This window comes from Mauremys reevesii, linkage group 10, assembly GCF_016161935.1.
Source record: "Mauremys reevesii isolate NIE-2019 linkage group 10, ASM1616193v1, whole genome shotgun sequence".
Lineage (NCBI taxonomy): Eukaryota > Metazoa > Chordata > Testudines > Geoemydidae > Mauremys > Mauremys reevesii.
Window position 1 is genome coordinate 1,161,434 of NC_052632.1, and position 69,853 is coordinate 1,231,286.

A 69,853-nucleotide genomic window follows, 5' to 3' on the forward strand; every position below is an offset into this window, starting at 1 on the left:
TTTGGGGCCCTGTTCCAGCAGAGGGGGGGAGGGGGCTGAGAGGTGGGACCCCCAATGCCCCTATCCAGGGCTCCTTGCCAGGAAGAGAACCAGAGACAGGAGATGGAAGGGGCTGAGCTGGTCCAGAGATACAGGCCCGGTGGCCCGGAGAAAAGAGCTGGGGGAGAGGGCTCGGAAGCAGCAGTGGAGGCGCTAATGGTGGGGGGGCAGATGCCCACCCCAGGTCCTGGGGGAGGGTTATGAACAGACTGTGAAATCACCTGTTAGAGACGGGGTCATGGTCCCTCTCTACCTGAGCACATCTGGGGGCCTGGGTCTAACTGGGGAGGGGGATCAGGGTGTGACTGGGGGCTTGGGGGCAGAGGAGGGATCGGGGTCCGGGTCTCCCGGCGGGGGAGGGTCCGGCCCGGGGGCAGAGGGGGCTCCGGGTCTCCGGCGGCGCGAGTGGGGCAGGGGGGTCTCCCAGCGGAGGCGAGTGTCCGGTGGGAGCTCCCGGCGGGGGTGTCCGGGGAGAGGGGGAGTCTCCCGGCGGGGGGGCAGAGGGGGCGCTCGGGGTCCGGGTCTCCCGGGGGGGGTGGGCGCAGCCAGGCCGAAGGGACGCGAGACCCCCAGGCCCAGGGCCGGGGCCGGGGCCGGGAACAAGGGACGCACGTGGCGCAGGGAGCGGCCGGGCCGGGGGCCGCGCTCCGCCCCGGGGAGGGGCCGGGCCGCGCCGCGCCGCCCAATGCGCGGAGGCGCCAGGCCGGGCGGGGCCCGCTCACGTGTCCCGGCCGCTCCGGAGTGCGCGGCCAGCGCTGCCCGGCTCCTGTCCCGCGATGGCGCGATACCTCGGCGCAGCCCCCGCGCTCTGCCGCGCCGCGCCCGGCCTGAGCCGCCTCCCCGCCGCCCTGGCCCCGGCGCCGGGCGCGCAGCAGCCGCGGCGCCACTGTGAGTCGGGGGCGGCCCCGGGCGGGGGAAGGGCGCGGGGTGACTTGAAGGGCAGAGGCGGCTGCCGGCCCGGCCCGGCCGAGGGGAGCTGGGAGGGGCCCCCGCGCGCGCTCCCCCCGGGTGGGTCCCGGGCCCCGGCTGCTCCCCCGACGCTGCCGGCGACCTTGGGCCGCCCGGGCTCTGCCCCGCCTAGCGGCGCCGGGTCCCCGGGGCTGCCCGGCGTCCGCCCGGCCTTGTTCTGCGCGGGGGGTGGGTCTCCCCAGACCTGCCCCGGGCGGCCAGGTGCTCGGAGCCCCCGCCCAGCCCTGCTTCCGCGCCCGACGGGGCCGGGTCCCCTTGGCATCCCGCGCTCCCCGCCCGACGTGCGGTGCTGGGAGCTCCGGCCCGGTGCCCCGCTGTCCGTCCCGCGCGGCTCCCTGGAGCGTGGCAGTGACACTGGCCCTGGCAGCAGCGGGGCTCCGGGGCGGGCTGGGACCTGCTCCCTCCGCCGGGGCGGGCGGGGTGCTCGCCCCGGGCCCGGGGGGCCAGCAGCTGCCCTCCCAGAATGGCTGCAGCTCGCGTGGGAGCTCCGTGGGCCGGGCCCGCCTGGGCCTGGGGCTTGCCGTGCAGCTGGGGCAGAGGACGTCTCGCTCCGGCCTGGGAGCTCCCCGGGAGCAGTGGTCTAGACAGGCCCAGGCTGCAGCGCCGGATGCCTGGGTCCTAGTAACCCCCGTAACCTGCGTTCAGAGCAGGAGACTGTTCTCCAGCCCCCTGCTCGGCCGGTCTGGGTTCTGGGGTCCTGCTGGCCGCGTTCTCTGGTGTGACCCAGGGCACCAGGCCTGGCTCTCCGGGCTGCAGATCTCGGGCACTGCTGGCGCCCAGCCGCGGGAAGCCGGTTCTGGGCTGTTCAGCTGGTGACCTGTGGGAAAGGAACCTGCTCCGCTAAGGTCGTCCAAGGACTTCAAGGGCATCGGACCCTTGGGCCTGGCCTAGAGCTCTGGATTTCAAGGGGCAGGAGGGGGAAGAAAGGGGCTTCCAAAAGCCTTGTGTGCGTGGCCCCTGCTGTGAATTCTGCCTTCGTCCCCTCCCCCTCTGGGCTGTGAAATGGAACAGGCCCCTTTGTGCCATGGCTGGCAGTGGGCCCGGAGCTGCCTGGGAAGGCGCTCGCCCTGCTAATGCCCTTTCCGAGCTGTAGAGATCAGCCCTGGGTCTCTCTCCCGGTGGCCATGTGGGTGCCTGGGTGCATTCCCCTGCTCTGCCCAGCTGCACTGTGTGCTGGAGGCTGGAGATCAGCTGCCTTCTGCTGCAGCTCATGCGCTGGGAGTGGAAGGGCTGGTTTCTCGCTGCTCGGAAAGTCTGTGGCTTAGAGCTGAGAGCAGGGAGCTGGCAGCAGGCCCTGGGCTGGAGTCAGGATTAGAGTCTCCCAGCGTGTGTTTAATTCACTTTCCCTTTAGACGGGATCAGCTGCCGCCCTGGATCCCAGGCGAGAATGAGCCGCACTGAGAGGCCGTTCGTGTGTCCCTAGGTCACCGCCTGGGCATGTGGAGCAGCGCTTTGCCCTTGGTGCCAGCTGGTGGGAGGAGAGGGGGGAGGCATGATGCCCCATTTGGCCAGGCAGAGTTTGGGCTGGCTGGGCTCCAGAGGCCCCCGTCCCTGGGTGACGCGTGCTGCTGGAGGAGCCTGGCAATGTCTTGATGGGTTCCCTTGGGGCAGTTGGAGCTGGATCTGGCCCCTGACCATGGGGCTTCTCAGTTCAAGGAGCTCTGGCTGCAACCCAGCGTGTTTGAATCAGGACGGGGAATTGCGGAGATAAACCCGGACAGGGCTCCCTCGGCTGGAGGCTGGGCTCCCTACCTCCCACGCAGCCGCCCGCCCAGCCTACGCTGCTGCAAGCTGGGGGCGGCTTGGGCCGGGCAGATGGCTGGGGTCAGGGGCAGCCTCTGCTCCCAGGTGGCAGGTGCTCTGACAGCCATGGTGCTTCTGCCTAGATGCTGACAAACGGATCAAGGTGGCCAAGCCAGTGGTGGAGATGGATGGGGACGAGATGACGCGGATCATCTGGGAGTTCATCAAGGAGAAGGTAGTGCTGGGGGCAGTGGATGGTCTGCGGGGTGGGAGAGCTCTGTGGTGGCCCCCCGTGTGGCATAGGACCCAGGCTCTGGGGAGGGGGATGAGACTCGTTTGCCTCCTGATGCTGGGTTCTCTGCGGGCGCGGTGACTGGCCAGGTTTCACATACACCAGCAGCTCAGGTCCATGCCCCCATCCCTGCCGCCTGTGGGCGAGCTGTCGGCTCCCCTTGCTACTTCGGCAGCACAAATGTGGCCAGAACACAGGCTTTGTCTAGGCGGCTGTGGCTGGTGGGAGTGCTGGGGTTTCTGAAGCTCCCAGGAGAGGATGCAGTCTTGCCCCATGGATCCCGGCTTCCCTCGAACCTGCTGCTGTCCCCAGCCAGGAAACAGGTGTCTGAGAACCTCCCCTCGTGGGCTTTGCAGCTTCCTGAGTGAGAGCCCGGAAGTGGCCCCAGCTGCGGGAGGGGAGCGGAGCGGCAGCACCAAGGCGGCGTCACTGCTTCCTGCCCTCAGCCCCAGCGCGTCTGTACCGGGGCGAGGGCGTGGCTCCAGGAGCAGCCTTCCCAGCCCCCGTGGCAGCTCGGACACAGCCCGCTGGGCTGCCCCACTCCCTGGGTGCCAGTGTGTTCTGGGCACCCCGGCTCCATGGCACAGTGCCCCCACTGAGCACACCCTCTCCCCACCCTGTCCTCCAGCTGATCCTGCCCAACGTCGACGTGCAGCTGAAGTACTTCGATTTGGGCCTGCCAAACCGGGACCAGACGGACGACCAGGTCACCATCGACTCGGCGCTGGCTACCCAGAAGTACAGCGTGGCCGTGAAATGCGCCACCATCACGCCTGATGAAGCCAGAGTGGAAGGTGCAGAGGGCAGGCTGCCGGGGAGGGGGCGGACAGGGGACCCTGGGCAGCGAGGCCACATCTCACTATGGAGTGGGGCTCGGACTCCATGTGAGCTGGGCTTGGGGGGCTGGGCTGCTCACTGTGGGGCGCTTGCTGTACTTGTTCCTGGGGCCTGTGGAGGGGCAGCTCCAGCCTCTGGGTTCTCGTGCTGCCCAGAGTCCCTGGCTGGGGCAGGCAGAGGCACCTCTGTCTGCTCTGCCTCCTGACTGGGTCCCAGCACTGACCCCGGTGCAGACAGATGCCGTGGTTCTAGCAGTCCCTGGGCAGCGTGACACCTACCCGTGCTGCTGCAGGGGCTGGCTTGGGGTTGGGCTGCCAGGGTGCCTGGCGGGGGAGGGGGCTGTGTGTGTGTGTGTGTGGGGGGGGCATGGCACATCTTACCCCCCCTTGATTTTAGAATTCAAGCTGAAGAAGATGTGGAAGAGCCCCAACGGCACGATCCGAAACATCCTGGGCGGGACTGTCTTCAGGGAGCCCATCATCTGCAAGAACATTCCCCGCCTGGTCCCGGGCTGGACCAAGCCCATCACCATCGGCAGACACGCCCATGGCGACCAGGTGAGCCTGCCGCTGGGGGGCTGGGGGCGGCTGGATGGCGGCAGGCACTGTGTGCCCACGGCGCAGCAGGGGGGTGCTGGCAGCGACTGCAGGCGGGGGCTCGGGGCGGGTGGGTGCAGCGGTTGCGGAGCGTAACTCTTTGGCCTGTCCCTGTTCAGTACAAGGCCACGGACTTCGTTGTGGACCGGTCCGGGACGTTCAGGATGGTGTTCACCCCGAAGGACGGCAGTGCCGCGAAGGAGTGGGAGGTTTTCAACTTCCCCGGCGGGGGTGTTGGCATGGGCATGTACAACACGGACGAGGTGAGAGGCAGGCGGGCGCTGCCGGGGTGTTCGCCAGGCCTGGCACTGCGGGGAGGGCCTGGGGTGGGAGCAGCTGTTGCTGGCAGCCCCTCTTGGCATGGGGCTGTGCCCTTCCTGGCTAGCAGGAGCCCCGTCCGATTCCCCTTCTGGCCTAGCACAGCCCTGAGGAGCCAGCCCGTGGCTGCAATGAGGGGTCTGGGCCGGGGCTGTAGGCTGAGTGTGGGAGCCAAGCCCTGCCTGGGGGACGGGCTCCTTCTCTCCCCTGGGCGCTGGCAGTTGGACTAAGTGACCTTAACACTCCCCAGCCCCCCCCCCCCCCCCCCACACACAACTGGTGAGTGACGCTGCCCTGCTCCTGCCTCGCCCAGACGAGGCCTGAGCCCATCGGGGGCTGCCTGGACCAGGCCAAAGGCAGCTGCCAGGAGCCTCAGCTGCCCCCTCCCCTGCCCCGTGGCGCCTGCAGCTGGCGCTGAGGGAGTCACTGGCCGGCCCTCCCTCCCTTGCAGTCTATCTCCGGCTTCGCGCACAGCTGCTTCCAGTACGCCATCCAGAAGAAGTTGCCCCTCTACATGAGCACCAAGAACACCATCCTCAAGGCCTACGATGGGCGCTTCAAAGACATCTTCCAGGAGATCTTCGACAAGTAGGGCACGACCTGTCCTGAGCCCTTCCCTGCGGAGTCCCTGAGCTGTGCCCCCGGCACTGCCCCCCTCCCTACAGCGCCCCCTGCTGGGGGGCCTGGCACAGCCCCGCTCCCTATAGCGCCCCCTGCTGGGGGGCCTGGCACTGCCCCCCAGCCCCGCTCCCTATAGCACCCTCTGCTGGGGCAGGGCCTGGTCCAGTCCCGCTCCCTACAGCGCCCCCTGCTGTGGGGGGGGACGGACCCTGGCCCTGCCTCACTCCTTACAGCGCCCCCTGCTGGGAGGGGGCCCTGGCACTGCCCTCCTGCCCCGCTCCCTACAGCGCCCCCTGCTGAGGAGGGCAGGACCAGCATACTGTATGGTAGCAGCCCTGCAGGAGTGGCTCTCTGGGGGCAGTCCAGGCTGGAGGCCAGGCCCTGGTGCTATTATTTCCAAGGCCCATGAAGCTGTTTATAGCCAGTGTCTAGAAGCAGCCACCCTTGGGGAGATGCAGAGGGGTTTATGGGATACCCAGCACTGCACATCCTGTCTGAGCTGTGGGGGTCTCTGGGTGGGGGCAGGGGCTCCCGGTGACCCCGCTCTCGGCTCCCCAGGCACTACAAGACGGAGTTTGACAAGCTGAAGATCTGGTATGAGCACCGGCTCATTGATGACATGGTGGCCCAGGTGCTGAAATCCTCCGGCGGCTTCGCCTGGGCCTGTAAGAACTACGACGGGGACGTCCAGTCGGACATCCTGGCCCAAGGTAATGCTGGGTGTGGGGGCCACCACACCCAGCCCCTGCTGTGGGGAGGGGCTGGGGGCTGAGGCCCTGCTGCTTGGCCTGGCTGGTGAGGGCAGCCTTGTGCCCAGGGCATCTCCCTGCAGGATCTGCCAGTGCGGCCTCCCGGGACTTCTCCTGAGCGGACTCTGCCTTGTGTTCTAGGGTTCGGTTCCCTGGGCCTGATGACCTCCGTCCTGGTGTGCCCCGATGGAAAGACCATAGAAGCTGAGGCAGCCCATGGCACTGTCACCCGCCACTACCGGGAGCACCAGAAGGTGGGTGCTGCCCCCGCCTGGGCCCAGTGCAGTGCGTGGAGAGTCCGTGTTCACCCCCCGGGTGAGGGAGGGGCTGGGGCCGGGGCCTGGCCTATGTCCCTGCCCTGAGCCTGCCAGGTGTGGGGTGGGATCCAGGGTCCCTCCTGACAGCTCTGCGGGGGGAGGCGGGTGCACTGCTTACTGCAGGCTGCCCAGAGCCTCGGGGTGCTGGGTCGGGCCAGTGTCTCCCTGGCACTAGGTGTTCTGATGTTCTGTCCCCCCACAGGGACGACCCACCAGCACTAACCCCATTGCCAGCATCTTTGCCTGGACGCGTGGCCTGGAGCACAGAGGCAAGCTGGACAGTAACCCGGATCTCATGACGTAAGCATTGCGCCGGAGCACCAGCCTGGGGGCAGGGCTGTAACTCTGTGATCCTGGAGCCTTGCCTCAGCTGCTGGGGGGCTGACACCCTCTTTGGGGCTAATGTGGCCTGTGACTGTACCAGGCCCCGGGTTGCTTGTGTGGAAGGAGCCTGGCTGGCCCCCGTGTCAGGGTAACACGGCTCCTTGGCCAGCCCTGAGACCAGAGGGCCTTCGGGAGGACAGGCTGCAGCAGGGAGGGAAGGAGGGGTGCAGGCTGTGACCGTGCTGTCTCCCCGCCAGGTTTGCTCAGACTCTGGAGAAGGTCTGCGTGGAGACGGTGGAGAGTGGAGCTATGACAAAGGACCTCGCAGGCTGCATCCATGGGCTCAGCAAGTGAGTGACTCATGGGGGGGCTGAGTGCTCTGATCACACACTGCACTGCTGCTCCTGCTGTCCAGCTCCCACCTGCAGCCCTTCAGCACCACCAAAAGGCCAGTGCTGCAGGGGGTGGGTGATACCTTTGTCCCAGCCAGCTCTGCAGCACCTGCAGCCTGAGCTGTCGGGCTTGTGGGGGTGCTCTTGTGCTGGGAATTGGGCCCCAGTGGCTCTGGGAGGAGCTGGAGGCTTGACTCTCACACAGCAGATACAGTGGGGCAGGAGGCTGCCGGGGCCTGTGTCCGCCCCCGGTCAGCCAGGCCAGCCGCCCCAGGGGCTGCGCTGGCAGTGGGAGAGGCTGCCGGGGCCTGTATCCGCCCCCGGTCAGCCAGGCCAGACGCCCCAGGGGCTGCGCTGGCAGTGGGAGAGGCTGCTGGGGCCTGTATCCGCCCCCGGTCAGCCAGGCCAGCCGCCCCAGGGGCTGCGCTGGCACTGGGAGAGGCTGCCGGGGCCTGTATCCGCCCCCGGTCAGCCAGGCCAGACGCCCCAGGGGCTGCGCTGGCACTGGGAGAGGCTGCCGGGGCCCGTGTCCGCCCCCGGTCAGCCAGGCCAGCCGCCCCAGGGGCTGCGCTGGCACTGGGAGAGGCTGCCGGGGCTGCGCTGGCACTGGGAGAGGCTGCAGGGGCTGCGCTGGCAGTGGGAGAGGCTGCCGGGGCCTGTGTCCGCCCCCGGTCAGCCAGGCCAGCCGCCCCAGGGGCTGCGCTGGCAGTGGGAGCGGCTGCCGGGGCCTGTGTCTGCCCCCGGTCAGCCAGGCCAGCTGCCCCAGGGGCTGCGCTGGCAGTGGGAGCGGCTGCAGGGGCTGCGCTGGCAGTGGGAGCGGCTGCAGGGGCAGTCCCCCCTGACCCTCTGCCCTTGTCTTTCAGCGTGAAGCTGAACGAGCACTACATGAACACCACGGACTTCCTGGACACAATCAAGAACAACTTGGACACAGCCCTGGGCAAGCAGTAGAGGCGAGGGGCTGCTTGGGGTGGGGGTGGGGGTGTCCGTCCAGCTGTAGCGGCACCAGAGCCAGGCGGTTTACCTCATTTTTAACAGGTAGGAGCTAATGCTGCTCTGAGCTCATGGACTGGGCCCAGGAACACTCAGATTAGTTTTTATAACGTTTTTTAAAGTATTTCTAGGAGCGCGAGTGCCAGGGCCTTATGGCCAGGCCTGGCCAGCGCTGCCAGTCGTGTGCTTAATTTATGTAACCTCCTCTGACCTCATGGTGCCAAGTGTAGCTAATAAACCTTTTCACCCAGCTGCCCTCCTGCTCTCTGCTGCCCAGAAAGGCTTAACAGGTCCCTGGCACGTTGCAGCTACTCCACCCCCCCATGGTTGCCTTGCTGGCCCCGGTGACACATTCCCCTCTCTGGCCGGCTGGGCTGGGCTGGGCTGGGAGGCCCTAGCAAGCTCCCACATTCGCCTGCAGGGCCAGGCCTGGGAGCTCACCCAGGTAAAGGCCGTTACCTAGAAGGATTGTTAAACAGCTCTCCCAGGGAGAGAGCGTTAGTGCCTGTGCTGTGCACACCGTGCAGTGACAACAGGAGCTGCACACACTGCTGCTGTCCTCCGCTCAACCTGCCTCTCGGCCCCCGGGCCAGGCCTGCCTGCGAGGGCTCGGAGCAGCTCCTCTAGCAGAGGCTCTGTAGAGAACTTGGCTCCACCTTCCCTCTTCTGGGCTCAGCTGTGCTGCAGCGCAGGGTGAAGGCTGCAGGCTGGTAAGTGGGGACACAGGCGGCTTGCAAGGGGAGAGGAGCACCCCGGACCCTGCAAGGAACGTGGGCCAGCACTGGCAGCTAGGGCTGAATTGATACCTAGTTCTTGAGCAGCTTTGAGAGTCCCTCAGCATTGTTGTGGCAGGGGGAAAGTGACCTCAAAGCTGGAGCTGCCAGTGGCTGAGCTCCCCCCGTAGGGCCTGGCCAGGGCATTGCTCAGCAGGCTAGGTTAGCTTGGCTGTGGCCTAGCCCCTGCCCCTCCCCTGGGGCAGGGGGGAGCTGATGCTCACCTCCCAGCTGGGGCCTGGTCCCTCTGTGCTTGCACTGGGCCAGGGCCACATAGTCCTGAGCTGGCAAAGTCTCTTCCCATGTGTTCAGCCCTGGAGCCCTCAAAGAGCAGCTGCCCTGCCAAGCGCCAGCCTTGCTTGGACCATAACTCTGGCCTCGACTGCTGCCCCAAGCCCATGCAGGGGGCAGTATGGAGGCAGGGTCTCTGCTTCTCCCCACAGGCTGCCTTCTCCAGCCCAGCAGCCAGTGCTGGGCTTTACCTCCTTAACTGCTGTTTCCACACAGTTCCAGCCTCTGTCCTCACTCCAGGCCTTACTGGATCTTGCACTTCAGGGGCAGCGCTGGCTCCCAGGCACACCCCCCCAGGCAGGTTCCTGCACCTCTTGGGCCATTGACTTTTAGCAGAGATGTCATTCCGGCTGGGCTAGGCTGGAGCCCACAGTTCCCCGTAACAGCCCCAGCTCCTGCCCCCAGGGTTAACCTCCTTGGCACCACTGCCTGGGAGGGCTGGGCCTCTGCAGTTACTCCAGCCACAGGGCAGAACTCCCCTCCCCAAGCAGCGGACTAGGGAAGGACAGTGCCTTCTTCCACCACCCTCCCCTTGGGTTCCCTAGGCCCATCTTCATGGGCAGCAGGCAAACACGGTCACTTTCCTTCAGGGAGTGACAGCACCTCAGGGCCCCACAGGGTGCCCGTGCAGGATGTGCTCTCCCCTGGGAGCCCTGCACCCCCAGCTCACACACGCGTTACACAGCTTTACAAAGGAAGGTGGTTGGATTTATCCTTTAACCGCTCAGCGCACCTGAAAAAAATAAATTACTTTCAAAATACCACCATTTCTCAGCTTTGTACAGGTCTGTCCTTTAAACACAGTGCCCAGCCCCCAGCCTCCCCCAGGGGTCGGTAAGAAAATATTCTATGTGTACAGGGCCGGCCCCAGCTCTGCTTTGCAGCAGCACCTCTGCCGGGTGATGCCAGAGCAAGCGTTCCTGGCCCCAGGGTGGGCCGAGGGAGGAGAGCGAGAGCCCCCTGTGCATGGCTGCTTCGTGGGGTGGGGGGCGGCTGCGGAGCCCAGAGGGGGGGATAAAGTGGGATTGGCTGTGGGGTGAGTCCAAGTGTCTCCTAGGTAGGATTGGGCTGCAGTCCCCACCACAGCAGACTAGGGAGGAGGTAGAATATAATTAATGCTCAGCAGGTTCTGGACCACGTCTTTCCTGGGGCTTCAAGCATGGGGGCCAGAGAGCCTCTCTTCTGGTGCACCCCGGGGCAGAGCCCAGGAGCCCCAGCCTGAGCACTATGCTCACCCTGCACGGCCGAGACCGCAGGCAGGAATGAACACAGGGCTCTCGGCTCTTCCCCCGGGCAAGGGGGGGCGCAAGAAAGGGCCCTGAGAGAGGGTGACCCAGGTGAGAGGCCTGCAGGCTCACTCCAGCCTGGACGGCCTCAGGAGCCAGGGGCTCAGTATGTCACCTCTGGGGGCTGGTGGCTGAAGGCTACCGCCTCCTGCAGCCCAGCTCCGGCCTGGCATGGCCAGGGCTCAGAGCCACCCCCGTGTCCTCCTTCACCATGGAGTGTCAGCTTCCCTGGGCTCAGCCAAGTGCCATGGGGCAGGCCCCGCTGAGCCTGGCTTTTGGTTGTGGATGCTGCAACGGGGGACAGGAGCTTGTTTTCCCCATGTCACTCCCTCTGGTGACCCTGCACCTGGCTGGGCCTGGCCCCCGTCTCTCAGCTACAACATGTTGTAATAGGCCATTTCCTTCATGGCCTGCTCCGTCAGGGCATTCTCGTCCGGGGGGTTGCCCACCCCTGCATAGTCATAGGCGTTCTCCTCGTCGTACTCCTCCATTTCCTGCTGGGCATCCAGCTCCGTCTGCTCTGCCCCGGTCAGTTCCATCATGGGATCTGGGAACAACACACACGTGTGCGAGGTGGGGCAGAGCGAGCACGGCCCAGCAGCGCACCCAGGAGCAAGGCGTTTCTGGCACCCACCTACCTTGGAGAGCTGGCCCCAAACCCTCAGGACTGCACGGCGGGCTGGGGAGCTAGACAACCGTCTCTGATGCTCCTGGCAGGTGCGGGGGGGATGCTGTCGTGCCTGCCCAGAGCTGGTCTGCCAGGAAAGGGGGGCAAAGGAGGCAGCCCCTCCCCTCACGCTCTGACCCACACTGGCAAGGTCTCTTCAAGGGCCTGGAGCAGTGGCAGGTGGCTTTGCTCTCGGGCCCAAGCTTCAGACTTGGTAACGCTGTGCCTGAGTGGCAGGCAGCACGGGTGTGCTGTGTCCCAGCTTGCGCTCACACCCAGTGGGACAGGGGCTGCCCCATGGCGTGCTGCTGTCTCTGGGGCAGAGTGACTACAGCAGGAGAGACAGGCCAGCACCCCAGGTACAATGCCCTTCTGGGGCCATGCAGATGGTTTTCCAATTGCAGCAGTATAGCAGAATCTCAGCTTTCGTTAGCGGGCGTACAGCACTAGACGAGAACCCATGACCCAGGCACAGCCCATGGAGGGAGGCTGCAGGCAGCTTGAAACAACAGCTCCGAGCTGCAGGGGTCCCACTGGAGGCTAGAGTCTGAACACTAATACTGACAAATGTCAACATCGTTAGCTATTTCACTGCAGCACCAGCCAGCTAAAGCATCTCGCCATCCCTGGGGGAGGGAGAGCCAGAGCCTGGGAATACAGAATTCCAGCCCCTAACACAGTCACCTCAGCCCCAGCCCAAGGGAGGGGACGGCGGAGATGCACCCTTGATGCTACCAGAAGCCTCAACTGCCCGAACTGCCAGCTTCCACCTGACAGCCTCTGTGCTGCAGGGACATGTGTGGGGCAGCCCACAGTTGTGTGCATCGCACACGCTGTGACCCAATGGAGGGCTAACGACAGCGGGGACCAGGAGCCTGGGACCCGCAGAGGGACCCGTGTGCAGCCCAGCTCCTCAAGCTAGTGGGTTGCCAGACAGCAGCAGGGTTTGGCCAGATCTCTTGGCAGGTGCCCTGTCAATGCTGGATTCCCCAGCAGGCCGCCACACCCACCTTGGCTATCCAGGCTGATGTCCATGACCCCGTGTTTGACCTTCATGTGCCGGCTCAGGTTGCCTTTCAGGTTGAACTTGCTGGAGCAGTAGGGGCATTTGAAGGGTTTGCTCCCTGCGTGCAGGTGCATGTGTCCCAGCAGGTTGTACATGCGGTTGAAGGACTTCCCACAAACCTGGGAACAACAGGCCACCAGTTAGCCACGCCCCAGCCCCGTCACTGCCCCCACCACCGGCCGCCTTTCCAGCAAGCCCTGCAGATTGACTACCCCTGCCTTTTCCACATCGACCTGACCTAGCCGCTCACCTTCCGTCTCATCCCTCCACCCGCACCCCCCTTCTGGTCCCGGGCTGGCGAGACGGGGTGTGAATTCTAGTGCTCGTGAAAGTGAGGGGCTCAGCACGGGCACATGCACGTCAAACTCCCCTCCCAGCGCTGCTGACAGGCCCCAGCGCGGAGCTGCGGCCCCTGCTATCCCGGCGCAGAGGCTGCAGGCCAGGCTGAACGGTTTGGGGCTGCGGAGGTGGGGGCACGGGGACCTTAGCCCAGGCTGGCTGGTGCCCTGCAGAGGTGAAACAGGGGCATGTCAGCCCCAATGAGGGGGCCACCCCCAGAAGGATTTTGGAGGCTCCCAGAGGTACCTTGCATTTGAATGGCTTCACCGGCGAGTGCACGATCATATGGGTCTTGAGGGTCTGCTTCTGCACGAAGGTCTTGAAGCAGATGTGACACTGGTACGGACGGACGCTGGTGTGTATGAGCATGTGCCGCTTCATGTTGGCCTGCAGGGTGAACTCACGCCCACACACCTCACACTTGAATTCTTTCACACCCTGAAAGGGTCACAGGAATCGTGAGCACGATGGGAGCACACTGAAGAATACCACACAAATGGAAGTGAACTGTCTGAATTGGAGCATGCATATTTAGTGGGGACCAGCTCAAAGGACTGTGGGGAGGCCCCCCCCAAGTCCATTGAATGGGAGGCTCCCTGCATGGAGCACAAGAACGCCTCTGGCCAGCTCAGGCATGTTCAGCGGCACATCAGTCTCCCCCAGTGACCGTGAGGGGCACGGAGCAGAGACCGGGGGATCTAAGGACTTGCCTCTGCTCCTAAGAAACTGCTGTACAGGACACAGAGCATAAGGAACAAAGGGTCAGTGCGACCAACTTGTCTGCACCTCCTTCAAAATCTTTCCTGTTTCCTCACCCACCCCAGCCTTCTCTGTCTTCTGCATAAAACAGACACAGGGATCCCCCAAAGCCCACCCACCTTCCCTGCGAGCTGAGCCCAGGAGCCGGAGAGCCTGTGTGGGGAATCCTGCCCCCCACCCCCTTTACTCCTGGCTCCCCCTCAGCGGAGCAGGAAGTGCCTCTGGGTGCATTCGGCACCTCCTTTGGCAGGAGAACATAAACATAAGAACATAAGAACGGCCGTACCGGGTCAGACCAAAGGTCCATCCAGCCCAGTATCTGTCTACCGACAGCGGCCAATGCCAGGTGCCCCTGAGGGAGTGAACCTAACAGGCAATGATCAAGTGATCTCTCTCCTGCCATCCATCTCCACCCTCTGACGGACAGAGGCTAGGGACACCATTCTTACCCATCCTGGCTAATAGCCATTTATGGACTTAGCCACCATGAATTTATCCAGTCCCCTTTTAAACATTGTTATAGTCCTAGCCTTCACAACCTCCTCAGGTAAGGAGTTCCACAAGTTGACTGTGCGCTGCGTGAAGAAGAACTTCCTTTTATTTGTTTTAAACCTGCTGCCTATTAATTTCATTTGGTGACCCCTAGTTCTTGTATTATGGGAATAAGTAAATAACTTTTCCTTATCCACTTTCTCAACATCACTCATGATTTTATATACCTCTATCATGTCCCCCCTTAGTCTTCTCTTTTCCAAACTGAAGAGTCCTAGCCTCTTTAATCTTTCCTCGTATGGGACCCTCTCTAAACCCCTAATCATTTTAGTTGCTCTTTTCTGAACCTTTTCTAGTGCTAGAATATCTTTTTTGAGGTGAGGAGACCACATCTGTACACAGTATTCGAGATGTGGGCGTACCATGGATTTATATAAGGGCAATAATATATTCTCAGTCTTATTCTCTATCCCCTTTTTAATGATTCCTAACATCCTGTTTGCTTTTTGACCGCCTCTGCACACTGCGTGGACATCTTCAGAGAACTATCCACGATAACTCCAAGATCTTTTTCCTGACTCGTTGTAGCTAAATTAGCCCCCATCATGTTGTATGTATAGTTGGGGTTATTTTTTCCAATGTGCATTACTTTACATTTATCCACATTAAATTTCATTTGCCATTTTGTTGCCCAATCACTTAGTTTTGTGAGATCTTTTTGAAGTTCTTCACAATCTGCTTTGGTCTTAACTATCTTGAGCAGTTTAGTATCATCTGCAAACTTTGCCACCTCACTGTTTACCCCTTTCTCCAGATCATTTATGAATAAATTGAATAGGATTGGTCCTAGGACTGACCCTTGGGGAACACCACTAGTTACCCCTCTCCATTCTGAGAATTTACCATTAATTCCTACCCTTTGTTCCCTGTCCTTTAACCAGTTCTCAATCCATGAAAGGACCTTCCCTTTTATCCCATGACAGCTTAATTTACGTAAGAGCCTTTGGTGAGGGACCTTGTCAAAGGCTTTCTGGAAATCTAAGTACACTATGTCCACCGGATCCCCCTTGTCCACATGTTTGTTGACCCCTTCAAATAACTCTAATAGATTAGTAAGACACGATTTCCCTTTACAGAAACCATTGCTCAAGAGTTTATGTTTTTCTATGTGTCTGACAATTTTATTCTTTAAGAACCATTCCCTTTGGGCCTGGGCTGCAGGTGCCCCAGCTGGCTGGAAGCTCCTGGCCATTCCAGTGGACAGAACGCAGACTGCTAAGCCCTGCCTGAGCCCCGTGGGCAGACCCGGCCGCTCTCTGGGGAAGGGGCGCTGGGAACGAGGGGCAGACTGGGCTCTAAGACCAATTCCAGGAGTGCTGCATTCTGCTTTGCACACAGGCTGAGCTGGGAGAATTGCTCCCGGTAAGAGGCAGAAAACACTCCAGTCTCAGGGCCAAGGTCAGAGTGGCCTGCCAGCCCCCCAGCACCCATATTGCACTGTCCCCGCCCCACAAGCGAGGAAGGCAGACCCCAGAGTCCCCCCCACAAGGGAAAGGAGGTCACACAGCCCCCTGGCAACTCAGACGTCCTTTTGTCCTACCAACAAATGAGTCATCAACGCAAACCAACAGCCAGCTCGAAGGGCTAGATCCCTGCCTAAGCCGACCCCCGATGGGGACAGGCAGAGCTCTAAGGAACTGAAATCGTCTCCTCCCCCGGCCCCTGCTCTCTGGGGCAGGGAAAGGCCTCGGACTCAGCGGCTGCTCGCACCTTGTGCGTGAGCGAGTGCTGCTTGAGGTGGTGGATCTGGCTGAATTCCATGCCGCACTCGGTGCAGACGAAGGGCCGGACGTTCTGGTGCTTCAGCATGTGGTTCTGCAGCTGGCTGCGGTAGTGGAAGGACTTGCTGCACTCCAGGCACTGGTAGAGCGTGGGCCCCTGGTGCGTGGAGAGGTGCCGCTTGAGCTGCGTCAGCGTGGAGAAGTCCAGCCCACACTCCACGCACACGTGGCAGCGCCCGTTCTCGTGTTTCACCTCGTGGGCCTTCAGCTCGCTGGGGTAGGCGAAGCCACGCCCGCAGAAGTGGCAGCTGTAGGGCTTGATGTCGCTGTGCAGCAGCATGTGCCTCTTCAGGTGGCTGGTCTGCGTGAAGGCTTTGCTGCACACCTCGCACTTGTGTGGCCGCGTGCCCTGGTGCGTCAGGAGGTGCGTCTGCAGGTGGCTGGGCTGCTTGAAGAGCTTGCTGCAGTGCGGGCACGAGTGGGGCTTGATGCCGTTATGGCCCAGGATGTGCGTCACCAGGTTGTACTTGGAGGTGTAGGATTTCTCACACATGCGGCACTGCCAGCGCTTCTGGCGGTCGCCCGCCTCCACCAAGTAGGAGTCATCGATCTGCACGTTGATGTCCAGCCGGTCCAGCTGGGCCTTTTTGTTGCGCTCAGTGTTGACTCCAGCTGTGTCTGCATCAAAATCCGCTGGCTCCTGCCACGCAAAGCCCTGCTCGCTCTTCCCCTGCTCTGGCGACTCCGGCATGGGCCCCTCCAGAGACGCAGCGTTCGCCTCAAAGCTGCACTCGCTTCCGAGGGCCTCTGGCCCCGTGCTTGCCGGAGCCCCGCCCATGCTGGCCTCAGCGTAACCGACCTGGACGGGGTCCGGACACCTGTGCTCGTAGCTCCCCAGGCCCACCTCCTGCCGCACGTGTCTGCGCAGATGCCGCAGGCGCCGGGGCTTCCTGCCAAAAGCACTGAGGTCAATCATCTTCATGGCACTGCTCTGCACGGTCTTCTCACAGCCGGACTCCTCGAGGCTGGGCGGGTGGCTGCTCTGCGTCTCCTCCTTGTTGTCGCCAGGGACGGGCACTTCGTACACCACCTCCTCCTCCGCACCCGCAGGGTTCTCATACTTGACCTTGGGCACCAGCCTCACTGGGGGCCGCTTCCTCCTCCGGGCGTGTTTTTCAAATGGAGTCTCTGCCTCCAGCCCCTCCTCCTCCGGTGCCTCGGCTGGGACGCAGCCTTCCTTCTCCAGCCTGTAAGCGCTTTCCGGGCCCTCTGGTTCCACCGTGGCAGCGTCTGCAAGCTCATTTCCTAGTCCTGGGAAGAAGCCTCCGGGGCTGATGGTTGCGCCGAAGAGCTCGTTCTCGGACACCAAGCCCAAGACAGCGGCCTGTGCCAGGGACAGCACCACCACCGCATCCGTTTGAGTTCCAGAGTCGGTGAAGCGTTCCATCTCTCACCCCACGGCTAGGCTGTCATGGCTGCAGGAACAGAGAGAAGGGTTCGTCAGCCTTTGTCAGAGCTGCATCCCACCCCACAAGCCCAGGCAGGGACCCGGTGCCTCGAGAAGCCAGTCTGCTGTCATTGTGGGTGGCAGCACAGAGGTGCTGGCTAGCAGCCACGCCCTGATCACTGCTCTGGGACAGCAGCTTCGCTAACGAGCGGAGACCAACCTTATCAAGAGTGACCACTGATTCTGGGTGCCCACCTTGGAACACCTGGGCCTGAGCGCTCCACTCCAGATGAAGCCCCTGGGAGCTCTGGCACTGAGCCCCTCGGAAAAATCAAAGCCCGCGTTAAGATGTAGGCCCAAGAGGGAGCAGTCCCTGGGACAAGCTGAGTCCTTTGGGTGTCTCACGAACCGCAGCGCGACCTTTCATTAGTGTTCTGTGCCAGCTCAGCCAGATGGACCGGTCTGAGGGCTGGGTTTCCAGTGGTGTGGTGGGGGAGATGCAGTAAAACCTCAGCTTCCCCCAATCCCCTTAACGCCTCATTCTGACAGGGGACCCCAGGGCAGGGTTCAGGGAAGGGTCAAGAAAGCGAAACGTGTGACCCGTTTGTGAGCTGCCGTAAGGTCCTTTCTCCCACAAGGCAGGGCGAGGGGAACACAGCACTGCAAGGGCCGGGGAGCCATGGGACTCAGCCCGAACCCACTGGGAAGTGCCCCAGTGCACCCCTACTAGGGGGATTTTCTGTTTAGGTTCCCCGGCACGTTCCTCCCCCGGGGGCCGATGCAGAGGGCAGCATTCCCAGGCAGGACTCTCCATACAGGAGCCAAGCCGGCCCAGGTTGCTGCTGCCTCTCTTGCTCAGTGGCAGATGTCGTCTCTACTTTTCAGCCTCTGTTTCCTCGCAGCCCTCTCCACCTCCAGGCTGGGGGCCTCTCCTTTCCCTTTGGCCTTCATTAACTGCCTCTCTCCCTTGGGCCAGAGTTTCCCCAGCAATGAGTGTGCCTGGTTTTAAGGGAAATTCACTTGTTTATATTTTCTCTGGTTTCCTTCCCCTCGGCTGCACGTCCAGGGCCTGCGCTGGCTGCAGACTGATAACTACTGAACAGAAGACAGAGAGGGTCACAGAGCTAATTACAGTAACCAGAAGTGCTTCTGAAATTAGTAAAATAAAGACAGGGCACTTCTAAGAGTATGAGTGGCTGAGATACAGCAAGACAGTACCCAGCGGGCCACAAGTCACCACGCTTGAAAGGATCCAAACTCACATGGCCCCTGTACTAAAGTGTCTGATCTCCCCAAGTACGTATGCTCCCAACGCCCCTGCAGGCAGGGCAGGGCTGTGAGCTGCATCGTACAGAGGGGACCTCTGAGGCCCAGAGACAGACTGACCTGCCTAAGCTCACACAGGATATCTGTGGCAGGGCCTGGCATCTGAGCCCTTGTCCCGTGCCCTAACCTCCAGACTTCCTGGTAAAACTGACCCAGGGGCTCTCTGAATCGCCTGGGGGCATTTGTAACGAATCTGGGAACACTAGGCAGGTTCTAGAGGACTGGGAAAAAAGCCGATGTGCCAATATTCCAAAGAAGGTCAAATGGCTGCTGTGGATAACGGCAGGCCAGCCAGCCGGGTGTCAGTTCTGAGCACACTCAAGGAAAGGCTGATACAGAGGGCAGTCAAAGAATTACATGATGGCAGCATAATTCATGCCAGTCACTAGGGTTTTTATTGGAAAATAGGGTCTTGTCAATCTCTCATTTTTGAGGAGATTACAGTTTGGGTCAGGGGTAAGCAGCCTATGGCATGCGGGCTCTGCATTTTAATTTCATTTTAAATTAAGCTTCTTAAACATTTTAAAAACCTTATTTACTTTACAGACAACAATAGTTTTTAGTTCTATATTATAGACTTATAGAAAGAGACCTTCTAAAAACGTTCAAATGCATTACTGGCACGTGAAACCTTAAATTAGAATGAATAAAGGAAGACTCGGCGCAGCACTTCTGAAAGGTTGCCGACCCCTGGTTCGAGTGATAAAAGTGACGCTGCTGACATAACATACGTTGGCTTGGTCCCACCAACAAAAAAAATAGAAACAAAAATTTAAATATTGAGGTTTCTAGTGGGGCCCTGTGAGGATCCGCTCCCAGCTCAGCACTAGTCTGTCTCTTTATCCGAGAGATGGAAGAAGTTATACAGTAACTGCTTGTCAAATCGGCAGAGGACATAAAAACGAGTGAGTGGTAAATAATGACAGGGACAGGCCAGTTACACAGGCTGCTTGGTAAATGGGGCTCATTTAAGCAACCTGTGTTTTAACCCAGCCATACTCAAATTCATACATCGTGGCCCAAAGACCAGAGGTCACGCTTAGAAGACGGGAGGCAGTACCCTGGAATGCAGGACACCGAGAAGGTGTAACGGGAGCTAGCCAAGTGAACACACGCTCTCAGTGCAATGCAGCAGCTGAGAGCAAACCCGGCACTTGGATGCTTGAATATGCAGAGGAATATTAAGGAAGAGCCTGACAGTGGGGTTTGCCTCTGCCTGCAACATTAGTGAGCCCATCACTAGATACAGGCTCCAGTTCTGGCATTCACACTTGGAGAGGGCTCAGAAGAGAGCGACTGAGAAGGATCTGAGGTCTGGAAACCTGCCATACAGAGAGTGAAGAAACTCAGTCTAGTGTAGCCCAGAGAAGGCAAAGAGGGACTTGCTCAGGATCTTTGAATACATACGTAGGAAGGAGATTGCTGATAGCAGAGGGCTCGTCAATCGAGCCAGAAAAGGCAGAACAAGGTCCCATGGCTCGGAGCTGAAACTAGACAAACTCAGACTAGGAATAAGGTGCTGCTTTTTAAACAGTGAGAGGAACTAGCCACTGGAGGCACTTCCGTAAGGAGCTGGTGGATTCTCCAGCACAAAGGCTTTAAATCCAGACTGATCCCTTTCTAAACCGGCGCTCTAGCTCAGCCAGGAGCGATGGGCTCAGGCAGAAAGGACGGGTGAAATTCTGGGCACGGTGCTTTGCGAAATCACACTAGAGGAGCCTCTTTACCAAGAGCCCCAGGGAACTCAGCAGCATTCTACAAGGACGGTCCCAAGTCTGCCAGAGATACAGCCCAGGCTCAAGTTCACCTTGCCCTGAATGTGACACTGCTTAGGGCCCGATCCTGTTCCCACCGCAGCGAGGAGCAGAAGCAGGTGCTTTGCTTTTCCTGCTGGACACTGCTGTTGCTTGTGCTGTTCCGTGACCACTAGAGAGGAGAGGTGTGGAGCCCGGCTCCACGGGCAGGAAGGAGGAAGTGTTCGGAGCAGGAGAGAGGTGCTCACAACCGGACCAACCCACTCAGGATGGAATTTACGCTTTTCAGCTTCACATGCATCCATCTTCTTTCACTGCCCCTGCATCCTCCACCCCAGATGTACGTGTCCCTCTTCTCTCCCCAAAGTTTAACTAAACATCACCACTCAGGAATCCAGCTGCCTTCAAACCAATACAGAAAGTTCAACATACAGTTTGACTATCCAGGGGGAAGACAAGCTGCCTGTGTGCTCGGAGTGCCACGGTCCCAGGGCTCTCTCTAAACTAGCTTGCGAGTCTAACATGCAGCACCTCTCCTCCCTACGTCGGGTCCAGGGCCTGCGCAGGGCTGCCTGAGCACGTATGCTCAGAACCCACAGAGGACTGAGCTCCTCAGAGAGCTCTTGCCAAGCCAGGACCCAGAGTCTGCCATCGGAGACGTACGTGCTCTGCTAGTCTCCAGAGCAGCTGGGAGGCTGGTAAATTTGGACCAAGGCAAGTCAGCTGCGGATAAATTTCACCAGAAGCAGCAAAGAGTTTTAAGGGAGTTTGACAGCACCCGGCACTAGTTATCCAGCAGCCTTGCCTTGCCTACATACGCTTCAGCATCAAAAATTGCTTTCCAGCAACCCACTGAGTTGTCACCTACCACCCCACAGTGGAATCCATACAGGGCATCAAAGAATTACTATCCATACTCAATGGGGACCCCACTCAAAGAAATCTTTCCTGAACCCCCTCTTCTGGCCTTCAAACAACTCTCCAAGCTCATCATCAGAAGCCAGCTCCCCACAGACCAGGACCCACCAACTCAAAGCAGCACCAGACCCTGCCACAACAGATGCAAAACCTGCCGACACAGCTCCACTGCTACGGTGATCAGCATCCCCCAAGACACCTTTCAAGTTCCCTGGTCCTACACATGCCCATCACAACATGGGGTGTATCCCATCCAGGACACTGTGTGGGTGAAATCAGACAACACAATGCTCTCCAATGAGCTCACACCGGAAAATGATAAAAGACAAACACCCTGTCACCTGTGGGTGAACACTTCACAAAGCGATCACTGTCTCACCTGTCTGTCCTCACTCGCAACAGAAACCTACACAAACACCTGGCAAAATATGAGCCAGGGAGCTTAAATTCATAACTTTGCTAGACACTAAAAATCATGGACTGAATAGACAGTGGATTTATGGCTTATTACAACAGTCTGTAACCCAGCTAACCACCACCACCCTGCAGCTTTCTCCCTCCACCCCCCCCACATGACTGGAGGGGTGTTAACAGGCCACTTCACCCTGAATGGTTCCTTGAAATGTGTTAACTATTTACACTAAACAATCTGTTCCTCCTCCTATTTAGCTGTGATGCCGAGTACCTTTCCCGTGTCTTTCACCAACAGGAGTTGGTCCAATAACAGATATTACCTCTCCCCCGGTCTCTCTAGTTTCATGCAGCTGCCGACTAGGTGTGTGGAGGGTGCTTCTCCCCTGAGATGGGACAGCACAATGGCACCCTGGCATTTGCTGCACCTGTTAGAATTAGCATTAGGCATTAGTATTAGGCATTTTCTAAGTAAGGAGACTGTGCTCAACAGAAGGGGGTGCTGTTCCACTGAGCTAAACCCGGACACACGAATTCAGCAAATCCTCAGTGCAGTGCCGTCCCAAAGCCGTGCAGAAGGAAGGAAAATCAGCAGGAAGGATGTGATCATCCCCCTCAAGCCATAGTGAGTCACAGGGTCCGTTCTGAGCCATACCAGCATTGGCAAGAAGATAAAGGGCTTGGCTACACTCGAAACTCCAAAGCGCTCCCGCGGCAGCGCTTTGAAGTGCGAGTGTGGTCGCGGCGCCAGCGCTGGGAGAGAGCTCTCCCAGCGCTGTAGGTACTGCACCTCCCCGTGGGGATTAGCTTACAGCGCTGGGAGCCGCGCTCCCAGCGCTGCGGCATTGTTTACACTGGCGCTTTGCAGCGCTGTAACTTGCTGCGCTCGGGGGGGGGTGTTTTTTCACACCCCTGAGTGAGAAAGTTGCAGCGCTGTAAAGTGCCAGTGTAGCCAAGGCCAAAGAAAAGGTGCAGGGAATGGAGTGCATGGGGCGGGGGGGCACGCACTGGTGTACAAATCAGGAGAGAGGCTTTAAACAACTAAACCATTTTGTTTAAGCTGGGGAGAGGTTCTAGCCAAACTGAGCTAGACTCAAGAGTGGCTGGGAGCTACAGAGGCAGGTCCAAGGTCTGTCCCAGCCCAGGGCAGGAAGCCCCACTGCAACCACCCGCAGGCCAGCATGGCTCTGGTGCACAGCAGCCGTGCAGAACCCACTTCCTTCCAACTCTTTCAGCTCACACAATGCGAGCCACTCACTTGTTCCTTAGAACCACGGAGGCTGAGTCAAATAGCGCTCCAGTGCTGAGACAGCTTCGTTAACATTTGGGGAAACGACGGACCCATTGCCAAGTTCTGCTGCTCTGACCCAGAGAGCCTAGTCAGCCTGTGCCCTGATTTACACACAGGATCTTCTCGCTTCACAGTGCGCCACAGCAAGCTGTTTGCACGGTGCCACATCTGGAGGGAGCAGCCTTCTGATGCACCCTAGCACGAGCACATCTGTAGCTCAGGGTCCCTGCAAAAGGTTAAACAGAGCATCAAACATACCTGGTCAGTCTCTAGACTAAGTCTGGCTACTGCTCTCTCCAAAGGACAGCTGGGCACTGCTACAGCTCAGTCAGAATTCCTCCAGAGCGCCCGTTCCTCTAGCATGTGCAAGAAATGCAGAGCTGGTGAGCTAGAGGACGCAAAGCGAGCCCAGAGCAAGGATTCACCAAGCCTCCTTTACTCTACCACCAAAGGCACTATGTGACCAGAGCCATGTCAGCCTCTCCTTGGGTTCAGTGTTTGGTGGAGAAGGAACGTCTTACACAGATGTAGCTGCCTGGGAAGAATGTAAAGTCTTACCCTGGGGTGGGGGAGGGTGGCCAGTGCAGAGAAAAAAAGCCAGACAAAAAGAGAGAGAGAGAAAGAAAGAAGAGACAGAGAGAAGGAGGGGCAGGGAGAGAGTGGAGGCAGAGAAACAAAGAGAGGAGAGAGGGGGGATGGGAGACAGGAGAGAAAGAGAGAGAGAAAGGGGGATGGGGAGCCATGGAAGGAGGAAGGACAGAGCTGGGGGAGGGGGAAGGCAGACCGAGGAGAGAAGGAATGAGAAGCAAGCAGCTGGAAAGCAGGGACTGTGGTGTATGCAGTACGGTACCGTCCCCACAAGGCTTCTTGGCCAGAGTCTGCTCTGACCCGCCCTGGGGTAAATCCACAGTAACTCCTCCAAAGCGAAGGAAGTTCCTGCAGACCCACAATGCAAAATCTGGCCTCTAGGCCCCAGGGAGTGAAAGATCCCCATTCTCTGACCCACCAGTGCCCACTGACAGCACTGTTCAGAGGACTCCAGACAAGGTCACATCAGCAATATCCCTCCAGCAGGACAGAGCAAAACGTCTATTTTAACCATCCCCAGTGTCTCCTGACAGAAGGCTGGGAACCTGCAGCTACCGCGGGGTCACAGCCCTTGGGCCTGGCACAACTAGATCTCAGGGCATCAGAGTGCTGCTGGCTCCCAGCGACAGCATGACCTGGGCCAGTTCAGCTGCTGCTCCAGAGACAGCCAGGCAGTGTGTGCGGAGAGCACAGAGCACCAGGGAACCAGGCACCTGAGCGATGCAGCCAGGGAAAGTGAACTGGAGATTGCCAGAGACCCACCTTTCCTTCCCCACTCCCACGCTTTCTTCACCAGCTGTGCAACCCACCACCCATCTGACCACTTCCGCAACTGAATGTCTTGGTTCATGTTACTTGTGGACCCGCAAGGAAACCCTCTAGCTCCCCATATCGCAGCCAATTGCCCTGCCCTTCGAGGAGGGCCAGACTCTTGGAAGCCACCAGTCCTGCTCTCTACTCAGCCAAAGGAATCAAAGAAAGCAAGACACCCGCTTCCACGAGAGTGTGTGTCCCCTCTGCAGCACCGACTGACACTTGCCAGGCTAGGGAGAGAAAGACCAGGAACCAAACACAGGTCCCCAGCACAACGGCATCACCTTTTAGGCCACCTAGCTACTTCAGGACTGATCTCTGTATTGTAGATACTTCTCCATCTTCTCCTGGCCAGGTGGCGTTTCCAAAGCCATGATCCTTAACGTTTGGAGACTACTGAATATCAAACATCAGATTATCATTGCCACATGTGCTGTTTCCTCGGTTCTAGCTCATCTTGGTGTTTCACTCAGCAGATTACACCCTTACGCCCCACAGACACATCTGCCATCAAGTAAAAACCCTCCACCACCACAACCCAGACCTCCTGCCATTATTGCTAGGAATCCAGCTCCCCCTCCATTAATCTGTTTGTCAATCATCGCAGAACTCCCTCCCAGCATGCACCACGGGAGGCAGGGTCTCCAGGCAGCTGTGCCAGAAGCTGAGTGCAGAGAGTGGGATTGCAAGGACAAGAAGTGCAAACCCGAGGCATTTCCTGGGAGGAAAAGAATCTAGAGAACTGGCCTGAAGAGGCTAAGCTATATAATTCTCAATGAAAGTGATGGAGCTAAAAGCAGGCACTAGGCCCCCTTTGTAGGGCCTGAGACTAGCAGGGGTGCGGAGCCAGAGATCTCTTCCCCAGGCTTTGCAAGGAGGAATTTGAAATGATTTTGAGAGAAGAAACCAATTCCCTGTGATAATCTGGCCTTATTGTCTGGAGTACAATTGAAATCCTGATCAGAGGCCTAGCGGACCAACCCGCCTCCCCCTTACAGGCTCGTCTCCGGCTTTTGCCAGGATCATCATGAACAGAGGAGTCCGTCCCTTTCAAGTGCACACAGGGGAGAGATTCCTGCCAACCTGGTAACGATCATGGACACGCTTTTCCCAGCAGCAGCTTTAAACTGACTCCAGCCATTACACCCTATTCAGCTTCTCATTGCTCCTGGTGCCACTGGGTGAATGCTAGCATGCCCAGGAAGGGTCATGCAAAGCGACACATTCAGAACTGGGACAGGCCTAGAGAATAGAGGGCAGGGGACGATCCTGCACCATTCTCCAGGGCCGGGGGAAGAAGGCGTGGGTATAAACTAGAGGGGACCCAGCAGGTTCTCTCTCTCCAGTTCTATGGGAGCGATCCTTTCCCTCTGTGGCTGCAGGAGCACTGGGACAGCCCAAAGACAGGAGGAGGAGAGCGAATGACACACTCACCCGTGCTGAGAACAGGACTAGTGACCCACAAAACCCTTCAGCGCAGAACAAGTCGGGATTCCTACCTCCCGACACTGTCAGGACATGCAGAACTGATCCAAAAACCTTGCTTGTGTGCGCACAATTCAGTCCTTTGGACTTTTCTAGGACACCCGTCCAGGCCCTCACTTGCAAGGTGACAGGTGAGGGAGCAAGACAACTAGGGTGTTAGCCACTCGGACAAGGGAAGCAGGTTTTCCACACACACTCCACAGGGGGGAAATGGGGAATCAGACAAACATTGTTGTTTCACTTCCTCACTTTCCGTTTCCTTCTTGTGCAACTTTCTCGATTCTGCCCCAGACAGAAGCCTGGGAATGGCTCTTTTCAGCAGATTGACCGTTTGGGAATCTCCCCCTCAGCTTACATGGTGGCAGAGTGCTGGGTCAGTACAGCAGCCTGTCAGGGGCAGAGATCGGACTTCAGACCTCCCTTCGCACCACCAAGTACAAGTGCAGTTAGTGCTGCAATTCCAGCACAAAGCCGCTAAAACAGGCTGTCACGGAGTCCCCGGGTGATGCCCTGGAACTGCTCCCCACCAAGCCAGGCAGGACTCTGGGGAGCCTCCTCTCCCTTGGAGCAGCCTGTCTGCAGGGCAAGAAGCTCCCACGGCTTCACCTTCCTGGTCTCTCCTTGGAGCATTCAGCATCCTCGGCCCCTCCATGCGCTTCCCACAGCAAGTCCACCCAGGCGCGGTCCTGGGGAAGCCAGAGGGTCCTGCCCCCCACTGCGCAGTCAGACGTGACTCTCAGCCAGCCAGTAACACAGAGGTTTATTTAGACGACAGGAACACAGTCCAAAACAGGTCTTGCCGGTACAGACAACAGGACCCCCTTTAGTTAGGTCCTTCTGGGGCCCCCAGGGAGGCCACAGCCCCGTTGGGAAGCCCAAGCCCCATTGGGGCACCCGTCTCCATTCCCCAGCCAGCTCCAAACTGAAAAACCCTCCAGCCTCTCACTCCGCCTCCCCCCAGCTTCTCCTCCAGCCTTTGTCCAGTGTCCCAGGCAGAGGTGTCACCTGGCCTTCAACCCCCCCTCCTGGTTCTCAGGTGACATGCTCAGGTACCTCCCTTCCCCAAGGCAGCCGTCCCAGCACAACTCCCCTGCAAGCTTCCCAGGTCAGGGCTCCCCACTCAGCATTCACAGAACACAGCTGGAACATTCCCACCTCGTCACACAAGCCAACTCAGAAATGGCCCCAGCTGAAGCAATGGAGATTTCAGGCCAGGCTCCAGGAGCACTGCCAGAGCCGGGTGGGAGCTCCGCACTGAACTGCACAAATGCTGGTCAGAACAGAGGAGCGTCAGCAGGGATTCTGCTTCGCAGTGTCTTACCCAGCGCTTGCATGCACTAAGCCGAGCTCTAGCCAGTGGGGTCAGTCTGTCGAATGAGTCCTAAAGGGGATCTCTACTTAGACAGGCCCAAATTGATTTCTTGATGTTCTTCTCCCCCGGCACCTTTCCCAACCCCCCTTCCATTTGGGGCTTGAATCTCAGCTTCATTGGTTCCTGGTCCCTCTAGCCCACACACCCAGGCTGTGCCTGGGCCATGGTGCTTCTTCAGGCTGCTCTCTCCAAGACCTGGCCTTTCCTTGCCATCCACACAAATGAAACTCTTGTCTAGGCCCTCATCAGCTTACATCTTGACTATGCCAACCTTCTCCTCTGGCCTTGACACAGGGCTCCAGCTCCCCTTTGCACCCATTCAGGCTGCTGCTGCAAAAAATCATCTTCCTGCAGGCATGTTGCACCCCCAATCCCCACCACTCTCTGGTCCCCAACTCCTCTCCCCCCAGCTTACCCTTCCTTCTCCCAATCACTGGTACAGCACAAGGATGAAATTTGCTCCAATACTAACCTTTGTGGCAGTGCAGCTCCCTCCCCTCTGCCTAGGCTATGGATCCCTGTCTGCTCATCATCAGTTCAGATACAGAAATTCTTCCTATAGGCCACACTTATGGATACTTGTATGGATCTTTTATGGTTCTACACCAAAAACTTTAACGTGCTTCCCCGGTCTCCCTGGTCATCAGCCACTTACTTACCAAGACGCTTCCCCATTCCACTCTGGGTAATGTTTCTTGTATCATCTTCCTTACAGCTGAAGCTACGCTTACATGTCTGGAAGGTGCCTGCATCTTCTCTAGAAGACATGAGTGTGTGTTTCACTGTCTTCTCATCAGGATCTCCTTGGTTTCCAAAGAGTTTCTGAATGTACTGGCTGAAGGCACTCTGTTTCTTTGTCTCTTCCTTCGCAATCCTGGGGTGGACACCATTGGGGCCCGCAGAGGTTCTCATATGCCTATTTGCTTGGGTCTTTCTTCTCCCTCCCACACAGCTGTGCTTGGAGTGGACATCTCTTCCCTGCTCTTCTTTGTAAAGACTGCTAAAAATTAAATGTTTCCTCAATCAACATACCTCGTGTGTTTAAAATGCCCCTTCTCGGCCATCTCCTTAAATATCTCCTTTCTGATCTCCTGTTCACTACACATTTGCATTGTTTCCTATGTAGGTTTTATTTGTTCCCATTTTATTTTTAATCACTCAGTTTACCATTTCTCACCTGTACCTGGAAACTGATGTCTCAGTTTCTTTCTTATATTATATATATTTATTTTAAACACACACACACCTCTTTATAACCTCGGGTGTATTCCTTGCTAGATGCCAGCACACACATTCTGTGCTGGAGAGAGATTCATTTATCTCTGGACACTTCCTCTTTTCCCTCCCGCTCCATTGTTCTAACTGACTGTTTCACCTAGCCCTTCCTCTCAGCTGAAATCTTTCTGTCCCACCCAGCTTGCAGTCCCAGGCGGCTGCTCTGCCAGCCCCAGGTTGGCAGTTAAATCACTTGTGTTCCAGAGCAGCCTTAGTCAACCCAATGACAGTTTGGCGCCGACAGTCCTACAAAAGTCCATCACTAGCTTTAGGTCCCTGAGTGCTTCAGAGGTGCTGAACTCCCACCATTACAGCTGAAGGCAATGGCAGCACCTATGGAAAAAAGCCCTTGAGGATCTCAAGGTGAGTGCCCCAAAAAATGAAGACATCAGAGTGAGTGGCTACTTTTAGAAAAATTTGACCCATCTCTGTCTGTGGTATGGAGAGGTTTGGTCCATGGGATTGGGTAAGGGCAGGATATGTGTAATAAATTCTTTCTTACCAAGTTTATAAATCAAGGCGCATCTGCCCGATTGCATCATCTAGTGCTCCGACTCTGGGTCGGTCTCTCAGTGTTACTCAACAGATCCTTCTTTCCCTCTAGCCCGTATTTCCTTAAACAGATTCCCGCTCAATATACCAGCCTGTGAGAGTCCACAGGGTTGAGCTGCTGTCTCCTTTATGCTCTGTATTGGCCAGGACACCTTTTGGAGGATTGTTAATCTAATATTGCAATACAATTAAGTTACACATGTGCTTAAGTGCTTCCCTGAATTGGGGCCAGAATGAATGCCTTGCCTAGGATGTCTATCTTGTTCCAGAATCACCCCAAATAGAACTCTAGCAGGGATACCAAGACTGTTGGGATGTAGATGGAACACAAAAGATGGAGTGAGTGTGGCTATTTAACACAGCCCTATGAAGCAGCGTGGACTAGCTGTTCCAAACATCATACAGGCCTATCAAGCCAACAGGCACTCTAATCCAGCCTAACGTGGGGGCTTGTCCTCACCAGACGCACAACATTGGCGCAGCTGCATCGGTAGCGCATCTGGTTGAGACACGCTCTGTTGATGGGCGAGCACTCCCCCGTCGACGGGAATACTCCACCACCACCAGAGGCGAAAGCCATGTCAGTGGGAGAGCGTCTCCCACCCGACTGCGCAATGCAGACACTGCTTTAAGTCAATGTAACTTATGTCGCTCAGGAGGGGTGGGTTTTTTCACACCCTGAGTGACATAGTTACATCGACTTTAGCAGTAGGGGAGACAAGTCCTGGGTCTTCACTGAGCAAGAAAGTGGTGATAAAACTCCTGTACTCGCATTTACTGCGAGATGCTGTCCAGAAACTTGTACCCACCCCCTGGCAAAAGCTCTTCTCTGCCTTTGGGCTAGAACTAGAGATCATCCTTTTCCTTGACCAGGGATACCTACCCATTGTAAATAAACCAGACCATGACCTACACTAGGAGAATGGAACAGGAAGGGATTTGTATAGCTGGCCAGCTGCTTAGCAAATAATTTTTTTTTTCTTTTTAAAGAAATCAGAACCTAATTTAATCGGTCCCGTCTCCCATGGCACCAGTGTCTTCAGGTTAGGAAACTGTTTTGCAGACAACGTTAACCTTAATAAAATCAATTGCTTCTGGATGATAAGGAAACAAAACTAACTTCAGCCTTTGGCAACTTTCCAGACAAGGGACTAGCTGGATGACATGATGATAAAAGGATCTGGAAGGTGAGTTACCAACCACAACTGCAGTATGATGGGGACAGCAGATACTGTTTCAGTGGCACCTTACACAGCAAGATTAAAAATATACACAGGTTGGGTAGAGACAGATGTTGGGGAAAGAGGTGATTTTATGTCCACATGGTGGTCACGCTCAGCTAGTAAATACTGTGATGCAACCAGACCATGATACACTGTTGGATGTTTACTACTGAATGATCTTTTAGCAATTCTGGTGGCGATTCCAAGCAGAAATGGTTACACTCCAAAGCGCTAATAGCTTGTCTTTTCATAGTCACTAGACTATTAGTAACCTAACACTGCAAAAGAAAAACGTTTATCCAAAACTAGAGGAATGGTTCCAAAAAATACGGGAGGCTAATTTCTCTGTAATATTGAGTATGTATACAGAAAATGGACAAATAGATACTTGGTTAGCTTCCTCCCCGACACAATACACTTCTTGCAAAAAAGGCTACACATGGCAGGTTTTTTAATGTTAATAAGTTTACTCATTAACAAACCAAAGCAAGCCTACTGAAGACATAATTGTCAAGGTTTTGTTTAAAATGTGTAGCAACAGTTCCTGGTGATATAAGGAGGTTCATCCTCTAATACCCTGCCCACAGAATAACGTAATGATCAGCAAAGCACAATGTTTTTCTAAACAAAGTGAAAAGCTCAGTTTTGAAACCTTTTGCTGTTGCATTTCAAATGTGCGTATGGGAATGATTTGTAAGCCTGCTTATGCATCCTACACAGATAATTTTTTTTTTAAAAACTGTTCTTGTTCACTTTTCTATTTATCTAAGGGCACAAGTTCGTGCCAGGTCCTCAAACTCAAGGATAGATGATTCCTTCTGCTCTGTGTTTTGATAACTGGGATTTTTCTTTACTGCTTGTATGTGTCTTTCATAAATCTTCTTAGATAGCAGACCTGATTAGGCAACGAGTTCTGATAAATCTGTATTCTTGATTTATTTATGGCAGGCATCAGAGTATTCCAAGTTATTTTTCTTAGTGTGTGAGCAAGTGCTCAGTGTTGGGAAGATGTGCTGTATCTGTAGTTTTTGAGCTATACAGGATTCTGTCCAGAGGCAGTAGTTCTAGGGAGTGGGAGCTGAGAGACAGCAGGGAAGCAGCTTGCTTTCTGCCTTGGTCTCCAATTCTTAAAGCAGAGTTGTTCTCAGGGACCGGGGCATTGGTACTAGATGAAGATTCCTGAAAGAAGAAGTTGTCCTGTGTGCTGCTTAGCAATCTCTGTCCCAGAACTGGTGTATGTCTACAATTAAAATGTGCCCAGACTCTGCCCGGCCACTGATTTCTCCTCACTTGGGAATCTGATCTGCAAGCCTCAAACACATGCTACTGCTCAGCGGCAGGGCAGTGTTGGTGCCAAAACAGGATGCTGCTGTGTGAATAAGGAGCAATGGAAGGAGCAATTTCAAGCCATAACGACATCATTGCTCCAGATCCGGGCGAGGCCCATCAGTGAGGCACAAGGGAGGGGTGGGGGGGAGAAAGCTTGTATTGCCCCTCCAGTCTTCAGACTTGCGCACACACTCAGTGGAACTGTTGCAGTGCAACCCAGGGGCTGCAGCAGTGTCTCTGGACTGCTGACAGTGCTGAGTCTGACTGACTAGGGCTGAGGCTAAAACAGGCAGACATCCTACTTGGGCGTCACCTGGTGAGGGGGAGGGTCTCGGATCCTGTGCTCCAGCCCAAATGGAAACATCTACATGGCTATTTTTATCACTGCAGCCCAAGCCCTGTGAGCCCATGTCAATTGATCTGGGCGCTAAGACTTGTGCGGCGGGTTTCTCTCTGCAGTGTAGACACCCTGTGAAGCTTGCCTGTTACCAGAACTTGAAATGACATGCGGCCGTCTCGCTAGCTCACCGATTCCTACTGTGGAGAGACCAAAGCTCAGATCGATAGCAAAGATTAAAAAATTCCCTTGCCACAGCAGTACTGTACCCAGCCATCGGTTTCCATCTCTACTCGATTCTTCACCTTCCCCTGCCCCAGTAACAAAACCTTCACTGCTAGAGAAAAGATTCACATTCGGCTCCATTTTATTTTCTATCATTTGAAATGTGCCCACAGACAATCATCTGGAAGAGACACACACTGCACCTCCCTATCACCCCGAATTCTGAGCTCTTTGTTCCTTTGCACACTCCTGTGCTTTACCGAGTGTGGCCCCAATGTAGCATCCAGGTTCCAAGGAAAGCCTTCTTGGACTGGAGGAGAAATGTTTCAGATGATGGAAATTCAGCTTGTGAGGGGTCAGTGTATGAGGGGTAGCAGAAGCCAAAGTAATTTCCCTCCAGGGGAGTGGAGCAGTGATCCAAAATATTCTTGTAGCATCCCAGGGGAAAATATTCAAGTTTCTTTTTGCTAGTTGACCCAGAACTTCCCCCCTCGTTTCCCTTTACTGTTCAGAATTCACTCCCCCTCCTTTACCAAACATTCATTGTCTTTAAATCCTTTGTTCCCCCACCCCCAGTATCTTCCATCCTTGTCTCCTCTCTATTTCTCTCTTGCTCTCTCATTCTTTCTGTTTCCCTAGCAACACCTATCTCAGCTCTGTGGATCTGCTCGTCTCTCTCTCTTATCTTTCTTTTTTCCTCTTTCATCTATCTCCTAATCTCCTCCTCTATTCCAAACCTCTCTGTCCTTTGCTTGCTTTTCATCTCTGCCAACGTCCCCTCTCAGTCTCTGGGTTACAATTATCTGAACCTCACTTAAAAACCTCCCTCCAAAAAACACAAAAACCAACTTCATTAGCCACCATGCCACCAGTTCAGCTCCAACCCTTCTTGCAGGCCATCTGCACCGTTCAGACCCCCTACAGATGTCAGAATCAATTGGTCTTAACCCCAAACACGCACCCTGCCTGCCTGCCTAAAATACAGACCTCCATCCTCAGGCTCGCAGGCATGCCCTCTATTCCCACACCCTCAAGGAAGCAAAGGGGAAAGAGAATTTCCATTTCACTTACTGCTACTACGAGAAGTCCAGGATCCAATAAACAGGTACAAATATCTAAAATTGTGTGCAGTCATTTATTACTCCATATCCTTCTGGTCTAGATACATGGCAAAGGGCCTTCACTTTGCCTTACTTTCACCATATAAACCCGCCTTGCAAACGCACCTCTCCTTTACCAGACCTTCCCTCACAGAAAACTCCTCCTTTCCCCACCACCCTTTTCTAATCTCAGCCTCAGTGACCAGGTTTTTATGCCCATACAGTATAGGCACCAGATGAGCAAGCCCCTGCCCCCGGACCATGCTGCAAGGTGGGGGTTCTATTCCAAAGGGTGCGTGTCCCAGGCCATTCCTGAATTTCCATCTGTAGCTAAAGCAATCTGAAACAGGAAAAACAAAGGGGGGTGGGGTGGGGGAAGAGACACACAAATGCCATACGAAAACAAATACAGAGAACTGACAGTACTTGCTATCACTATGGCCCTCCAGGTCACAGAAACGGCGCCACGGATGGAAAACAGCATCCTTCAGGAAGCGGAGAAGCTGTGAGAGGGGCTGGGGCTCACTCCGACTCAGCACTGCATAATCACTCTCAGTTGACCAGCATTGTCTAAGCCAGGGGTGGGCAAACTTTCTGGGTATGGAAACTGTATGGTGGGCCACGAATGCTCACGAAATTAACAATTCAGAGATAGTCAAATAAACTTTATTAAAGAAAGACATTTTAGTGGAAACAGACATTAAACCTTACTTACAATCAATCATAAAAGTATTACAATAATTAAACTAAACTTACCTCCTTTCCACACCCTCTTTGATTAATGTGAACAATGCAGCCAGCACTCCCTGGCCAACTACTCTTGGGGCTTGGCTACACTTACAAATTTGCAGCGCTGCAGCAGGGTGTGAAAACACACCCTCTGCAGCGCTGCAAATTGCGGCACTGCAAAGCGCCAGTGTGGTCAAAGCCCCAGCGCTGGGAGCGCGGCTCCCAGCGCTGTCCGTTATTCCCCACAGGGAGGTGGAGTACGGACAGCGCTGGGAGAGCTTTCCCCCAGCGCTGGCGCTTTGACTACACTTAGCGCTTCAAAGCGCTGCCGCGGCATCGCTTTGAAGTGCTAAGTGTAGCCACAGCCTCCGTTTTATCCTCAACGATGGAAAATTAACCCTACTCCGACAGACAGTCCCCTAAGCCAACCAGTAGCAGGCCCGTGGGCTGGCACATTCGGGTTGTGCAGCTGCAGTAACGTGCCCTCACGCAGGTCCCACCTGAACATGTGGGAGCGTCGGGTAGGCAGAACGGGGCAAGCTCCTGACCCCACTCCTGGGGGCGGGTTAAAGAGTCTGAGGGGCTGGATGCGGCCCGCGCACCGTCGTTTGCCCACCCCTGGTCTAAGCTGTACAGCAGCCAAGCCATTAGAACAGTTCATCCCCACATGCGTCATCCACAGAAGGTAAAATGGCTCCACCCTGTGCTGTTGTGCACAGCTGGTGCCAACTCAAACCCTCCATTCCTTTCCCAGCCAGTGCTCTGCCTCTGCCCAGGGCTGCCCCAGTTCCCTCTCATCCGCACGTGGGGGACCCACCCAAATACTACAAGATTTCTTCACAGGCGTCCCCACTTAACCACGCAGACGGGACCGGTATGCTGGTAACTAGCACGTTCCCACGGGGCACCGTGCGGATCCTCCCTGCTCAACCCAGATTCCTTCATCAGTTCAGCTTTTCCGGTTTTCTCCCACCCACAGGAATGTGGGATCCCGAGAGCAGTCACCACGGAAACACCAACCTTTGCTCATGGTTACTGTTCTGAAGAACACTCTCGCTTGGCAACACCTGCCGAGTGTTTGGGAACCGTCACATGCCTTGTAGCGGGCTTGCTTGACAACTCAGTGTAGTTCTGCTGCTTGGTGCAAACAAATCAGCTCCTTGCACTTCTACAGCCTGAATCAACCATTGTCAACCTTCCTCCCACCCCAGTTCTGCTCCAAGTGAAAACTATGCAGCTACCAGGAGCTTTCACCTAATCTGGACAACTGCAGGTAAGATCCAGGCTGAGGTTTGTGCCCAGCCAATGCACGGACTAGGTCGTGCACGGTCCTATTGGCTAAACAGAACCTACCGTTACTTCAAGCCCTGCTTACAGCAAAAGCATCACCAGCCAGGAAGTGAGCGCTCTCCACCCAGGAGAGTGTGATGAGCACTGTACCACACCACTGCTCAGCGAGCAGCACGGCAGGGATGAAAGCAGCGGCGGCTCCAGGCTCCAGCGCTCCAAGCGCGTGCGCGGGGCAGCAAGCCGCGGGGGGCGGTCTGCCGGTCCCTGCGAGGGTGGCAGTCAGGCAGCCTTCGGCCAGAACGCGTCGAATGAAGTGTTACTAAATGGTGACCAACTTGTCCCATGTACTCAAGTCTCTTCTTTTTAAATCTCGAGACACAAGGTGGGTGAGGTCGTATCTTTTATGGGACCAACATCTGTTGGGGAGAGAGAGGCGCTTCTGAGCCACACAGAGCTCTTCTTCAGGTGTCTCTAACATCCTGGGACCAACACGGTGACAGCAACGCTGTCTAAGTCTAGGGCGTTCCACTGCCACCCTTCCGCCGTGCACGATGCCCTTGCTCTGTGTTACCCCACTGGAACATGGTCACCTAACCAAGCTGTGGAGATCCCCTCAGTCTAAAGCCTTGTGTCCATCAGACCGAAGAGTCTGTGCCTTTCCAGATCAGATGGACAGTGTGTGCTTCAGACAACAACTCACAGCTCAGCGCCCAGCACTCTGAGAGCAGGACAGACCCTTCCACAGCCCACGTTCCTCAGTGGGACGTTCCCAGTGTAGAGACCAAGCAAACCTGGTCTCATCGTCTCAAGCCTTTGTCACTGCAGAGTAGCCCACTTGCCTGCACTGCAGCAGGAATGCCCCCGGATCCTGCCGAGGGTCCCTCTCACCACCTCTTGGTGCATGAGCCTCAATGAGAAAATCAACAATTAAAATGTAACTAATGGATCCAGTGTCAGAGGGGAAGAGTTAGCAAGCGGAGGTGGGTGGGGATGGGAGTTAGTTGTTCCTCTTCTGAGCTCAGTCGTAAGGCCAAACACCACATTTCAAACTGAGCAGGGAGCAAGGCAGAGCCCCAACAAATCTACAGACCATAAAGTATTTCCATGGAGTTCTCATCATTTGTAAACAATTTGGGAATAGACTTTGTTTTTGTTATTTTGAGAGAGGGAGGGAGGACAAAGCTATCCCAGGACTAACCAAGCCGGCACTACTGTCTTAGTAGGTTCACTTTAAACACCCCCCCCCCCCCCGCCCCATACAAATCTCTCCCTTGAAAAACAATTTTTGCTTTTAAGTGAAATAAACAGGGAAAGACTTTCAAGTTCCTCTTTGCTGAAACAACTTCTCTTCTACTTACTCCCTTTCCTCTCTGAAAATAGAAGAGCTATTCAAAAAAGATGCAAAAAGAAAAAAGGAACTGAATAGAGGAAGGAGGAGAGAAAGAATGGAGCCCCATGGGGGTGGAGAAAAACAGAATGAAAAGACAGCAAACGTAAAGAAAAGAGATGAAAAATAAAGGAAGGGGAAAGAAAGACGCAGACAGAGAAGCTTTGAAAAGAAAGAATGCTTCAAGCCTGAATACAGTGTGCATGAAAAAGGAACGCTTGAAAAGAAACAGCCACATGAAATGACCTCTCATTCACAGCCTGTGCCAATCACAACTACAATGCAAATCCTTTCTTCTTTTTCACATTCTCTCTTTTTCCAGTGGGGGCAGAGGAAAAGGAAAGAAAGGAGAGTTAATTCTCAACATACCAGAAAATAAATCTGGCTGTTTCTAATGCAGCAAAAGAAACACTGAGCCACTTTTAAAAATACCCCTGAGTAATTACACAAGCAGATATGTAAGGAAACAAATGCAATGCTGTACACATATGAGAGGGTTTCTTTAATAAGGATTTTCTCTCAGTTATGCAAAGCTTCCCTCAAATTAAAAGCACATCGCTTTTCCTAGTAAAATAATGGAAGAAATATTTAAAGAAAACAAATCTGTAAACAACTTGAGGGTAACAGAGCCATGAGAAATGCTCAGCACTGGGAGTTGAGAAAGAGCAAACCTGGCCAGAAAACACGATGGCTGCTTTTGACAGAGCTACAAAGTCAGAGGTCTGATCCTGAGCATGCTCTGGAATGTAATAGAGCTTGACTTTGGTACAGCACCGATACAATAAAGTACAGCTATTTGCAAAATTTCTTCCAAAGGGCTTGCGGATAAGCACCACCACCCAGCTCCCGGCTGGTGGCCTGGATACAAAAAGCAATGCTAAATGGTAACGAAATGGACTGGAGGAAGGTGTCCAGCGTGGCACTGCATCAGCCAGCGTTAGGTCCCACTTTACTCCCAGGCCATCGCTGAAGACATTAAATGAACAGAACGTTCCAGCTCCAGTACCCAAGACTGGGAGGTGCACGAACTCTAGTGAGGAGAGAGAAGTAATTAAAAAGGACACAGAGTTTTGTCTACACTAGGAACTTACGTCAGTAGAACCATGTGGCTCAGAGGTAGGGAAAATCCACACCCCTAAGCCACGTAGTTATACCAACCTCCCATCGACACGGCTACGGGCTCTCAGGGTAGCTGGCTCCTCACGAAGTGCTACAGGGGTGCCACTGCAGCACTGTCTCTGTAAATCAGAGGTGCAGAAAGGAAATTGACAACTTGGAAAAATAGAGTTAATATGTCTAGAGAAAAATAATCCAAAACACAGATCCCAACCGGAAGCAGGAATCTGGAAAGAAGCAACATGCAAAAATCTACCCAGGCATGACAACAGACAGCAAATTAGATATGCATTCACAGTGTAATATGGCAGTTTTGGTCAGCATATGAAGAGAAACAGTCTCATGGAGTACAGAGGGGATAAGTCCATTCTACAGGGAATTGATGTGACCAAGCCTACAACGGTGCAGTCACTTCTGGACACCTCAGTCCCAGAAGGAGACGAATCAACTGGAGGACTCGGAACAACAAGAATGACTGGGGGCTAAAGGCATCAATTTACAAATGGAGAACTAAGCAACTACCTCTGTATACCATGGCTAAGCAATACCAAAGGGGAAACGGAACAGTCTCCAGCCATCGGCAGCATGCACAGATCAGGCAAGGAGGGGAATGATTTGCAGTGGTTGGAGAGAGAGTCTCACTAAGAGTAATGGGATGAAATGGTGGAGTGAAATGCTACTTCTTCACTCAGTGCACTACATCCATTATCTCTGCAATTGCTTCTGCCTCGTCTGTCTCGTGGCTACGGGCTAACCTCTAAACCCACAGCTTCACAACTGGACAGCTTGCGCCCCCAATCCTGTATCCTGCACTGCACTGAATGGATTAAGCAGGGAAAGAGCCAGCGTGCTGCTCCATTAATGGCAATATGTAATGCGGTTTGCCACCAGCCAGCTAAAGGCCAGGAGGAAGACGATAGCCAATAACTGCATCTGGGTTAGCTGATAGAGTTCAGTCTTCCATGGCCAGGAAGCACTCCCCCCACACCTCGCAGTATTGCCACTTCTGCTGCTGTGAAAGGAAACAGCAAAGCCCACTGTGACCCTGGGACTGAACTCAGGGAGCGGCTCAGCACAGCCTCAGCTGTTCTCAGGCCATGCAAGCTGGTTTGGGCCTTGTGAATAGTTGGTCTTGGAGTTTCAAAGATTGCATCACAAGAGCCTAAAAGGGCAGAAAGTGATCTGCTGGTACAGAGCGTGCACCAGCCCCTGGGCTGTAGCCTGGCAGGAGATTACTGATGAGCACTTCTGCATGTGGTGTTCTCTGTTCTTTGCATTACACCTTTGGAAGTAACCTTAACCCAGAGCAGCCTCGTGAAGCCACCACACCAGGAGGGTCACTGCTATTTCTCTCCAAACCTCACCTCGACTCCACAGATAAAGTACTCTCCAACGGGATTCACAAATCAGCCGACGCAGGGAGATGGCTATCGCGGGACCTGTAGTGCCACAGGGGAGAGGCAGTGCAGTCTAGTGGACAGGGCACCACAAGAGGAGGTTTCTCTCTGGCTAGGCCACCAGCCTACCAAGCGGCCTTGAGCTAGTCACGTCCCCGTCTGGTCTCTTTTTGGCGGTTCTGCCTAGTGAGACTGTAAACTCTCTGGGGCGGGGACTGGTTTTTCACTACACTTGTACAGTCCTAGCACGTTGGGGCCGCTAGGTGCTACCCTAATATCAGAGGCTTTTCATTTTAACAAGTTAATTAATGGTCCGCTGGATAATCTTTTCCATCCAAAACCTCTAAGAGCTTTGGAAATGAACCACTCTTCATACACAGAAGCAACAAATCCATTTGCTGATGTTGCTAACTCTGCTGAAGACACAAGTAGGTGCCCAGCAGAGATGAATCACAGACCGCAGAGCTGGAGTGGGTGGAGTTGGACCAAACCGGATTGTGGCTGCAGCCTCCCATGCCGTGTCGCAACACCACTCCGATTTGGAGTGGGTGGGTATGTGGGCCCAGAGCTCAGGGTGCTAGTGCGGGAAGGGCTTGAGAGGGGAAGCAGTGGGTCAGCCCCTGTGAATGGAGATCACAGAGCAGAGAGAGAGAGGCTTATGTTCTGGCTCACCTATTAATTTCCAGTTCAAAAGCTGTAATACTTAGACAGCAACTTGTATTGGTAACTTCCAATGAGTAACTCAAAGACAGCAAAAAACAAGAGGCTTCTTATAACAATTCCAAAATAATTTTATTTCAGGCCCAGAACGGCCATGCTGTGTGATGCCAATGGTCCATCTCGCCCAGGATTCTCTCTTTCACACAGCCAGTGTCAGACGCTTTGCAGGAAATGAACAGAACAGGGCAATTTAATCAAGTGATTCATCCACTGTTGTCTAGTCCCAGCATCTGGCAGTCAGAAGATTAGGGACACTCGGAGCATGGGGTTGCATCCCTGACCATCCTGGCTAATAGCCATTGGTGGACCTATCTAATTCTTTTTTGAACCCTGTTATACTTTTGACCTTCACAACATCCCCTGGCAATGAGTTCCACAGGTTGACTGCGTGTTGTGTTTCTTTTAAAGCTGCTGCCTATTAGTTTCATTGGGTGACCCCTGGTTCTTGTGTTATGTGAAAAAAGTCTTCTGAAAAATCCTTTATTGGTGGAAGTGTGTTGAAAACAAAGCAGAAAAAAACCCCTAACCAACAGAGAGAAGAAACTGTTTCAGTTCCCCAGTGAGCTAGTACACCACCATCACATGACAAAAGGGGGATCCAGTGGATAGCGTGTATTTCGATTTTCAGAAAGCCCTTGCCAAGGTCCTTCACCAAAGGCTCTTAAGCAAAGTAAGCTGCCATGGGATAAGAGGGAACATCCTCTCGTAGATCAGTAACTGGTTAAAAAGATAGGAAACAAAGGGTAGGAATAAATGGTCAGTTTTCAGAATGGAGAGAGGTAAATAGTGGTGTCCTCCAGGGGTCTGCACTGGGCCCAGTCCTATTTAACAGATTCATTAGTGATCCGGAAAAAGAGGTAAACAGTGAGGTGGCAAAATTTGCAGATGATAACTATCTTGTAAGTCCCAGGCAGACTGCGAAGAGCTACAAAAGCATTTTTCAGAACTGGGTGACTGGGCAACAAAATGGCAGATGAAATTCAATGTTGATAAATGCAAAGTAATGCACATTGGAAAATATAATCCCAACTATACATATATAAAATGATGGGGTCTAAATTAGCTGTTACCACTCAAGAAAGGGATCTTGGAGTCATTGTGGATAGTTCTCTGAAAACATCCACTCAGTGTGCAGCAGCAGTCAAAAAAAAGCAAACAATGTTGGGAATCATTAAGAAAGGGATAGATAATAAGACAGAAAATATCATATTGCCTCTATATAAATCCATGGTACGTGCACACCTTGAATACTGCGTGCAGATGTGGATGCCCCAGCTCAAAAAAAAAAAAAATGTTGGAATTGGAAAAGGTTCAGAAAAGGGCAACAAAAATGATTAGGGGTGTGGAACGGCTGCCGTATGAGGAGAGATTAATAAGACTGGGACTTTTCAGCTTCGAAAAGAGACGACTAAGGGGGGGGGAATATGATAGAGGTCTATAAAATCATGACTGGTGTAGAGAAAGTAAACAAGGTGTTGTTTACTCCTCCTCATAACACAAGAACTAGGGGCCACCAAATGAAGTTAATAGGCAGCAGGTTTAAAACAAACAAAAGGAAATATATTTTCACGCAGCGCACAGTCAACCTGTGGAACTCCTTGCCAGAGGATGTTGTGAAGGCCAAGGCTATAACAGGGCTCATAAAAGAACTAGATAAATTCATGGAGGACAGAACCATCAATGGCTATTAGCCAGCATGGGCAGGGATGGTGTCCCTAGCCTCTGTTTGCCAGAAGCTGGGAATGGGTGACAGGGGATGGATCACTTGATGATTCCCTGTTCTGTTCATTCCCTCTGGGGCACCTGGCACTGGCCACTGTCGGTAGACAGGATACTGGGCTAGGTGGACCCTTGGTCTGACCCAGTCTGGCCATTCTGATGTTCTTATGCTTTATAGTCTAGAACCTAGAGTCCTAATGCAGTCCAAACTCTGATTGGCTACAGTGGGAATTTTGACTGCACAAAGACTGCAAGATTAGGCCCAACTTACATTAGTATGAAAGGACTATGGGAGGAATTATGCCAAAGGAAAGAACAGAGATGTTCCACCCTCCAGTGGCCCTTTCACAGATGCCTGCAAACAGACTCATCACAGAACAGCTCCCTCTATAAACTCAGAGACTCATTTTGGAAACAGGTGGGAGCTTTCTACCTTCTGCATTTAAGGCCAAACCACGCGTCTTTACACCTACAAATGCCCAGAGATGCAGTAAGCCAGTATTTGGCCTTCCATAAAGGCAAACATGCTGATGACAGTACAGTCTCCAGAAGAACCTACCAGCCAAAGGGAACACGAGGCAGCCAAGAAGCACGCAATCACACTTCTCAGCTCAGTCTAAATTGTCCCCAGGCACAAGGAGGATGAGCTCGAGAGGGATCGCCAAAGAGATAATCAGACATACGGAGTTCAGATTACAAACAGGAACATTTAAACTGACCGTCTTCCTGGGGGGGGGGGGGGAGAATGATTAGACTATGGCGAATGAATAATCTGAATACTTTTCTCCTACCACGGCTCCAAACCAACTTGAAACTTACTTGCCCTATCTGCTCCCCTAGACAAATATTTCTTGGACCCATGTGGCTCAGTGAGCTACCAGCTAGAATCTTTTTGAAAGCTTCCATTTAGCTGCAGTCCACAAGTAATTCATAATACCTGGAAGAGCCTAGAGTTCGCTGTGGGAATACTCCTTTGGTATTTGTCTATAACAGCATTAATACTGTCAAGTTTGTTACAAGTTAAGGTGGTTTTAACAAGTACATCCTTCAGCAACTCCATTGTCATTCCATGTTATTGTATCACTAATGTAACATCTAATCCAAAATTGCAGCAAATATTTGCACAGTTCAAGGGTTTTGTTACAAGTTATTATAATGAGTCCCACTACAGTAAAGGGATCTTCAGAAAAACAGCAAGCAGGAAATGCACTTCTTAAAATGGAATGAGCAATGTCCTTTCTGTGACAATAAAGAGTACAAAGAATAAGACTTGGACAAAAGCTAAGTCTGCTACAGTAGAAATCCTGAAAAAGAAAAAAAGAAAAGGGCTCTACTTTCCTAATTTAATAGTTGTTTGTAGTGGAGTGAAAAACTCAGAACTTCCACTCCACTTAAGCGCCACAAGGTTGCCATGTATATGAGAGAGGCACAGAGGACGCAGTCACAAAGCGAGCGGAGTGTTCATAGCCCACGTGTGCCACAGAACGAAGGGGCCTTCCACACTAGCCCTGAACAGGCCAGCACAGAGGGGGTTATGGAGGCCACTAGGTCCTTTCATACACAGATCCATAATCTTCTCTGTCTTTGACTGCTGGTGCATCTGAACAGAATACTGTGCCAACTGCCCTGGATGCATTTAATAACTGATTTTTGTCCTACAAATCTTGAGACATCAAACCAATCTATAGAATACAACTGCTTTGCTCCTCAAGGGATGTGAAGTATCAATCCAACACCAAGCACATTCTGAAAACACTTCTAGAGAAAGGATGTTGGCTTGTGCAATGGAAAATCCAATGGCTGGCTTGGGTTCATGGGATCAGCTCTCAGGGTGGGAAATCGTTTTTATTATTAATTTAAAGGGTTACAAATATATTGTAACAAATATTTTAAGGTTTCTCTTGTCTGTACATGTGCTTACGTAAAGGGGGATGATACCAAGTATGAGCAGTTCTTGGTATCATCTGAATTTAGAAGAACAGTGTGACCCTTATGTGTACCATTACTGTGACTGTGTGCACAGGTTTTAAAATGTCAATCTCTGCCTCTCTCTCTATGGCACTGAAGGAGGCCTTAATAATATAAAGAACATCCAACTGCAGAAATCGTTTGCTTGTGTGTGCACCTTGCTGATAATCATGAAATAAAACCAACCACTCAAAAATATCACTTTCATAAATCAACACCTACGGTCTTCAGCTGATGAGTTCCAAAATTATCTTACTTGGGTTCTATAAAACATGCTGAATGAGCGAAGAAGACAACTGGGAAAGACAAGAATGAGTCCAACCCTCCTTGTTGAATTCTGTGACCCAAGAGGTTCCTTTCAATTCTAGCATCTATGATTCTGTCTTCTCCAAAGGAATCTCTCTCAAGTGCCACAAATGCCTATGAGGGCCCAGTTCTGCTTCTCTTACACTGAGTTAGCAGTTACTAACCTTGAAAGTCCTGGGTCTACTCACACAGTAAAGTGCAACTCAAATACGGGTTGAAAAATTGGGTATCTTAAATAGTAAACGCATGGCCAAGGAGAAAACGTTATTGACTTTCTAAACTGAAGAACAGCAGGACAAGTGAGGCAGGCACTAGTCAATCCATTCCTGACAATAACCGTTACCCATTTCAGATCAAGTGGTTTGCATCGCACCACAATATGTTGGCATTCATCTTTTAAAATTAACCCCTTTCAAGTGGTAGAAAGTAAGAAAGCTCAAAAGTGGAAAGGCTTCTATCAGGGATCACAGTAAGAGTTAAATAATCTTTGCTTATTCTGACTGGAAACTATAAACACCTACCCACAATCCATCATCATGCAAATTCATATCAGCACTTCCACGAAAGGCAACTACTTCCCTAGAACCCATCCTGGAAATCTGCACAGCACCTTGGTGTCTTCCTAAAGAGACCCTTGAGGCAGTCTAGGAAGAACAAGAGAAAACCCCTGCCCCACTACAGAGGAGACAGCCCTGCTATGCTGAACTAGTGTGCCTAACTTTCTACTCAGAATAATTCCAGAACATTAAAGCCTAAATTGTGGACACGTCTGTATTAAAAATGGGACAGCTACAATAGAGGCTTAATGGAATTGTACTGGAAAGATGGGGGAAAAGGAAACTAGAGAGAAAGTGTCAAAGTGGCAGCAAGTTAGGGAAGAGCTAGCATCCATCTTTTACTCTTTGAGAGAAAGAGAGCAACACAGAGTATTACATTTTAAACAAAGACCTCCCCAAGGGAAGACATCCAAACGCCCTCCTCCAGCTTGCTTCTTTTATTTCCAGGGCTGTTAGCTGCAAGCTCACAGAAACTGAAACGTTCTTAATCTCAAGATTTAGAAAAAAAATCCACAGAGCAGCTGGTATGTTGGTTCTCTGCAGGGGATACTGCTCCCCCAGAATTTCCAGCACCACCACCATTTCACCACTGAATGGCCAGGGAATAAGCCCAGGCTTTTCACTCGTGTCTTCCTGGATGAATAGGGTGCTGGGCCACTGGTCAGGAGACGGGATGTTAGGAGAAACGAAGGACAAAAAGGAAAACAAAGGAAGGGCTCAGGGAAAAAAAAATATATAAAAGGAAAAGAGATAGGGGAGAGAGAGCCTATGAAATGAAGGAAAATACAGACAAGCAGTAAATGTCAGTCAGTGGAAAGGAAAAATGGCAAAGGGGGAAAACTGTCTGGAGCCTTGGAGCACATAAATACAAACATTTGCTACCAAGAAACAGGAAAGATAAATTTAGAACAAGCATTTATTCTTCTGTAATTCTATCACTCCTTTCTCCCTGTCGCTCAATACATCACCTATGCATACAAACTGCAAGTGGACTTCAAGCCTGCCTGGTTTCTGGATGCCATAGGCTGGGCCTTGATATTTATCCAAACTTGGAGACACCATGATTTTGGTGCATGAAAATTACCCATAAAAAAAGGCAGACAATTCTGCTGGCCTTGGTTAGACCCTCTGACAAGACCCCACACAATCATCTTTTTGATGAACTAAACAGATGGAGCTCGTTAAGTCTCTCACTGAAAGGCATTTCTTCCAACACTCGAATCATCTTTCTGGCTCCTCTCTGCACCCTCTCCAATTTTTCCAACGTCCTTTAAAAATGTGAACACCAGAGCTGGACACGGTGTTCCAGGATTGGTCTCACTAGTTCCATCTACAGAGGAAACATCACCTCCCTTCTCATCCTTTCTCCCCTAGTCATATAGCCAAGGGTTGCGTTATGCCTTTTTGCCACAGCATCACTAGGAGATCACGTTAGGTCGCTCGTCTACTCTGTCCCCTAAGACCTTTCCAGAGTTACTGCTCTCCAGGATACAGTCCCCCATTCTGTAGGTATGCTTGGCATTCTGTGTTCCTGGATGGATAACTTTGCGTTTGGCTTTAACACCACACATTTTGTTTGAATGGGCCTAGCTTATCAAACTCTAGAACTGCCTTGTCCTTGTTATTTACCACACTATCATTCTATGCATCATCCACACATTTTATATTTACTTTCAGATCATGATGAAAATGTTGAACATCATCAGGCTTAGTACCGACTGTGACGCAACCTCACTAGAAACATCCCCATGATGGCTCGGCATTGGCAACTGATTGATAATCAATTTATTTAACAAATGCATTACTGATATTGCATGCTAATTTTTTAATCAGAACATCTTGAGGTACAAAGTCAAACACCTTGCAAAAGTCTAAGTATGTTACATCTATGTAGTTACCTTTCTCTGATTGAGAATCTCAGCCCTAAGTAATGGACCACTGCAGATCACATATCTGTTTTTGCTTGTCACAATCCATTTCCTACAACATACATGCTTATTCTAGGTTTTTGGAGCTGCCTAGGTTTCCTTTGAAGCGTAAACTCTCCCTGCAAACCCAGGAACACCTTTTAGCTCAAAGAGCTCTCCACATCAAATCCAGAATGGCAGAGTTTCATAGAAAGACAGGAATTGCCAGACTAGATCAGACCCGAGGTCCACCTAGTTCAGTATCCTGTCTCAGAGTAACTAGAACCAGATGCTTCAGAGGACAGTGCAAGAACCCTGCAGCAGACAGATGCCTGCCCGCCCACCCATCCATTCCCCCTAAAAAGGTCTCATTCTGATCTGTAATAGTTAGAGATTGGCTTAAGTCTTGATGAATAAGGTTTAATGTCAAACATTTGGGAAGGGATAGGAGTTATGACAACTCTGGATATTCATGCCAATCACCTTTTTAAATTCTTGGCCTCAATGACTTCCTATGGCATTTAGTTCCACAGTTTAATCACACACCGTGTGAAAAAGTATTTCCTTTTATCGGTTGTGAATTTCCCACATTTTAATTTCATAGACTGTCCCCATCTTCTTTTCAATCTCTCTTAATAAGAGCTTTCCCCAGGCCTCTGATCATTCTAGTTGCTCTTCTCTGAAGCCCCTCTACTTCTGCAATATCCTATGTTAGATGGAGTGACCAACACAGCAGAGTATCCAGATGAAACTGGAGATCTATAAAGGCATTATGATATTTTTAGTATTATTTTCTATGCCATTTCCTATGCACACCAACACTGTGTTAGTCTTTTGACTATAATTGCAAATTGCACAGAGGTTTTTATTGAGCGGTCTACAATAACACCCACGTCACTTTCTTAGGCCTTGGCTACACTGGCGCTTTACAGCGCTGCAACTTTCTCGCTCAGGGTGTGAAAAAACACCCCCCTGAGCGCAGCAAGATACAGCGCTGCAAAGTGCCAGTGTAAAGAGTGCCCCAGCGCTGGGAGCGCGGCTCCCAGGGCTGTAAGCTAATCCCCTCGGGGAGGTGGAGTACCTGCAGCGCTGGGAGAGCTCTCCCCCAGCGCTGGCGCCGCGACCACACTCGCACTTCAAAGCGCTGCTGCGGGAGCGCTCCCGCGGCAGTGCTATACAGCTGCAAGTGTAGCCAGACCCTTAGGTTGATACAGTTAATTTAGGAACTTGTAAGGCGAAGAAAAGTTTAAACTTTCTCTCCAATGTGCATTATTTCTCATTTATCAAAATTAAATTTAATTTGCAATCATGTTGCCCACTCCTCTAGCTTGTATAGGTCTCACTCTAGTTCCTCACAATCCTCTCTGGTCCTAACTATAACTCTGTGTACCCTATACGTTCTGTCACCTCACTGCACCCCACCTTTCCAGATACTAAACAAACATATTGAACACAGGACCTAGCACAGAACCTTACAGACTCCGCCCTTAACCTGTGGCCATGATGAAAACTGACCATTTAATCCTACTTGTTGCTTTCTGTCTCCTAGCCATTTTTTGATCCATGACAACTTTGCCTCTCACCCCACAACAACTTCTTCAGTCTCTTGCGTGGGGTCTTCTCAGAGGCCCTTTGGAAATCTAAATATAGTATGTTAACTAGTTCTCCTTCATCCACTACTTTCTTGACATGTTCAAAGAATTCTAAGAGATTAGTGAGACGATTTTCCTTTGTGGAATACATGCTGGTTAGACCCTATCAGATCATGATCTTCCAGGTGTTTGGTTGAATTGACAATTAACTAATTTGCCAGGTGCGGATGTAAGGCTTATAGATCTATAATTCCCCAGATTTCTCCTACAGCCTTTTTAAAATTATGGGTGCAATATTTGCTACCTTCCAATTCTCTGGAACAGTGGCTGTTTTTAAATTAAAGATTGCATAATTTTGTTGGCAGCTACTTCTACTACAGTAACTCCTCACTTAACATCCTCCTGCTTAATGCTGTTTCAAAGTTACGTTGCTGCTCAATTAGGGAACATGCTCGTTTAAAGTCGTGCAATGCTCCCTTATAATGTCATTTGGCTGCCTGCTCTGTCCACCGTTTGTAAGATTCTGTGGAAGAGCAGCGACTTTACAAGGGAGCATTGCATAAGTTCCTCTTCTCTGCCTCCTCCCCCTCCCTCCCAGCACTTCCCCCACCACCAAATGGCGGAGTTTAGGACTTTCTGAGGGGAGGGAGGGGAGAAGCAGGAGCAGGGATGCAGCGTGCTCTGGAGAGGAGGTGGAGTGGGGATGGGAAGAGGTGGACCTGGAGCATCCCCCGGCACAGTCAGCACCTGTTCTTCTCCGGGGAAGCTGCTGCTGCTGCAGTGCTTCCTAGCGTCCTTGCCTGCAGCGGGCTGTGCCTGTGTGAGGTAAGCCAGGGACACTTCCCAACCACAGTACAGTACACTACCATATACAATGCCTTTTGTCTGCCCCAAAAAATGTCCTTGGCACCTAACCCCCCGCATTTACATTAAATCTTATGAGAAAATTGGATTCATTTAACATTGTTTCACTTAAAGTTGCAATTTTCAGGAACAGAACTACAACATTAAGTGAGGAGTTACTGTACTTCCTAGTTATGTTCCTTCAGAACCCATGGATGGACCATCTGGGCCTGATGACTTACTGCATTTTAAACGATCAGTTTGCTCCAGCACTACTACTTCAGTCACCTCAGTCTCTCAGAGCACTTCATCTTTGTTACCAGGAAAAAGTTTTTCCAAGAACCCAGGTGAACTTCCTATGTGCTCTTTTCTTCCCCTACACTTGAGAACATTTCAGACACTGTTCCTCTACTTTAGCCTCTCTACACAGGCCGGCTCCAGGCACCAGCTCAGCAAGCAGGTGCTTGGGGTGGCCAAAGGGACGAGTCGGCACATCAGGCTTTTCAGCAGCAATTCGGCGGCGGGTCCCTCGGTCCCTCTCGGAGGGAAGGACCGGCCGCCAAATTGCCTCTGAAGAAGAAGAAAGCAGCGCAGTGGAGCTGCCGCCGATCACGACCCCCTCCCCCCCGCCGTTTGGGGCGGCAAAAACCCTGGAGCCAGCCCTGTCTCTATGGTAAGACCAGAGGTGGCCTGGAAAGAAGGGAGGGAGGACAAGGTGTGTGGATGGTGGTCGGGGGAGAAGGGGAGCTTCTTTACAATCCTCAGAGGTTGAGAAGGGCAGACATTTAAAAAAAGGTTTTTTCCCCTCCTGCTGTTTTTTCCCTCCAGCAGAAATGGAGGTTGTCTCCTCTGTTTGGCTTGGGACACCCTATAGAAAAGTTGAGAAAACAAAGGATGACAATATCACAAGTGCTAAGGAAGTGAAACCTGAACAGTTAAGGAGGAAATGGATTTTTAGTTAGAATTTTTTTTAAAACGTTGGTTTTTAACACTTATTTTAGCTCAGCTTATTTTGACTGACACAGTTGGGAGCAAAGTTCTCCTTACTGAAGATTCAACATTACTCCTTGACAAAGGCTGAGAAACCTCAAACTCCAGTGCTCTTGGTCTCCAAGCTAACCTCCGTCAAAATTAGGGAAGACAAGAGTATGATACCTTTAAAATAAGCTTCTCTTTGGGGGAAAAGTGTATCTAAAAATGGGACAGACTGAATCAGGCCAACTTATTACAGTCTAATCACTGTGCCCATCACAATTGGTTTGGGGAAGGGGAGAGCACAGAGTGCAGCTAATTAGGGTTAAAGGGAGGAATGTGGTAGATCAGAATAAAAAAGAAAAGGTCAAAGCTCTATAAGCCCCACTTGGAATACACTGTCTGCCCCCAAATCCATTGCCTGAAATGAAGGGAACACCCCGACATGCCCCCTAGGATGGAATGCTGTGCAGCAGCCAGGCCCTTGGGCCTCCGCCTCAAACAAGACAAATAAAAAGCACAGCAGCAGTTATATAAAAATGTGTATCCAAAAGAGACACAAACTAGATCTTTTAGAAGGTTTATTTATATTGCAGTAGAACCTACAGGCCAAGCAGGTCAGGCCCCCATTATGCTAGATGTGACAGATATGGCAATTTCCTGCAATATCCTTGAAAAAAAATGTATTAAGTTTAATCATCTTTGGAGTTCACTGTATTAAATGCAAGGTTCTGTATTATTGTGAGCCCTGGGAAATATTATGAACTTCAAAGGACTATATTGAACAACGGGCCAGAGAAGAATGGGCTTTTGAACAAACAGTGTCAATGGTTTGCCTGGGAAATCCCTATGGGGAGATGATTGCAAATTTCTCACCTCTGATTATGCAAAAAAACAACAACACAGTCTTTGGTAGCTACGCCCTGAGGAAGGAATCACTGTCTGCTGATTTCCTGTTCCTGGAATCTGAAAATCAAAGGCCCAAGCTGCATAAAGGAAAGACTAACCAATGCACAAGCATGCTTGTGCTAAAAGAATGCTGCTATGAACTTGTCACCACAGAAAAACCTCCTGGTGGGGTTTGAAGGACTGACTCCTATCAGAGCCCCTGACAGAGTTGGGGGGGATCTCTGGTGAGCTTATTAGCATGCGTGTAGGCCCCTTTATTGGTTTAATGTTTTCTCTGTAATGCTTTCACCACGCTTGTTGTAATGAAGGCCATTATCGGTATAACTACATCGCTTGGGGTGTAAAAATAGCACACCCCGAGCGACAGTCATACCCTGCTGTGTCTATGGAAGAGCTGCTCCTGTTGACATAGCTACCACCTTGCAGGGAGGTGAGTTAACTGTGCCGTTGGGAGAAGCTCTCCCATCAGCATAGTAGCGTCTTCACTAAAACGCTACCACGGCACAGCTGCACTGCTGTACATCACAACAAGCCCTACCTTGTTCGTAGCCTTCGAAAAGTGAGCAAGTGCAGACGCTGCCCAGCTTATTCCCAGCAAGCCAAGCTGCCTAACAGTGTAGGTAGGGAACTGTGCACCCTGGAACTAACCATGTCAGGAGGGAGACACACACGGGTCTCCATGCAAGAGAGGTGACAGCTGGGGAGCCAGAAGCCTAGAAGTGGGTGTCCTTGCTGGACTGCAGAGGAGGAATACAGGTGCAGCTGCCCTGAGCTGGGACATCATGCACTGAACAAACATGTAGAAAATTACAGTCCTTCTCTGAAAGAGCATCCAGTCTAAAAGCCAAGACATAGCGGGTGGACCAGCAGAACAACTGGGTTGGGGAGTGGGAAGAGGCAGACAGGGTAGCAAGAACAGTAGAGTACGCGCAATTCCTAGTCAGTCAGGAGTAATAATGGCAACTCACCACCCATCTACACTAGCCGGTTCTTTTTATTATGGTCCCAATTTGGCAAGGGACTTAAACACATGCCTAACTTTAAGCATATGATTAGTTCAATTGATGGTAACGGGACTGTGCTAAAGTTAGCCATGTGTTAAAGTACCTTTCTGAAGTGCGGCCTAAGTCTCAATATAAAATTCATATGAAAAAATAAATCACATTTATCAACATATGGAACGTTTGTCTCGCTTAGCAGCAAATGTCCTGAAATAATCACCGTGGCTCATGCACAAATAGTCCATTGCCTATTCATTAACACAATGCTTCTGACAATCTCATTCAGCTTGTCTCTGAGGGGTATTTACTAAACTGATTTACAAATCACAATCCCTTTATACTTTTTAGTCTAATAAAACTAAAACTACATCATAATGATTAAACAGAACACAAGCAGGCGAAAAGCAGTCCTATTTGGTGAAGAAACAATTTTACTTGCATACAGTTTGTAATAATAGTAAAGTTATCTATTTTTCTTTAACCCTGTATATGGAAAGAATGTGTTATCTGTATTTATGGAGCCTATCAGTCTAGCATATTCATAAAATGAGAACCATGTTGCAAGATGGCCATATGTATTTAGCCTGCAGTGGTGGAGTTTTTCCATTGGAAGGGTATTCTTCACTCTTTTTGTTGTTTAAATCATTTCTCTAGAATGGAGAGAGGGGCATGTCCATTTCTTTGCCAGAAGGATTTTCATTGCCATAATCAAGTACAAATACAGCTCCGTACATTGTTTGATCAAAAAAATTTGAGGAAAGACTCCAATAGGAATGTTTCGTGAGTGAAAGGGAAGTCTAAACCATCATTAAAAATTGGCCCTTGGTTTCCTGCCAAAATTGGGTTACTTTCAACAGGTCCCCTGGAAATGGTAAAACTAGCTCCTATCCACAACCTTTCCAGAGTTCATCTGGGGGTATTAGATTTCTTAGGGCTCCAACTTGCCTAGAATGCAGTTTTTAAATGGTTATGCCTGATCCACATTGGCCAGACAATCCATGTTTAAACAGAGTCAACCAAAACCACTGTATAATGGTGATTAAAATCAATTCTGCTAAAACAGTTTAATCCTTAGTGCGAGGCCTTGGAGCAAATAAACTTAAATCATCTATGCTGCAAACAACTGGTCCGTTCTGACTGAAGCCTAAAGACTAACCAGGCTTCTCTACTTTTTGTGTTTCCAGTGTTTTTTTTATATTTTAAGGAGTTTTAACCTCCCAGAGCTGCATCTTCTGCCTTGACCATCCCTCCCCTCTTGCAACATCATGTGTTTAAATAAAGTCTATTCATATTGTATTCTGTAGATTGATTAGAGATGATTGTAAGCAGGGAAAGCTCCTCCCCACATGCAATACTTTTCAAAGGAGGGAGTCACAAAAGAAGTTGGTTACCAGTCAGACCAGAGCTCTCATGAACAAAGCCATTGTGAAACTAGATTTTTTTCTGAATTTTTCCAGAAGGCAGGTGAGATCTGTCTGCAGTATAAGAGGTGTAGATAAAAGAGGGCAGGCGAGAGTGGGTCCTAAACCTCAAATATTTGCATTAGATGAACGCAACTTATTCAACCAGGCTCTTCCCATCTCTAACTACTACGATCATAGGTACTTTTATATAACACTAGGCTAGTGATGACATTATTTTCCCTTCTCTGGGTTGAGTCTAACCCTTCCTTAGCCCGGAACGGTCCCATCAGCTACTGTCAGCCCCCCCGAAGCACCGTGCACCCTGCTGGGAAGGCAGGCCCAGCAGCCAGTCTCTCTGGGCAGTACAGGCAGGGCTACAGCCCAGAGCTCCCTGCACGGACACCGGGCTCTGAACCCAGCCCCCGAGCAGCAGCTCCCAGCTCCCAGCCCAGCCAGGTCTGCACGGGGCGGGGGCAGCAGCTGCACCGGGCCTAGCGGGTCTCTGTCCCCGAAGTTCGTGCAAGTGGCAGGAGCCTGGGGCGGGCGGTGCGAGGCAGGAGAGCAGCGAGCCGGGCCGGTGCCCTGGGCAGGGACCGGGGGACACGGAGCTGGGGCTGCGCGGCGCCCCAAGGGGGTGTCCCAGGCTCGCCGCCCGCCGGGAGCCCCGCGCCAGCCCGGCCCCTCCCGGGGCGAGCCCCGGAACCCGGCGGGGTCCCGGCCGTGGGCTCAACAGGTCCCGGGCCCGGGCGCGGGGAAGTTGGCGGCGGGGCGGGGGCGTTGCCGGTGGCTGGGGGGGGGCGGCCCCACGTGCGCCCCCCGCCGCCATCTCCCCGCCGGGAGCGGCCCGCGCCATGTCGGCGGCCCCGAGCCGGGCCTGAGGCGGCAGCCGGCGCCCTCCCCCCGCTCGCCCCCGCTCGCCCGCCCCGGGCCGGGACTCACCCTGGGCGCGCGGCCGGCGGGTCCCAGTTCCGGGCCGCTCCCGGCGGCAGGAAGCGAGGAGCGGGGCTGACGGGAAGGGATGCAAAGCAGCCGCTCCTCGCCTCGCCTCGGCTCCGCTCCCTTTTGTCTCCGCCCGCGCCGCCAACTTCGGCCTCTGCCCGCCGCCCAGCGGCTCCCGGGCCGGTCCCCAGGCAGGCTCGCCGCGAGCCCGGGGCTCGCCCCGCCCGCCCCTCTCCAGGCTCGCGGGCGGTGGCGGTTTCGCTTCCGAACCAAGTCACGCCCCCCCCCGCCCCCCGCCGTGTCCGCACGGGAAGGGACCGGACCGGGGGCTCCGTGCAGAGCCGGGGCGGGGATCGGCCCGACACTCGCCCACGCAGCGCCCGGGACCAGCGCGGGGATCGGTCAGGTCCCCGAGCCGCTGCTCGGCCCGGCCCTGGGATCCCACCGGCAGTGAGGGGCTGAACTGCTCCATCTGCGCCTCACACCTGGGCGGTGACCGCTCCCGTGGGGGCTCCGAGCCCCTTCGCCCCTGGCCACGAGTGCCACCCACATCACACCGGCCGCCGCTTCGGGAGAGCCCACAACTCACCGGTGCAGGGATCGAGCCAGTGTTCAGCTAGTCTGAAGGCCCCCAAACTTTTCATTCTGAGCCACCTTTTTTACTGTCTGTCCTCTGTAAGGGGCAGTAAAATAACTGGAAATCAACTGTGGCTGGGAGCCAGGCAGACTTAGTGAGCCTGAAGGACTGTTGGTGCCGTGGGGATGGCAGATAGGCATCTCACAGAACCCCACCCATAGGTGCTGGAACTAGGGGTGCGGGGGGGGGGGGGGGCTGCTGCCGCACCTGCCGGCTTGAAGTGGTTTCCATTATACAGAGAATTTACAGTTTGATTCAATGTCTCTCAGCACCCCCACTGTACAAATTGTTCCAGCCCCCCGATCCCACCACTGCAAGGATATTCTCTGTCTGTGGTGCCATGAATAACCATGACACAGAGCAAAAGACCTGAAGCTATCTACAAGACCACCTACTCCCTGCCTGCCTCATCTGTTGTTAATAATATACACCAGACGCTAGCCAGTACTGCAGTCACCATGACTTACTGTCTTGGGTGATTTGACATCCATGCATGATGATTCCTCTGGGTTGTCTTAAAATCTCATGGTTGCAATGATCCTTAACAGACAAGCTTCATACAACTCACACTTGGGAAGTCATACTTGGGGTTTTATTTTTGGCCTGTGATTGGGAGTGCATCTCTGTGTGTACCATGGTCTTATTGTCTATTGCGACATTGCCTAAAGCTCCCAATCAGGGCCCAGGGCCCTACTGTCCTTGGCACTGTACACACGTAATAAAAAAATAGTCCCAGCCCCAAAGAGCTTATAATTCACAGATTCATCGATTCCAAGGCAGAAGGGACCATTGTGATCATCTAGTCTGACCTCCCCTGTAACATGGGCCATAGAACTTCCCCCAAATAATTCCTAGAACAGATCTTTTAGAAAAAAAAGATCCAATCTTGATTTTAAAATTGTCAGTGATGGAGAATCCACCATGAGAGTTGGGAAACTATTCCAAGGATTAATTACTCCCACTGTTTTTACCCCTTCTATCCAGTCTGAGTTTGTGTAGCTTCAACTTCCAGCCGTTGGATCCTGTTAGACCTTCGTCTCTTAGACTGAAATACTGTACTTATATAAAAGCATTAAAGAGTCCTGTGGCACCTTATAGACTAACAGACGTTTTGGAGCATGAGCTTTCATGGGTGAATACCCACTTCGTCGGATGCATCGAAAGCTCATCCTGCAAAACATCTGTTAGTCTATAAGGTGCCACAGGACTCTTTCCTGCTTTTACAGATCCAGACTAACGTGGCGACCCCCTGATACTGTACTTATATAGACTATAATCAAGTTACCCCTTAACATTCTCTTTGTTAAGATAATTAGATTGAGTTCCTTGAGTCTATCACAATAAGATGTGTTTTCTAATCTTTGAATCAGTCTTGTGACTCTTCTGTGAACCCTCTCTAATTTATCGTCACCCTTGAACTGTGGACGCCAGAACTGGGCACAGTATTCCAGCAGTGGTTGCACCAGTGCCAAACAGAGGTAAAATAACCTCTCTACTCCTACTCAAGCTTCCCTTAGGCTAGGTCTACACTAGGGCGGGGAGTCGACCTAAGATACGCAACTTCAGCTACACGAATAGCTGAAGTTGGCGTATCTTAGATCAATTTACCTGGCCGTGAGGACGGCAGTGAGTCGACCGCTGCCACTCCCCGTGCTGCAGTGCAGTTCTGGTGTCGACGGCAGAGCAATCGGGGATCGATTTTATCGCATCTACACTAGATGCGATAAATCGATCCCCAATAAATCAATCACTACCCGCCAATCTGGCGGGTAGTGTAGACATACCCTTATTTATACATCCAAACAAGAGTCACATTAGTCCTTTTGGCCACAGGATCTCAGTTGTATTCCACTGATTGTCCACTAGGAGCCAAAATCTTTTTCAGAGTCACTGCTTCCCAGGATAGAGTTCCCAGTCCTGTAAGTAGGGCCTACATTTGTTGTTCCTGTTTATATTTAGCCATATTAAAACGCATATTGTTTGCTTGTGCTCAGCTTAACAAGCCTTCCAGACCGCTCTTTATCACTGACCTCTCTTCTTCATTATTTACCACTCCCCCAATTTGTGTGTCATCTGCAACTGTTAGCAGTGATTATTTTATATTTTCTTCTAGATCACTGATAAAAATATTGCACAATGTAGAGCAAGAAACAATTCCTGTGGAACCCTACTAGAAACCCACTGGTTCAACAGATGACTGACTGTTAAATTACATTTTGAGACCTATCAGTTAGCCAGCTTTTAATCCATTTAATGTGTGCCGTGCTAATTTTATATCATTCTAGGTTTTAAACAAAATATCATATGGTTACAAGTCAAATGAGTTACAGAAATGTATTACATCAACACTATTACCGCTATCAACCAGATTTGTAATCTCATCAGAAAGAGCTGCTAAATTAGTTTGACAGGATCTTTTTCCATAAAACCATGTTGATTGGCTTTTCCTATGCTACCCTCCTTTTATTCTTAATTAATAGATTCCCATATCAGCTGCTCCATTATCTTGCCCAGAACTGACGTCAGATTGACAGGCCTATAATTACTCAGGTCATCCCACTTACCTTTTTCAAATATTGGTTAAACATTAGCTTTCTTCAAGTCTTTTGGAACTTCCCCAGTGTTCCAAAACTTATTGAAAATCAACATTAATCATCCAGCAAGCCCCTCAGTCAGCTCATTTAAAACTCTTGGTTACAAGTTATTCAGATCTGCAGATTTAAAAATGTCTCACTTTAGTAGCTGTTGTTTAGCCTCCTTCTGAGATACTAGTGGAATGGAAAGAGTATTATCACAAAATATGACTACCTCATCTGTTTTTTCCCCAAATACGTACCAGAATATTTATTTAACACTTCTGCCATTTCTTCATTATTACTGATAGTTATACCATTTCCGTCTAGTAATGGACAAATACCATTGTCAGGATTCTTTTTGTTCCTAATATACTTTAAAAACTCCTTATTGTCCTTAACTCTGTTGGCCATAGATTTCTCCTTGTTTCCCCTTACTTCCCGTATTAATTTTCTACAATTAACCTTTATCTTGTGCAAACTAAGGTCAAAGTTTACCTCTCCCCGCTTAATCAGGATTGGCCCAACTTTGGAAATCAATGGACTTGCTTGGGTTCCAGAGTTCCCTGAATGAATGTTGTGCCTATGGAATATTACCAATGACCCCATAGAGGCTGAGAGCTCACAGAACAGAAGCTGGAATGGAAGGAAGATCAAGATTCAGAGTGGTGGAACTAGAGTAAGTGGAGGCTTAGCGATTAGGTGTAGTGACTGGAAGGTCAAAATTCCCAGACATGAGGGAGGAGGGTCAGATCTCACAACTTGGTAATGGGAGTGGTTGGTAGTTCAGAGCAGCTGCAGAGGGTGTTGTCTCAAAACTACTTCATTTTGTGGGGTTGGTCGGTTAAGAAACATGGCTCTCTAACTGCCTTATTCCAAAACTCACAAAGAGCTTTCAAGGTGACCACCAAACAAACTCCGCATGAATATCCATTCATGCAGACACGCTTCCACTAGTGTTTGTCACTTTCTTGTACAAATGTTTGCAAAATGCATCACAAATGCCATGAATGTAAGTTTGCAGTTTTTATTTAGACAATCACAATGTTGTGTGTGTGCAGAATTCACTCCTCTCCCACAATAAGGCTTTCCACTTTAAAATAGGAAATGGAGCAGAACACATAACAGACTTATGGAACACCTAGAGTGTCCAGAGGGGGCTAGAAAAGGTTAGCATGATGAAAGAGGCAAAGCACTTTTTGTGAAGTAAAATGGCACGGAGGGTCTGTCTCACAGGGAGCACACTGAATTTAACAAATAAATAACAAAGGTTAAGTGTAGGAACATTACAGAAGCTTGGTACTTGAATATGTATTCTGTCTAAATAATGAATGGTCTAGACAAGGTAAATGGGGTGTTCTTGTTTATCTTTTCCCACAATACAAGACTGGGAAGAGAGTCAATCCAATAGATAAGTGTAATGCAACCACTAATTGCCTGGGGGTCGGAAGAAACTTCTCCTACAGGTAGGTTATTCCATTGCTCTCCTCTGAAGTGTCTGATACTACCCACCATGGACTAGATCTCCCTCAGCCACCCTCCTCTTCCCACCATTTTCTTCTGGCTCCTCCCCCACCCCCTGTTCAGCTGCCCTCCTGCCCTCTCCGTTCCCCCAGTGCCACCAGGAGGGCAGCAGAGCCGGCACTGCAGGAAGTACCGCCCTAGGGACCCAGCCTGACAGCCCCCTGCAGCCCTGCACTGTTTAACAGTGGCGAGTGGCCCAGGTGTGATCTGGGCCACCACAGACAGTGTCTGGCCTGATCCCGACCCATTGAGCCTGGCACTAATGATGTGTGGACCCAGCCCAGCTGCGACCGCTAGGCCAGAGGCCTGCCCCGGCCCCTCACACTCTGCTTTGTGGTTCCTGAGGTTCCCCACACCCTGCTCAGCCAGCCGGTCCCCCAGGGACAGGGCCCTCAGCAGCCTGAATCAGCCAGTCTGCGCCCACGGGGATCGGATCTGCCAGTCACTGTGTCTACTGAGACTCCCCACAACCCGCGCCTGGGTCAGTCAATTGATGGCTTGGCAGAGCCCTTCCCCCTGCCCCCCAGACGAGGGGGGATTATTCCAGAGTAGCCCAGGTGGCCCCAGGGGCTCTGATCAGCCAGTGTCCCCCAGCCACATGCAGCCCACCAGTGCCCCCGAGCTGCTCAGTACAGCCAGCCCCCCACCATGGCCCCCACCCCCTCCTGATGGCTCCCATGGCCCCAGGAAGGGACTGCCCCATCCCTCTGACCTGCTGCCTCCCTCCACCATCCCAGTGGCCCCCACACCACAGGAGGGGACTCCTCGGATCCCTTTTTCTCTCTGTCTCATGGGGTTGGTGTGACACACACAGCAGACTTCTCAGGAGAGCCCCCACTTCTCTCTAGGCTTTGGTTTGTGGAGCCTGTCAGCCCGCAGCTGCCCTCCATGTCTCATGGCCTGATTCACGTTCTCTCCCATCCCTGGCGTTCTTCCTATCTCTAACCATGCAGTGGCTCTGATCTCAGTCATTTCTGTCTTCCTTCCCCCGCCCAGTGCAATCGCTCCACAGTTCTTCCTCCCACACACTTGCATTATAAGGGGAGTCTTCTCTCTCTCCACTCTGACTCAGTGTTTGCTCTTCAAACCCCTATACCAGTGAACCTTTCTGAGGCTGTGACAGACGATTAACAATTTGTACCTTGATTCAACAGTCCATCAATGTTTAGCAATGCACTTAAGCATACACTTAACTTTAGTCACATGCTTAAGTCCCACTGACTTCAGTGACTTTCGCTGGGGGTATTCCCTTGTGAGGAAGTCTGCCGGGTTTGTGACCCCTGTGTGCCCGCAAAGGGGCATACAAGCGCTGCCGTGGCGGCAAGGGTCAGGGCCCTAGGGTTGACCCAGTTCCATTGAAGTTGAGGGGAGTTTTGCTATTGACTTTAATGGGAATAAAATTGGGTTTTTAGTTTTCATTTTTCAGAGAACTATTGGGTGTGTTTCAATTCAACTTTTACAGGTTCCTGCTTGCAAATTGTCCCAATCTTTGGAAGTTTTTGTCCCAGCTGTTTTTGAAACTTTTGGGAGGGGGGTAAAACTTAAACTGTTGGAAAAGTGTGTTCCTCTCTTTGTTGAGATTGAGCATGCAAAATTTCAACCCTTAAAGGAGAACTTTGCAGAAAGTTATGAGCATGTAAAATCAGAGTTATAATGAAAGGCCTGCCATACCCTTAACTATAGCAGCTCTTGCTATTGCAAACCCTTATAATAATGGTTGTAAAGCTTTAGAAAAGGTTAATTGTTCCTGGGTTTTACCTTGCATGATCTGACACAAGCCTGCTGCCTGGCCCCCTCTTTGTCTTTTTACAAACACATACCTGTAGCAAGGCTTGGAATTCCATGCACCTGCCTGCCCCAATACTCCTTTCTGCTGAGACCTTGTCCAGACTGAGGATTTACCCTGATTCCAGCTATCAGTGACCAGTGACTCATGTAGCCAGGCCTGAATTAAGGCAATCCAGGGCCCTAGGCACACCATAGCATGATGCCCCGGTGAGTCCAACCCCATGGCCCCACTTCAACACCATCACACTGCTCCCCACTTGGAGTGGTGGTGAAAGGGGCCCTCCATCCCTTCCAGAGAGGCAGAAGTAGCAACATGAAGTCCCCTTTTACCCCCTTCCACGAGTGGCGTCAGAACCCCCTGCCCTTTTCAGAAGCACCCTTCTTCTCCAGAGAGGCAGGGATGAAAGCAAGGGACCCTCAATACTTACCTCAGCACCTGGGATGTATCTGCTACAGTAGGTGGGACAAGCCCACTGCACTTTTCTCTTGCTACCCAGAAAGCCGTCTGCTGGAGAGGTGTTGGCAGGCATCCCCAGTGTAGTGGGCTGTGGAGTTAACACTCCATTGAGAGATGGGATAGTTCCTCCTCACAGCAATTGTATCTGGCTATCTGCAGACTTAGGCAGACGGCACTGCATCAGTTACACTTGCTTCATGCTTTCAGGTTTGTTCGTTTTTTTCCCCCAACCATGAGGCCTAGACGTGTCTGAGTTTCTTTTAATGGAAGCTGAGATTGCAATGTAATCACCTGACTCCGGGAGCCAGGGCCATAGGCATAGGCGTGGAATGCCTTTACTGTCATCTGGCCCGGGGCATAGAATCCCCAGTGCAGGCAGGCAAAGCCACAATTTGCACCAGTAGAGTTTACAGCAGTGTCAAGCAGGAGCAAATAGCAGAATTCCTTGTCTCCCCCAGGGTCTCACTGGTTCCTGGCCACTGATGACTGGGTTGGAAGCAAACCCCAGAGTGGACAAGACCTGATATTTCCGAGGCATGGCTGTTTACTGACCTTGGCAAAACGTTGTGCCAGCTCCCCACTCCTGGAAGGGAGAGTTCTGCCCAAATGTCTCGTCCAGCCACCTGTTTCGTAGGGTTAGGCTGTGACGAGCCTGAGTCATGAGGTTCTGCATCAGCTTGGGGAGCGTTGTGTGTATGCCTCCCTTGTTCGCATGCCTATGAGCCTCCTGGGGAGGGTTCACAACATTTTCCCAGTAGGGGGAGCACATGTAAAAGAGTGTCTTATGGACACTTTCCTCACTCCAGCGCCCTGGCTGTGGCCTGCGACACGCAGGCGGTCAGGCGAGATTAAAAGTCTGCGAGCAGCAGGGCTGCCATGGCAGAGTCACTCTGGAAAAGCACAGAAGCAGCTTTAGCTTTGCAGTGCAATGAGACTTTGGCCTTTCTGAGTCTGACAAACGTTACCTTCCCCTTCCCGTCACTCCAGGAGAAGAGCCAGCACCAGAGCCCCCTCCCAAAAAGCACATAAGCATTCGTTGAAATCAATGGGCAACTCACCTGCTTAGAGTTACACATGTTCTTTGCTGGATCATGGCCCACGTGATCAGCCAGCACTTGGCAGACCTCCAGCAAGTACTCCCCTGACAGCAGCTTGGGAACTGCTGCTGGAAAGACTTTCATCACCTCTCTTGGTGTCTTCTCCAGCCAATATTTGCAGGCTTTACCTGCTAGCCCCTTATCCTGCCTTGATGCCCTTCTCATTTCCTCAATGCTTGTACTGTATCCCTTGCTAGGATGATTTTATCTGACTTATACTGTGAGCTGAGACCCCAACCAGCTGGGTCCTGGCCCAGCTTGTGCTCAGACACTGAGAACTGGAGTGAGATGTTGTTCTGGATGGTGCAGACCCTTTTGGCCAATTTCATCTCTGCTGTAACTCTATGAACTTCCCTGGAGTTACACAAGGGGTGAATTTCACCCACTGGCTATTTGCCAAGCTATGCAAGCCTTGCCATCACAGATGCAGAACTTGTCATGGTCACTGCTACTGGCACCCAGGTCCTGGAGATGGTCTGGAGCAGGGTCATTTAGGTTTGTGAAATACAGGACATTCACACACACTTCCAAAGTGTTGAGGATTTACTTCCATGACCCTGCTAGTTACATATTGACGTTATGACACTATGCCCCATATTCCTCAGAGAGAGACTGTTATGATAGGAATATGCCATAACTAAGATGTGTTTTATGCAAGACGGATCATGTGAGGTGTCATTGGAAAGGTTATGATTATCCTATTTGTATGCATGTATCATTTTTGTATCTGAAGTTGGGAATATTGTCTATGTACCTATTTCAACTGTGTTTACACATGGGGAATGCCTACCAGACAAAATGCAATCAGCCTGGATGGGCCATTAGGGAGAACAATAGGACTTTGAAGATGCTAATCTCCCACCTTCCTGAGAAGCTTCCTGGGATGCTGCAAACAACCTTTGAGTCCTGGCTGTTTGACAGTGCAGTGTCATGTGATCATGTCACCTGGTACTGGACTCCATCTTGGACTACTAGTATTTTTCCACTAATAGGGGGTGGGGATCAAACTGGGAAACAAAGGATTCCCACCCTATGTGTCACGGAGTCCCTGGGCGATGCTCTGGAACTGCTCCCCACAAAGCCAGTCAGGACTCTGGGGAGCCTCCTCTCCCTTGGAGCAGACTTGTTCAGGGCAAGAAGCTCACACGGCTTCACCTTCTGGGTCTCTCCTTGGAGCATTCAGCATCCTCTGCCCCTCCATGCGCTTCCCACAGTGAGCCCGCCCCGGCGGGGTCCTGGGGAAGCCACAGGGTCCTGCACCCCCACTTTGAAGTCAGACGTGACTCTCAGCCAGCCGGTAAAACAGAGGTTTATTCGATGACAGGAACACGGTCTAAATCAGAGCTTAGATACTGCGAACCGGACCCCTCGGCTGGGTCCATTCTGGGGCCCAGCGAGCCAGACCCCCATGTCTGCCCTCACTCCTCGTCCCCAGCCAATTCCAGACTCCCAAACCCCCTCCAGCCCCTCCTCCTCTGCTCAGCTCCTTTCCCGGGCCAGGTGGTCACCTGACCTCTTTGTCTCCAACACCTTTAGTTGGCACCTTTGCAGAAGAGGGGCCCAGGCCATCAGTTGCTAGGAGACAGGGTGACTGGCCCTTTGCTCTGTAAAAACCATACACCCTTATCCCACCACCTAGATACTTAAGAACTGAATAGGGGACACTGAGGCACCAACACAGTATTCAGAGAAAACATTAAGAACATTCCCAGTTTGTCACACTGTGTAAATCCTATTTAAGGCAGGGAAGTGAGTTAATCTGGGTTCATTCTTCACTGAATCCTCACCCAGGATGACTAATGGAAACATCTAAGAAACAAAGACACAAGTGGGGGTCGGGGGGGGAGGGGGAAGGATTGAGTCCATGCTGGAAAAGATGTCTGGCCTGTGAAAGGACTATCTGGAGTTTTAAGCTGCAAGGAAGAGCAAAACTACATTTAGGGTAGAAATTACTACTTGTACCAGTTTCCTTAGTGTATTAAGCTTAGCTTGCGTGTTTGTTTTATTTGCTCAGTAATCTGCTTTGATCTGTTTGCATTCCCTTATAATCACTTAGAATCTATCTTTTGTAGTTAATAAATTTGTTTTTGTTTTCTCTAAACCAGTTTGTGAAATTCCTAACAGGGCCAAAAAGCTGTGCAGATCTTCCTCCACCCTGAGGGAGGGGGTGAATTCCATGAGCTTACGCTGTACAGTTCTCTGTGCAGTGTAAGACAAGACAATTTGGGGTTTACACTCCAGAGGGGGTGTGCATTTGAGTGCTGGGCAATTCCTTAGCTGAGCCTTCCCACGCAGAGCTGGTTTCAGTGTCTGTGTCTTTCTGCAGCTGGGGGTGTCCCTACCCATGTGTGTGCTGGAGGAGGCTTGAGGGCCTGGCTCAGCAGGACAGGGTGAAGGAGCCCTGGCTGGTGGAATGGATGGGCTCAGTGGTATCCCAGTACATCAGGTGGCACCCCGAAATGGGGGGTAACCCAGCACAGCTGTATAGATGTTTTTTATCCAAAAGAGATACCAGTGACCCTACAGAGTTTGCTTCTGACTCATGCTATGTATTTATGACACATATTTCCTCAAAAACTCCCCCTGCCCTACATTTTTATGTGTGTTTTAGAATTATCATCTTGTCCTCCCTGGAGGACCATAGAATCGGAATAGGAACTTTCTCAGCCCTCAATAGAAGAGGAGGGGCAGGAGAATGCTGAATTTTTCAAAGCAAATTGTCTTGACAAGGATGAAAGATATTTTCTTAGATTGTGTTAGCTAGCAGTGTCTACCCAGCACCTTCTAATTCAACTCCACGATCGAGCTTGTGCTGAAGTACAGCCTGCCTGGAGTTTGAGAATGTGTTGTTGAGCACATACCAGCTAGCACAATCACAACAATAAAGCACGTTAAATGGATTAAGAACTGGGTAACTGCTTGATCTCAAAAATGACTTGCCGATGGGGAATCCTCATCGAATGGGGTTGTTTCTAGTGGAGCTCTGCAGGGATCAGTGCGAGGTCCAAGGCTGTCTGATATTTTCATCAATGATCTGGAAGTAAATATAAAATCACTGCTGATACAATTTGTGGAATGGTTAATAATGAGAAGGACAGGGCAGTCATGCCAGGCAATATGGATCACGTGGTTAGCTGAACCCATTCAAACGTACTGCATTTTCATACAGCCAAATATAAGGTCAGACATCTAGGACTAAGGAATGCAGGCCATACCCCTTAGAGGGGACTTGTGGCAAGGCGCACACTGGGCCCCTCTGGTTTCGGCCCCTGTTGCCCTCTCCAATCAGTCAGGAACACCTCAGCTTGATGCCCCACCAGCGGCTGGAGAGCGCCCCCCATGAACATAACGCTGTCCGCACTGGCGCTTTTGTCAGTGAAACTTATGTTGGTCGTGGGGGGGAGAGGGTGTTTCACACCCCGACTGACAAATTTTATCAATAGAAGTGCTAGTGCAAGCATAGCCTTAGCTGACAAACCCTGAACCTGAACTCTCATTGCGATACTGTGGGGAAAAGGGCTAGTGGGAGGGGAGCAGGGAGGTGATTTTACCTCTGTACACAGCACTGGTCAGACTGATGCTGGAACACTGTGTCCAGCTCTGGTGGCCACATGTTAAAGGAGGGGAGGTGCAGAGAAGAGCCAGAAAGGTGATTCGAGGGCTGGAGAAAGTGCCTGACAGTGAGTGACTTGAAGAGCTCAATCGATTTAGTTTCTCAAAACGATTGGGAGGTGACTGGATCTAGGTCTAAGCAGCACCCAGTGTTTCTCCTAGGGAATGGACAGGCTCTTGAATCTAGGGAAGAACATAGTGAGTACCAAGGGATGGAAGCTGAAGCCAGACAAATTCAAAGGAGAGATTAGGCACAAATTTGTAAGAGTGAAGGTGATGAACCGCTGGAACAAACTGCCACGGGAAGTGGTGGATTCCCAACACCGGAGGCCTTTCTGGAAGATGCTTTAGCCAAACAAGGTACTGGGCTTGCTATAAGTAGGGCCCGGTAAATTCACAGTCCATTTTGGTTAATTTCATGACCAGAGGGTGTTAAAATTGGCCCATTTCAGATGTTTACATCTGAAATTTCAGGGTGTTGTAACCATGGGGGTCCCAACCCAAAAGAGAATCGCTTGTGTGGTCGCAAAGCTGTTGTAGGGGGGTTGCGGGATTGCCACCCTCATTTCTGTGAGGCCTTCAGAGCTGGGCACTGAAGTCAGCAGCCATGGAGCTTCCTGCAGCTGGAGGAGGCTCCCGGAGGTGGAGGTGAGTCTGATCTCCCCAGTGCTGCTGGGAGCGCCCCAGCCAGGGGCTCCTCGCTGCTAGTTCTGGCCAGCTGGGGAGGGACAGGACTTGCTCTTCCCCTGCATGGCCCCTCTAGGGGGGAGATCAGACCCACCTTGGGGTACCTCCCCTAGCAGCAGCCCCAGAGCTTCCTGCAGCTGGAGGAGGTTCCTGGAGGTGGGCCTGATCTCCCTCATGCTGCTGGGAGCGCCCCAGCTGTTAGAGGGAGAGGAGTGGGGGACTTCGCCAGGGGGAAGAGTCCATGCAGGGTCTGCTCGCTCCTATTCGTTCTGAATGCACTCTGCGAGAAGCAGGGATAGGCTGGCGGTGCGCAGCCTTGCAGAGGTTAAGAGACCAAGGCACAGAATGACCTCGGCACTGTGTCACCACATTGCGGCAGCAGGCTTGTGTCACCACGACTCGTCATAATGATACCAATGTTGCACCATAATCACCTGTGAGTCTGGCAAGCTGCTTTCCAGCTACACACACACACGCAGCACATACCTGCCTTAACTGCTGGGGGGTGGGGGGGGCAGTGTTTCTCCTCTCCTTCCTCTGGCTGCTTTCTCTGTTTCTTCCCAGTTGCAGGAGAGCTGGGGCAGGATCCACCTGGGCCATATCCCCTGCAGCCTCCCAGGAGGTCGGGCAAGGAGAGGACCTCCCAGCACATCTGCAGACTCCACAAAGGCCCCCTGGAGCTCTGCAGCCTCAGGCTGTATTTCAGTGACACAGAGAATGGAGTTGGAGGGGGAGTTCATCCTGCCTGGGCCCCTCTCTTCTTCCTGCCTGGGCCTGACCACACCCTCGTTCAGACTCCTCAGAGGGTCTAACCTATTTTAAACCCTAACAGCTCTTCATATAGACTGTCAGGGCCATGGGAAGAGACCTCTGGGGCTGGGTCAGAGCCACTCTATCAGCTGGGCCCAGCGCTCAAGTTCATCGCCTTTCTAAACTTCCTGACCCCCCAGCACTGCAGGTCACTGCACAGCCTCGCTGATTACTGCCCTCCAAACAGTTGGACAGAGAAGATGTGTCTTTTTGTTAATTCAACATATTTATTTTGCAAGATGCCCACTGGAGCAGTCTGGTAGCTGGGCCTTTCTGAACTAACTCTATTCATCCTGCAGCTGCCCCCTGGGTCATTCCCATCAAGCCCTCTGTCAGTGACCCTCACTCCCACTCAGGCCTGGCCTTGGCCCTGCTCACTGGGGCATCTCTCGTAGCCCTGGTCCCTCGTGCTGGGGACGCTGCACAGAAAGTGGCTCCGTCTCCCCTCTGGCTGGCTCCAGAGTCACCCCTGGGGTCGGACTAGGCTCTGGGCCTCCCACTCCCCCCCCTCCCAGCCTGGGGGCTACGGGTCGGGGGTGCTGATCTAACTTAGTTTTCCACACAGCGCACAGTCAACCTGTGGAACTCCTTGCCAGGATGTTGTGAAGGCCAAGACTATAACAGGGTTCAAAAAAGAACTAGATAAATTCATGGAGGACAGAACCATCAATGGCTGGGAATGGGCAACAGGGGATGGATCACTTGATGATTCCCTGTTCTGTTCATTCCATCTGGGGCACCTGGCACTGGCGGCAGACAGGACACTGGGCTAGATGGACCTTTGGTCTGACCCAGTCTGGACGATCTTATGTTCTTAACTCTGCTCAGCGCCCAAACCCCTGCCCCAACCTGACCTCCCCTTCCAGCTCAGCCCCCCCAAATCTGCCCCACCCCACATCCTCCCCCCAAGCCCACCCCTGCTCCACACCCTCCCCATCCAGCCCCCCAACCCTGCCCCTGCTATCCTCCCCCAAGACTGCCCCTACCCCACATCCTGCCCCCAAACCCACGCCGGCCCCATATCCTCCCCATCCTGCCCCCCAAACCCACCCCTGCTATCCTCCCCCCAAGCCCACCCCTGCTCCTCCCTCCAAAACTGCCCCTGCCCCACATCCAGCCCCCAAAACCCACCCCAGGGATCCTCCCTCCACAACTGCCCCGGCCCCACATCCAGCCCCCCAAACCCACCCCTCTATCCTCCCCCCAAACCTGCCCCACATCCCCCCGCTGGACTGAGACCCGCCCCCAGCGGCTCCTGTTCCAGCCCCGCCCATGTCCAGACTCTCCCTCGATAGCCCCTCCCGCGCTAAGCCCCGCCCCTAGACACTCCTGTTCCAGCCCCGCCCCAACGCTCGTGTAGCTCCGCCCATGTCCGGCGCTCGGGCCGCTTCTTCTGAGGCCCCGCCCATCTCCCGGCCTCTCCGGCGCTCGCCCCGCCCCTCTTCCTGCCTCTCCCGCAGTAGCCCCGCCCATGCCATGATGCCCCGCCCCTCTTCCTGCCGCTCCCGCTCTCGCCCCGCCCCTCTCCGAGCCGGACCCGCCGCCATGAGCCGCCCGTGTGAGGAGCGCGGCCTGCGCGCGCGGCCGGTGCACAGCGAGCGGCTGCCCGGGCGCTGGGACCCGCCCGCCCTGCAGGGGTACGGGAGCCCCCCCCGCCCGGGGCCGTTCCGCGCTCGCGGTGCCCCGCCCCGCGGAACCAGGGGGCAGGTGCGGGTCTGGCCCGCCGGGGATCCCGTGCCAGCTCAGGGGCTGGAGTGACACGCGCTGTAGCCTGTGGAACTCCCTGCTGCGGGGGCTAGGGAGGCAGGTGCTGGGTGGAGCGTTGTCACGGCAAGAAGGAGCTTTACGTTTCCTTTTTAAGACTAAGAACAGCATCTGTAGTGACACTGAGTGGGATGAAAGCGACTGTCACTCTCAGTCCTCATTAGGGTGTCCAGACAGCAAATGTGAAAAATCTGGGCACTGGGGGGGGGGGGTACTAGGAGCCTATATAAGAAAAAGACCCAGAAATCGGGACTGTCACTATAAAATCAGGACATCTGGTCACCCTAGTCCTTATCCATCATCAAGGCTTGAGCTGACCGGCTGCTGAGTTCAGGAGCAATATCTGTCCTGCAGATGGGGTGGTTTTGTTTTTGTCTAAGCACCTGGTTCTGGCCACTGCCTGAGATGGGGACATGGGACTAGATGACTGTCCTGGTGGCACGGACTGTGTCTGATTCTTCCCTTCCCCTCCCGTCTGCAGTGGGAATGGCGTGATTCTGGAGGGAGAGCTTCTTGATGTCTCTCGTCACCTCATCTTGGATATTAACGGCAGGAAGGTGAGCAAGGTGCCTTGCCCCGGGCTTCCCTTGGGGAGGAAGAGGTGCAGAATAGGTGCTGGGGGTGGGGGGAGTCAGAGATAAATGACCATAATCTGTCTAGAGCTTGGTGCAGAGAGGGCAGCAGCAGCAGAGTTCCCCCAGGCAGGGCACAGAGCGGGCACGTGAGTCAGTCCTGGGAGAGCCTCTCGCTAACAAGGATATTGTGCACTGGCATTTTTCTCCATATTTCTCAAAGTGCTTCCCACAGATGTGTTAGGATCATTATAGCCATTTCACAGCTGGGAAAATTGAGGCACAGAGATGGGCATTGACTCTCCTGTGGCCACCCAGGGAGTCACTGGCAGATCTCCTGTGCCGTATCCACTGGGCCGTGCTGCTGGTCATGCATTGCATAGGCGTCTGTCTGTCCCTCTTTCTGTGCATCTCCTGCTTTTACTGATGCCTTCCTTCAGGCACTAGGGTTAGGGTTCCTGCTTCAGATGTTTGGCAGTCCAGCGGA

At 52.7% G+C, this 69,853-nt stretch overlaps 3 protein-coding genes across 3 annotated transcripts in view; 2 read left to right on the forward strand and 1 right to left on the reverse strand.

Annotated features, from left to right (window-relative positions):
* Positions 1–791: 791 nt before the first annotated feature.
* Positions 792–8,899, forward strand: IDH2 (isocitrate dehydrogenase (NADP(+)) 2). The gene is made up of 11 exons (XM_039491631.1): positions 792–927; positions 2,895–2,986; positions 3,672–3,837; positions 4,277–4,437; positions 4,596–4,739; positions 5,246–5,382; positions 5,974–6,125; positions 6,306–6,418; positions 6,684–6,781; positions 7,063–7,155; positions 8,061–8,899. Exons 1-11 carry the CDS (start codon positions 816–818, stop codon positions 8,146–8,148), a joined length of 1,356 nt encoding a protein of 451 aa, XP_039347565.1. The 5' UTR covers positions 792–815; the 3' UTR covers positions 8,149–8,899.
* Positions 8,900–9,953: 1,054 nt separating this feature from the next.
* On the reverse strand, positions 9,954–53,979 carry ZNF710 (zinc finger protein 710). Its single transcript, XM_039491630.1, has 5 exons — positions 53,846–53,979; positions 15,634–17,119; positions 12,859–13,050; positions 12,218–12,392; positions 9,954–11,087 (listed from the first exon to the last, which is right to left on the reverse strand). Exons 2-5 carry the CDS (start codon positions 17,089–17,091, stop codon positions 10,915–10,917), a joined length of 1,998 nt encoding a protein of 665 aa, XP_039347564.1. The 5' UTR covers positions 17,092–17,119; positions 53,846–53,979; the 3' UTR covers positions 9,954–10,914.
* A 14,534-nt stretch (positions 53,980–68,513) lies between these two features.
* ARPIN (actin related protein 2/3 complex inhibitor) overlaps positions 68,514–69,853 on the forward strand; it is a 5,258-nt gene continuing 3,918 nt past the window's right edge. Inside the window, exons 1-2 of the mRNA XM_039490190.1 lie at positions 68,514–68,667; positions 69,276–69,351. Coding sequence (XP_039346124.1) covers positions 68,576–68,667; positions 69,276–69,351 — 168 coding nt within the window. The 5' untranslated portion in view covers positions 68,514–68,575. The remainder of the gene's footprint in view (positions 68,668–69,275; positions 69,352–69,853) is intronic.

Coding starts and splice junctions, on each gene's coding strand:
- IDH2 (XM_039491631.1), top strand. CDS start 816: ATGGCGCGATACCTCGGCGCAGCCCCCGCGCTCTGCCGCGCCGCGCCC. Junction 928..2,894: donor GCAGCAGCCGCGGCGCCACT/GTGAGTCGGGGG, acceptor GCTTCTGCCTAG/ATGCTGACAAACGGATCAAG. Junction 6,419..6,683: donor ACTACCGGGAGCACCAGAAG/GTGGGTGCTGCC, acceptor GTCCCCCCACAG/GGACGACCCACCAGCACTAA.
- ZNF710 (XM_039491630.1), bottom strand. CDS start 17,091: ATGGAACGCTTCACCGACTCTGGAACTCAAACGGATGCGGTGGTGGTG. Junction 12,393..12,858: donor TGAAGCCATTCAAATGCAAG/GTACCTCTGGGA, acceptor TGTTGTTCCCAG/GTTTGTGGGAAGTCCTTCAA. Junction 11,088..12,217: donor CATCAGCCTGGATAGCCAAG/GTGGGTGTGGCG, acceptor TGTTGTTCCCAG/ATCCCATGATGGAACTGACC.